This window comes from Vigna umbellata, chromosome 1 (genome assembly GCF_029865625.1).
Source record: "Vigna umbellata cultivar VRB3 chromosome 1, Vumbellata_1.0, whole genome shotgun sequence".
Taxonomy (NCBI): Eukaryota; Viridiplantae; Streptophyta; class Magnoliopsida; order Fabales; family Fabaceae; genus Vigna; species Vigna umbellata.
In genome coordinates, this window is record NC_142165.1 from 19356181 (window position 1) to 19428269 (window position 72089).

Consider the following 72089-nt stretch of genomic DNA (forward strand, 5'->3'; position numbering starts at 1 on the left):
ACATTCTTCTGGTTTGTCATTTCATTTTAAAAGCTTCCTGATAGATGTATTATTTGAATTGGTTTAAAGTACATATATTTTGATATCTACTAATGCTTCTGAAATGGTATAATTATGTTATGAGAATGAAAGATATGTGTTGCGAGAAGAATCTCAAGGAGAGAATCTATATTTAGGTAAGTTGTGATGAATGCTTGATAGTGAGATTTTTAAAAGGAGGTATCCTGATATTATACTAATCATTCAACTCATGTAGAGATGAATGAGGTGACAAAAATAATGGCAGGAGGTTTTTACCCTAAACTTTTGAATTTTAGGAGTGGAAGATTAACCTCATGAGTAGTAGATCAAGTTACCCTTGTTTATAACTCGCAAAGTATAAATACTACCTTGGGTGCACACATTCATTGAAGTCTATGTCAAAGCATCATATCTGAATAATTGAGTCTAGAGATAAATATTGTATAATTATATGTTTTTATAAAATGGTGCGTATGTTGATTTAAGATTTGATATGTTAAGTTATAAGATGTTAATTTCTTTGTATATTTATTTACCTTGCTTGCTTTATTTTTTATTGTGTGTGTTTTATTTAAATCTTTTGTAATAATCACCATTTGATATAAACAGAGAATATTATAGGAGACAACATACCTTTGATAGAGCCATAAGATACAATTGAGTGACATACGAAACAACATTATATATATATAAATTATATTATATTGATATAATTATTATTTTGGATAACTACAATAATATTTTATATATTTTTTCTTATCTATATCCGTTCTGTTTTATTATATTATATAATATTTTATTTAGTAAATTTATTTTATTATTAATTGTAATATTTTAAGGTTTTTTTAGAAGAAAAAGAAAAATCTTAAATTATAATTGAAGGGAGTACACATATTTTATGAAATTAATTTAATCTCGTTGCATTATTTAGAACCGATTAAAACAACTTGTGTATTTCACTTTGAAACATTAACAAAAATGTATATAAAATAAAAGTGATGTATCTTTTTTACTTTTACTTAAGAAATAGCTATAGGTGACCATGTGTGAAAAAAGAGAAAAGATAAAGTTTAATTTTAGAAAGTGATTGAAGTTAGATTTTATTCATTCTTATTGTAAAACACAAATACATAGAGATGTCTTATTTAAATCCTAAACAGGAAAGAATGAAATATATTTTTAGTTTACATATTTTGTCATTAGTGTCTTGCTTCTAATGATGATAGTATGAAAATAACATTTTTATTCAAATCATTGATTTTTTGTTCCATTACAAAAATCATTTCTTTTATCAATCTTGTGAAACATAATCTCAACTATTCACCTTAACTTTATTAACAATGTGTGTTTATTGAACCATAATCGATAATCTGGTGAAATATCATGTACAAAAAATTTATGAGAAAAAATTTATTGATATAATTATTTAATAAGATGTAATTATTTAATAATTTACTGATTATTACATCTATTTTCTAGGAAACGTATGAACTTTGAAATTTTATAGTTTGTGTTTTTGGGAAAATATAATGTAGAAAAATACAGGTATTTTAATGATAATAATAGAAATAATATTTGAACAAAATACAATTAAATAAAATAAAGTAATGAAACTGATTCAAATTATTTGATAAAATTATTTGATTAATTGATGAATTGATGATTTTTTTAATGATTCATATAATTAATAGTTGTAAATGTGGGAACTTATTTTGTTTTAAATAATTTAAATTCATAAAGTCCAATATATAAATAGAAGAATTGAAATTAGAAACGCATGGACTAAAAATATTCATTTATAATTAAAGAAATTCAAAATAATTAATAGAATTAATTGATTAATAGATAAAATATCTTAAAAAAACAATTGATATATGATTATTGATTAATCAACTTAAAAAACTTTAAACGATTTCAGTTAGAAAAGTTTAACAAAAAAATTTTAAAGATTCTTTTTTTCCATAATTCATAAAAAAATCACATACAAATGTAAAGTTTCACCTTACATAATTTTAATAAGCTAAGTCTTATAACATTTATCATTTAAAGCAAAACATTTTTTTGCACTATAAAGGTGTTACTTAATGAATAATATAGTGAGTTTTATAAAATATTACGCATTGCTAAACATCACCATTGTTAAAATAAAGAATTTTAATTTTTCTTTCTAATTTATTTAGTACCTCAAAATTATATAATAAAGTGGTTTCTAATTAGACTACTTAACATTGGTAATAACAACATATCACATATCCATACTTCTGAAATAATTAAAGAAAAAATACCACATATTGTAATAGTTAAAGAAAAAATACCACATATTTTATAAAAAGATAAAAACATAACACTTAACTTAAAAAAAAATCACAAATATATCATTTACCAACGAAAGTACTATTGTCTAAAAATAGCAATCATATTACACTAAAAATTAACTTTGTAATATGATTAATCAAAAACATTTATATAAAAATTACATAAAAATTAATATATAAAAGTTTTTTCATATAAAAATCAATTCATACTTTTATAGAAATTCTTATAAATCAGTTTGTCCACTCAACTTGGCATTATTCAAATGCAACTCAAACAACGACTAATCGATTGCATAGCTATAAAATCCAATGTATTTAAGAAATATACTCTAAAAAATCAATAACAAAAAAATAAAAAACATTGCATACAGACTATAACTTACGAGGTCAATACAAACGTGAAAACTTATTTCATTGTAATATTATCTGTTACTACATTAAGCCCAGAAAACCTATACTTCACATCCCAAAACGTCTCAAACACAAATCATATAAGCTTTTACATTCCTTAAAATATCAAGGAATGTTTTCTGTGCTAAGAGTTCATAGATAAAATTAGATTTTGATTTACAAAGATCACCATAAATCAATATCTCCTAAGCTCCATTACTCAATAACATTAACCATCCATTATTTTCAATCAACTCCTCTATAATCTTCTTTAATGCCGGAGCACTAACAACACAATCTTTATTAGCAAAGCAGGATGTACCTTCTTCAGCTGCCTTACAAAGCTGTGGATCTAAAGGAACTTTACCAAGAAAGGGTACCCCCATTTCATTGCACATTTTCACTGCTCCCCCGCCCCTGCTATCAAATACTTCAGTGCAAGCAATCAAATTCAGCATTTCTGGTGCTTTTTCTTTCATATATTCCCAAACCCACTGTGTAACATCTTTCTGCTCCCCGTTATCAGACATTCTCATAAACTTGAAATCTGTGATGGGCTGGCACAGACTACTCATATTCTCTACAACCCCAAGAACTTTCACGCCAACTTTCTTGCAAAAATTCACTTCTTTTCTCACATCAATTAGAGAGACTTGTTGAGGTGTTGTCACTATGATTGCACCATCTACTCCAGTGGCATCAAGGCATTGAACAATGGAAATGTGCTCATCTGAGGTTCCTGGTGGAGCATCCACGATTAGGAAATCAAGTTCACCCCAGTACACATCTTTTAGAAACTGCTTGATAAGTCCATTTTTGCGTGGGCCTCTCCATATAACAGCTTCATCGGGGTTGGGAAGCATGAACCCAATTGACATGACCCCAAGGTTGGACTCCACATACACAGGAGACCAGCCAAGGTTGCTCTGGTGTATCTCTTGACCTTCTAGGCCAAGCATCTTCGGAATACTTGGACCACAAATATCAACATCAAGAAGACCCACTTGAAAATCCCTTGCTGCTAAAGCAAATGCCAGCTGGGCAGAGAACGTGCTCTTACCAACTCCTCCCTTTCCCGACAAGACCAATATCTTGTGTTTCACAGTAGCCATTCTTTCTGCAATGGCAACCAGATCTGCAAAAACAGTGGTAGAAGGACCATTTTTTTCAAAAATGAAGGCAATTCAATTCCAAAACATTTTAAGTTATAAAATGTTTTTAAATGCCCTATCCAAACACAACCCAAGAGTACTACAGAAAATACAAAACAGCAAGGGAGCACATGTTCTAGCCATTAAGAAAAAATGCTTTATCACTGTAAACCATCAAATGAAGGGAAAATAAGAGCGAGAAAAAAATGCGGTATATAAAACCTGTTCAGCACTTTTTTTCTGTCCAGTCCGCTCGAGTTAATATCTTGTGAGGACCCAATGATATCAAAACCTGTTAAGCACTTTTTTTCTTCTCTGTTTGTGTTGCATTGTATATTTTATTATTTTGCTTTTTAACTGTGACAGGCCTAATTGTGTTTGCTAAATAGCTAGCTTAACCATTTTGGTAGGGGTCTCGCATTCCGTATGAAGCTTATTATCATGTCAATTAGTGTCCTTAATTAAGAATAATTTATGCCTAAACTTAAATGATATTCAACACATAAGGTTGATCAGAATATATGTTTTAGTCTTCTACAAGATTATATGAAGGAACTGACTACTTAGTGCTATGTTAGCTTTTACAGTATAAAAAGTTACAGCTACAACAAGACACAACACTAAGAACTACAAATCCAGAAATTGAAAAATTGAATATGAAAAGGTTGGCACTGAAGCTCAAAAAGCATTTTATGTTGATAGGTCACATTGAAATAACAAACACTAACGCAGGTTTTAAAACGGACAAGACTGAACAAAGAGAATGAGATATCAACAAATTTCAGGAAACAATATTCTAAAATCCCTATGCATCAGAATCAAATCAATATTACGGAATGGACTCTATTAATTTGAATAAGACAATCAGAAAAGAAGTTTATTTGAAGCTAAACTATACTTAATTACTCCTAACTACATCCATAAAACGCATTTAAAACCTACAAAGAGTATAACCACAATCAATAGTCCACAGAGTTAACAACCAGTTAGATTAAACAATAAGTAAACTAAGCAAAACAATGACACCTCGAATGTTTCCCCAGTCCTTGTTTAAAATTTCTTCACATAACAATGGCATCCAAAAAAATCCTACATCCCTGACAAGGGTATGACTGAAGGAAGATATTCAATCCATAAAGCAGTGATAACAAAGCCTAGGGGAAAATCATCTACTAGCCATGTAAACTAAACAAGATGAGTGATAACAAAGCCTAGGGGGAAATCATATACAAGCAATGTATATACTAAATAACCTAGAACATGCTTCCATAAATAAATCATGTCGTTGTTTAGAAATTGATAGTCGCTGGAAAGAAGTATAAAAGAATAAGATAAAGAAGAGTACCAGGGTCAGGTCCTTTGGGAGCAGTGGCACAAATTTGCTGATTTGGGCACCCTTCACATGCATCAGATTTTCCAGCAGATTCAGACTGAGGGCCTGGACAATCTGTAAATGACACAATACAAAATACAAAATAATGATGTTCATATGTATATATAAAATTACAAAAGTGAAAATCAAGAAACAAAAAGGAAATGCATATACATACGCTCGTTGGCATTCTCAGGGATGTCTCCGTTCTCCATTGAAACTCTTCACGTTAGTTGAAGAAAAAGGTATAACTATTTAAATGAAGGAAAGTATGTCACAATTAAGATAAGATTCATGGTGTAAGTGTTTTGTTGCAAACAACAAACTTGCAGTGAGGCAAAGAATAAACTTGTAAAATAAAAAGGCAGATCAAAGTCAAACAAAACAAGTTTGTCAAACCAGAGTTTTGAAATAGTGAAACTGCCTCTGAATTAATTTGGCATTCTAGTCAAGTCAGGGGACCTTTTCGACTGTAGAGGCAATTCAGATGAGTTAGGATTAAGATTAGTCATCCCCAAAGCAGCAAAAAGGATGGGCTCTAGGATGATTGTAAAATAAAAGTGATATTTCAATGCCATGTGCCTGTGCTTTAGGGTTATTCATTTGAAAATTCCGAGGAATTTAAAATACCAGCAAGCTGAATTGTTAATAGATGAATACCTCCATTTGTAAGAAAATTCATTCACATAAATTATTTAGATTTATTTCATTACAAAATTTAACAAAGCAGCAAAGCTTCTATATGGATAGAAAATTTCAAAATTCCAAGGAATTTAAAATGCAGAAAAAAAGATAACATCTAGAAATGCAAGGGGCGAACACTATCCCCCAAGGCAAACGCCTAACAATGTTGTCACCTAATTTCCATTGACCCCTTTGCTACTCTCTCCCATGTCCTGTAAACACGTCCTCCATGGACAATGATCACAGTACATCTCCTCTCGGTTGAGATATATACTAAACGCACACGTATTTCGCAATTATTAGGTTTATGTTTATCCCAATGAAAGAAAACCCTAAAAACTACTGTTAAAGTGCATAAGGTTGCACCAACTGACTCCTGAATTAAACACAGTTTTCCGGTACTATTAGGGAAGGGGTGTCAGTGAAAGAACATTTTCTACAATGAATCTAGTAGTCCAATCAGTTGAAGAAACATTCTCTGGAAAGCTAAAGCAGAAACAGAGTGAAAAGGTATACAGTGAAATTGATAGATAAAACGGCGCACAAAGCAAAAAAACAAACATTCTGAGAAGTCTAGATTGGAAAACCTGATATCGCGGCACGTCGGGGGCGACAAAGAGTACGGCGGTGGAATATATTTGATTGCAAGTCTTCGGAAGGGTTTGGGATCGCAAGTTCCCTTTCGTAACAACACCAATATTTCTTGTTAGATTGGTTTAAAATATATTTGATTTTTTGTTCAATTCAAACTCAACTTGGAATCAAACACCACACAAAAATTTAAAATCACACAATTGTGTTTTGAATTTTTATTTCTTATAAAATAACTGATATTTAGTTTTTGCTCTGCACAAAATAAATGGGTAAATATTTAAAAATCATAGTAAATTAATAACTTTCAAGTATATATATATATATATATATATATATATATATATATATATATTATATATATATATATTATATATATATATATATATATATATATATATATATATTATATATATATATATATATATATATATATATATATATATATATATTTATATCTATGATTAATAATATTTTAAAATATAAATAATTTCTACATTAAATATGATATAATACTTTTTGTAATTATTTATGTATACAAGTGAAATTGAAAATAGAATTAAATATATTAAAATTTATTGAAAGAGATCAAATGCTACCAAAAATCCTAAAAGTATTATCATCGAAAAAGAGCTCCTAAAAACGCGGGGTGGAAATTACAAATATTTTTCTTAAGATATTTATTGTAATTTATATGTATATATAATGTAATGTATATACTAAAAGTTAAAAAGTAAGTTTAATAAATATATACATTACGAAAAACAAAAGGGTGAAAGTAAGCAAGAAAATATAAAAACGAAAAACTTTAAAAATGTCCCAAAAAATGTTCAATTTAAAAATAAAACTATAGAATGACTTACTACCACAAAAGTAACTTTTTATGTTTTTATGTTTATTGTTTAAAAATAAAAAATAAAAATATTATACATCTACGATTCAACATGATAATTAAGAGTTTTAAATATTATTATAAAAATTTTCATAATATGCAATTTTGATTTAAAATAAAGAAATCGGTCTATATGTGAAAAATATAAAATAACAAATAGTAAAAATATTGTGAGTATAAAAGTTGAAATAAAAGAAGCTGAACCCAAAAGATATAAAACAATGGGTAAGATAGTAAAATACAGTGTAAAAGAAATAAAGGGAATTAGGCTTAATATAAGGATGGAAATGGGAGTGTAAAATAGTAGACTGGGGTGCTTCTTCTTGCATCCCTCGTTTTTCTTCCTGCACCCCAAAATTCTAAAATTCCTCCATTCTGTTAAGCTAATGGGCTTATATAGGAGTAAGAACATTTACATTTTACAGCGTGATTCTAGGATGGTATGAAGTTCCGAACTTATGTTACTCCTTTTCAAAAGGGAACAATTTTAAATTTGCATTCGACAGGGTTAACTCTTGTCTACACATTGGATTATGAAGAAGAACTTCAGGAAAAACAAAATGGTGGTGATTCCAATACTTTATCTATATCTATTATTATAAGTGTTATTAATATTATCAATGTTGATTACCAAAACATTAGATCATGACCATGACTGTGAAGACGAACAAATTTATGGTAATCCATACAGCTTTACCCTATTGATTACATTATTTATGGTAATAACAAATAAACAAAAGATAAAAGATAAAATATCTAGCCATTAGTTTCTTCTTATATTATTATAATTTAATTATTTAATATATAATTGTATATTTTTTAAATTATTTATTCAATCAATTTATGATTAAAATAACATTCACCTCTACGATTAAGATAATGTTCCTATGCCACCAGCACGTGTTTGTTGACATTCGAATCTTCTTCCCCCTCAAAAATCAATTTCACATGCCTTGTTCATGCTGCATTCAATTCAATACACACAGAAAAAGAAAAAAGAAAGAGTTTTACTTTTTTGTAATTTTTTAAAATAACTATAATCATACACATTTTTCACTTGTAAATAACTTCCGTATCAATTTTAACCAAATAGAGGACAGTTTCTTCACGACAGATAGTCACAAATTTGTTGCATTCATTTGTTTGACAAAACTTACATGCTTAATAGAATCAGAATATTGGAAAAGTTCTGCTATCTGGCATCATATTCTTAGAGAGTTTCACAGCGTAATTGGTATAACGTGCCGCAAAACTCACTCTTTTCACCCAGCAGATCCATGGAAAGTATTTCCACTCAATGGATGACAGGTTTCAAGGGATGAGCTCTAAGTTTTGATAAATCCAGATTAGAATCCAGATCTTCGTCCAGTTCACCAACAACACTTCTGCAATGACCAAAGGGAAACCATCATACATAACTTACGGCATGTAAATAGTACCACAACATGAAATCTATGTGATTAACAACTTGAAAAATGGAGTAAGGGTCATACATGTTGTCACCCCTGATGATGTATAAACCAAGAACAAGTTGTTGTACACCTTCCTGCAGTTAGAAACACGAACCATGATGACATCATGAAGACATACACAAGACTTAAAGTGTGACGTTCAAGAAATAATATTCAGCTGATACAACAATTTAAATGAAGAAAAAATTTAGGATCGGGAGAAATTATAGCAAAATTAAAAAAAAAATTGACTATTCCTGGTAGAGCAATCAATAGGTCAAAGCTAGGGATTGACTTTTCTAAAGTGAACAATCTCACTTTGGAGGAAGTAACCAGAACTTTACTGTCCCATGTTTTAACGGCTGAGAACAACACTTCAAATTGTAATGTTACTTTTGTTTCTTTTTTCTAATCTATAGACATATATATAGTTATGTATGTATGCATGTATATGAAGACTTTACCATTCCACCTGTTACGTAATTAGTAAAAAAACAATGGGGCTTCAGGAGACAAGCACGCAATAGACTTTGTGAACCCCCTAGAACAGAAGGCTTTACTTTGTTTTACTCATCATTTTTTTGCTAACAATCCCTCTTCCATTTCATCACTTCCGATACACACAAAATCACTTTTACTCAAGAATCCAGTTATGGAGAAAGATAGATGCAGCATATATAAAAAATACAGAAGAGCACAACAAAACATAGAAGAAAAAAAATGCAACAATCATTGTCGAGGCAGAGGCATAGATTGAGAGATAATTTTCAAAATAACATGATAGGGAGCCCAACATTGAGAAGAATTCAGGAATTCAAGAAATGCCAAGGAAGGTCCAAGCTTCATTGGGACAAAAGTCAACAGACTCAAGAGAAACATCTCCAAACCTGTGCATTTCAGAGACTAAATTGAAAGATACAGGAAGATCTAATTCCTAGAATATTAAATTTATTTTCTGAGTTTGTTATTTAAGATTTCTTAACAAGCTTCCAGTTTCATTCCATTATTACCAATTCTGCCATTCCCTTCATTGCGGCAGAAGGCTAATAGATGTATCGGAATTCTCTTCCTATTAAAACACTGAAATGAATGAATAAAAAGGCAGAGAAGTATTCCAGCATTTTATCTTTCTTTTAGAAGGTTCTTGTCCTCGAATTCAAGGGGGAAATTCCAATGCTCACAAACAACATAATAAAAGACAAAACAGACAAAAATATCAGGGGAAACATTGATTACATGCAAAGAAAGTAAATTTTCTTCAACCAAAAATGGAGAAAAATAACAAGTTGAATCATAGAAAGTAGTTAAATTTTTGGGAGTGAGAATTATAGAACCAAAGGAATTTTGCTTAAGTGTAAAAGTGAATATATATTGCAATAATAAGGAACAGAGGAAAAATATTTGGTAAATCATAGATGCCAACAACAGACATTTTCAAAGAAGGTTATTAGAGACGGAAGAAGAAAGCATATCATATGATTCAGTTTTGTGAAAATGGGTAAAGGGAGCATAGAAGGACATTGAAGGAAATTACTCAAAGGAGTCTCCTGATGAATAGTATCCTTCAGAATTTGGTTTTTAACCAAACCCAATGGTGTAGTGTAATTCATGTAACAGACCTCTCCTAGTATGATAAAAATACTGTGGTTGTTGTGAATGTTGGCATTACCAAACCAGTTTTGCAAGGTCTTTCTTAGTCGTGGAAAAATATCTCACTCTCAAGTATATCTAACATTTTGCATGGTGGACATGGATCTAGCCCTTTGCCTAATGCAGAATCTAATACCGCATAGCCTTGCTTGTCATCTAATAGAGAGAACAAGTGGGCAAGAGGGGTAAGTTTTATGTGTTTCATATTCAATAATTTAACAACATTTCAACGGAAAGGGTCAATCTTAGCCTTTTAAACATTGAATAGAAAAAATGGGCTTACTTTACCCTGAATAGTGAGCATGTCCACTTTTAAGGAACTAACTTTTGAAGCTTCGTATCAAAATTCACTAAAGTTATGGCTCATTAATCTTTGAAGGAATGTTTCTACAACTGCATAGTTTCAACATACCTTTGTAGAATAAACTCGCTCATGGGACTCATCAAGAATTATGTTTGTGGCCTGGTCAAAGCCCTTCAGGACTCCCTGAACAAAAAGACATGTTTGTAGCCTGAGCAATGACACTTATTAAAAGACAACTGACAAAAAAACTGAACTTTGTTCATGTACAAATGCATACCACTATATTCCGTCCATCATTTGTAATGACTGAAATTGTCTCTGTCAACAAACAAAAGATTCAGTAAAGTATAGCAACTACTAGCATGTTTAGAGCATATCTCACAGATGACGGAAACAAAATTTGATGAAGAATTAGTTTCCAATGTTTAATTAACTAAAATAAATTGTCATTGATAAGCACAGTAAACATCATGGCAAAACATAATATTTATAGATGGCTTACGATCTACAAGGGACTCAAGTCCAGGCCCAGCTGACATGCTTTTTAGCTAGGTAACACTCTCACCCCTGTACAAGTTTCAACATCAAAACATCAATTAAAGCAATGCAAATGTACATTCAGAACCAGCTACAATCAGGGTAGAGCAGAAATATGATGCCACACCTCCAAATCAAAAGTCTTAACTTCAACAGCAGGATTTACATGTTAACACCAAACTACTAGCGGTTATGACATCCAGGTTGCATACAAAAATAAGAACAATTATAAATATTATGCAAGATATCCTACTGTGTTTATCAATCTCAGATCAAAATCAAGTTGACAATGATTTAGCACCCAGAGAAATGTCATTGGTCAATAAAACATATTAACATGAATAAGTTCTCAATTCCAAGCATAAATTGTAGAAAAGCATTGATAAACAGCAGTGGAAATCTACCATCATAAGTGCAAAACAACCACATTTTTCCCTCCAGTTCTACATTTCAGTCATTCCACAGGGGTTGTGAATCACCTTAAAACGAGTTAAAAAAGTTTAGGCTTTCCTAATAGATGTCAAAGTCAACCAATAATGGCAGAAGAGTCAGAACCACAACCACAGTGGCCAGCAAATGAAGGCCCTAAGAGGGCAGGTCAGGGATTCAACAGAATGGAGAAGATGATGGTTTATTTGAATGATTTCTATGCAAAAATAGAGGAAGAGTTGAGAAAGTGTCTAAGTGGTTTAGTTTTCCCAGATTGGGATTGTGGAGGTAGAACAAATGAGAGAATTGCAGAGGCATCAAACATAATACAATAGAGAGTACGAGGAGTAACTAAAAATGTTGTTTACTTCTAATATGTTGAATTTCTTTGATTCAAGATAGCATAGCACAGCAATATATCTCCAGCTTAAATCATATGAGCTAACAAAACCTAATGGAAACTGATAGTGTATGAAAGGAAAGAGATGATATTCTAAGAGAAGAAGTCCTTTACAGCAGCAATATAACTCCACCTTAAAAAAAGAAATCAGTAAAACAGAAAATGGCAATGCAGAAAAGAAGACAGCAACTATTGTTGCAAGAGGCAAACTCTGTCCCCAATGCAAATGTCTAGCCAATTCCTCACCGAATTTTTATTCTTCCCTTTGCTACTTCTCCCCTACCCTATAAACACGTCCTCCATGGACAATGATCACAGGATATCTCTTTTTTGTAGAGATACACATTAGCTGCTCTATATACCCACTTAATTTGTAATCATTGGATTAATGTTTATATCAATGAAAAACCCTAAATAGTAAATGCTATGGTGCCTAAAGTGGCACCAACTGGCTCCTAAATCAAATACCATTTTCCATAACTATTAGAGATGAGGTCTCCATAAAAGAACATATTCTACACTGAACCTAATAACACCATCAGTTGAAGAAACATTCCCTGGAAAGCTAAAAGAGAAACAAAGTGAAAAGTGAAAAGATATACAGTAAAATTGATACATACGCGCAAAATGCAAAAAACAAACACTCTGAGAAGAAGAAGTTAGATTGGAAAACCTGAAATCGCACGGCGTGGTGACCACAAAGAGAAGGCGGCAGACGGCGTCAGACGGTGGCAGGGTCTTAGGAAGGGTTTTGGTTTTACAATTTCGACTTTCGCCTATGACAATAAGTATACGTTTATATAAATATAAAATGTCTACATTCACTTTATTCATATATAATTACCTATACATTTATTCTATACATATCTGTACATCTATTATTATTATTTGAATCAATAATTACATCTTATTTTAACTTATTAGTTTAATTATTACTTTTTAATTACAATTTTTTTATTAGAATTTATTGAAAACTGAAATTATTTGTTAGACTTTACTATTTTCATTTATGGAGTTTCTATATTAAATTATTTTTTCAAATACAGTTAAATCAAATTATTTTAACTAGAGAGGTTATATTTCAATTGGACATTAAGTTCATATCCATTCACATCTTCTCTCTTAAGTATTAATATAATAATAATAATTATTATTAGAATATTGTTTAATAATTATATTTTCTTTTAACACTTTTCTTTAAATATTAATGATATGATTATTTTTATTTTTATTATTGTAATCAACACATAAAATTTTTTAATTATTAATATTAATATTATTACTGTTTTAATCAATAATTATATGATATTCAAACTTTTTCTTTAATTATTAATTATTAATATTATTATTATTATTATTTAATCAATAATTTTATTTTATTTTAACATTATTCTAAATCAATAATTATATATTTTAATTTAACATTTTTGTTAAATTATTAATATTATTAGTATTACTATTTATAATATTATTATTTGAATCGATAATTTCCTTTATTAGGTTTGTTTCAATATTAAATTAATTCTTCAATTATGGTAACGTCAAAATGTTATAATCACATAAAAGGTTATATTTCACCAAGAAAGTGAAATTCAAAAGCTCAGGACCATTCACTTCAAAAATAAGTAAGCAAAATATTTTGTTAATACTTTATTTCTTTGGTGTACCCTAATTCTGTAGTCATATCATTTATCATATATGTTATTCTCAAATCTTTTTAACAACTATTTTTCTTTCCTTTTTTTACTTTTCAGTAGTAGTAGTTTTTAGTTATGTTTCATATGATACTTTGCGCCATTTGGTTTAGCTTTTACATCTCTTTATTTTAGTTTCCATCATTCCCATTAATATCATAAATAGTATGTTTAGGTTTTAAATAAATAATTCACCAAAATTGAAAACATATTATGTTCTCTATTTAAATAACCTCTTCAAAATTAATTTTTAAATCATTAGGTTTTTAGCTTTTGCATTTTTTATACTATCATTCTCCTTTTAATATCATAAATTATATTTTTGGAAATGGTTGAATATTTTTTTTAATATATATGTTGTAGTATTTTTTTAACTAAGGTAAATAGTTACCTCATCATCAAAATATGTTTTCAAGGTTTTACACAGTTAACATAATGTGGTTAAGTGATCGAATGTGTCTTCTTGATCTAATCCAGCAAATTGATTTGTTGTGATAAGAGAAAGTAAAGCAGGTTTCATTTCCACTTTTTTTTACGGTTTTACTATGTTTGAGAAGTGTTGTGGCCCTCTTTGTTGAGTGCAATCTCCAAGTAGTACTTTTTTATTGTTTTCAGCAACCATTTGATTTGAAGAGTCTATTTCCATATCAAGATTTGTCTCTAGATCAAAATGAGCACGACTTCAGTTTGCAGCTTGAGCAGTAGCGTAAAGATTTTTCCATGTTTTCTGCTCTTGTTGTTGTGCCTTCTAAATGTTTGTTCTACCTTTAAATCAAACAACAGAGACTGTTTTTCTCTTTTTTGCACGCACAACAACTAAAAATAGTAGTGAACAACTTTACATCACCAAATTTATGCAAAAATAATGAAAATCAATAAAACAATAACCATAAAACAAAAAATAACAGAAAAAATAAAATGGGTTAGTTCTTTTTACAACAATATACATATTTATATGATGATCAATCTAATCTTAAACAAAGATTTCTTGACTTAAATTCCCGACAATGATGCCAAAAACTTGTTCGATTGACTATTGCAAGGCCAGGAATATACCAGCAAGTATACTGGGTTAATGTAGTAAATAAGTGTCATATCTACAGAGATTTGGTTTAAATAACAATGTTATGATTAGTTTGATTTGATATGAGACTATTTTTATGTAGAAACTGTGAGAGTGAAAAGTGAGGGTGTTGTCACATTAATCTATAAATCATTTTAAGCAATCAAATGAGTGATTATAGTATTAAAATCGTGTTGGAGTTTGATTTCACAAATCCCTCTTCTCTTGCATTAGATCTTCCTTCAAGTTTGTAGCTTCACGTGATCAAGTCCTAGAGTCCTCTTTATGGTACTCCAAGCCCATCTCGGTACCAAAAGACTAATAGTTTGCCTACTGTCCTGTATGAAACTTGTCAGTCACCAATTACAAGAGAGTTTGAATCTACTACATCATGCTCCAACACATGGAGATTTAGCTCCTTGTGAAGATAGAAAGAATTACAAGTAAGGAGGAAAACATCTCCTAATCCTCTAAGGATGTATATTTGAAGTTCAAGGATTATGAGTCTCTCTCTAAAATCATCCTAAGAGGGCTAAGACTGAAGTTTATTTCTATTTTTTGGATCTCTTTATTTTTTCTTACTTCTCTCCAAGGTACTTGTATTTATAGACTTTCGCAACACGACTCAAGTGGTGACTTATAGCTCTCGCATTGAGGTTTCTTCCTTTGGTGGGTTCCCCTATAGCTTGAGCTGCTTGAGGTTGCTTAATAATGAAGCACTCATACATGGCTCAAGTTTAGTTAATGGGTTAAGGAAGCCTTCCTTGGTGGATTTTCTTCTATGGCTCAAGCCCTTAAGTGACGCTCCAAATGTGGCATGTCAGATTCTTCCAAAATGATTGCAAATCTTCTTCTTTTCATCAAAATGCATGTTTAACTCCTTGAATTGGTGTGATTCTACAAAACAAGTAAAATTGGATAGTTATCACAATTTTTATACATAATAAAAACAAGATAACTGTTAATTAAGCATTGAAATTCACTAACGTCAAGCACTCATCAATGTTCCTCCACTCTTCCAAGTCCAAATGAACCTTCAAGGCCCAAAACAAGCCCAAATGAGGCGTTAATCAAGTTTCAAAGCCTAAAAGTGGTGCTAATCTCCTCTACCTTGTGTTAAGCTACTTAATCAACCTAGTTTAATCGAATATAGTCCACTTATTGATACAATATAATCACTCTTTTTTTGACGTGGTTATTATTAATTAGATTTTTACATGTTTAAGTTTATATGTCTTATATATGTTACACTTTTTAAATGTATATGTATTTTCCAATTCACAATGTGAAATGATTTGCAATTAAAAATCTAAGTTATTTGATACATAATTTGTATAGTAATTATTGTACCATGCTTAGAATTATTTAGCCTGTAACTTCTTTTTCCTTCAAAGTTACAATGGTTTTTGCTTTTTAGACGATTTCAAATTAATTGATTTTTGTATTAGTTTTAGTTTTAATTAGCATATGTTTGTATTAGTTGTAAATATAATTTAATCTCAAATATATTACTATTGCATCAGGAAGTCTATTATATGAATGTATATTTACTCTAGGAGTAATGTTATGGTTTTGTTTATATGTATACGAAAAACCTTTAACTGGAATAGTAAATTTAATTGAGATTAATTTTTCTTACCTCATAATTTTGGACATGTAAAAAGGTTAAGATTTAAAAAGTAAAGTTTAAATATTTAACTCAACTTCCAAAACTATCTTTTGTAATATAAGATTTGTACACTCTCATATTTCATAGTTTGGTCACATTTCTAAATAATATGAGATATCTACAAGAATAAAGAGAGGAAATTGTTACATAAGAGAATCTTCAACTATAAATTAGAAGATTTTTTCACATGGAGGAACAACTTGTTACATGAAGGCTTGTTTATTACAATAATGGATGAGAAGAGAGTAGAGTCATCAAACTTTGAATGTTTGTGTTGGAAGTTTCATGACTAGAGATAAGGCCAAATTATAATATATAAAGTGAGGTGCTAATCTCACTATACAAACCAGTTTTGTGGGGTTGAGTTAGGTTTAAAAGTCCACTTCTAATATGGTATCAAAGTCATGGTTGAAACCTATTCTAGCGAGATCTATGTGTGCATTCTATTCTTCTATTCTACCCGCTATCGGGCTGTTATCGGACCATCCAATTTCTATTATCACACCCAAGATGTCTATACCTTGATGTGAAGGGGGTGTGTTGGAAATCCCACGACTATAAATAAGGTCAAATTATAATATATAAAGTGGAGTGCAAACCTCACCGTACAAGTCGATTTTGTGGAGTTGAGTTAAGCTTAAAAGTCCAATTCTAATAGTTTAAAGTCAAGATGAAAGAATAGAAGAATCATCATATGCGGAGGAAGGTAAGCCAGTTAGTCAATCATGCTTGAATTAGTTGTGCATGTGAAAGGGATACAAGAAAAGCATCAATCAATAAATGCCTACTTTTAGTTAAAAACAACAAGATAAGGTTGTGCATATATAAGGAGCATGATAAGAGGTTAAGGTTGTATCTATATTTATTTATTGTGGTTCAATTATCCCATGAGCTTCAAATACTTTTCTCTTGTGCAAAAGTGGTGTCTGTGATGGTAAACAGTACTTTCTGTATTCTTTTAAATTTTTTTTCTATTTTTTGTTTTGCATTAAAGATTGGGATAAATCTTATTATTTGGCTTACAAACTATAGGTCTTTTTAATAATTTGTTGTTGCAACCAATATTTTAATTTGGAATGTATTTGGGTTATACGTGAGTCAATTGAAGAATATATCTTTGGATTAGTGTGGTGACATCCAAAAATATCACTTTAGAATCATAACTTTTTAATTAAAAAAAATGAGGATGGTATTTTCCCTCTACTCAGACAGAATTCATTGTCAATTTTTTTCTATGAAAAAATATGTTGTCAAGTGTTATTCGATTGACAAGATACAATTTTCCTTTAAGTAAAAGAAAAGACATGAATAAATAACAGTTAAAGAAATGTTTTGTACACCTCCAAATCTTGACCAAGAAAGAGAAGATTTCATATTTTATTTTAAATTTCAAAATTTAAATCTTCCCTCCACAATTTTTGTTTTTTAATAATTTGGTTAAAACACGTAAGGATATTAGCATTTAGGTTTCACTTAATAAATATGTACTGATAATTTAGTCTTTGAAATATTATATATATATATATATATAAAGTCTGTCATGTGATTAATCTAATAAAATGGTAAGAGATAGAAGCATTAAAAAGGTAGTAAGTATACTTGTATTCTAATGTTGTGACAACTAAGTGGTGGGAAGGAGAAAACAATATACAGACGCTAACTTAAGACATAAATTCATGAGTACGTAAATGAATTAAAAAATGAGAATTAATAGAAACTCACTACTGTCCCAACCCATTAATTAATACCAAAATAGCTACATTATTCAACCGTTTCACACCTGTTAAGTCCACCATACAAGGAATTGCATGTGCAAAAACTAATACAATTGTCTATATTAATAAATCACACTTCCACTTTTATTGATTTTTTTCTTCTAATTATACTAATCTTATCCGTGTTTTTAAAAATCCATGTTAACTTTCAATGTATTTTAAAAAAGAATAAGTTATTAACCTTTTTTTAAAAACATTATATTTGCATTGTTGTTGATCTAATATCTTTATGATTTTTTTTAAATGTATTAAATAATAATAAAAATATTTAAATTATTTTAGACCTCATTCTTAAATCGATAGGACTATTAAATATGATTTTAAAAATCTACTTTTTTTATAATTAGGTTTTTTTTTTACTTTTATAAATGAGATAATAGAAAAACAAGAATTTGGAATGGAGAAGAAAAATATTGAATTTAGTGTTAGGATAGGTTTTGTTGATTTGGATTTGAAAAGCAGAAGACGGTATACTAAAAGTGTAACATGCATTTATCTACATTTGGTAAGTTCAGATCCTTATGCTCAAAATAGAAATTTCCAAACATCAAAGTTATATTTACATATGCATCTATTAACATTTAACCTATACTTGTATATAGAGTTTAATGGTAGATATCCAAGTATCAATATAACCGTTTCATATCTAATGGAAATGTTAATGATAAATATTATATAAAAGTTTATTCTTTTTTGAAGATAAGTGAAATTCATGAATGAAAGTTTATTTTTATAACATTTTTTTATGAATAAACATGTTTTTAATTTTTATATAAAATTAAAATTTAGTATCTTTTAAATTTGAAATAGATTAAACGATAATATTTTTTTTTATGTATTAAACAACTTTTTATACTAATATATAAGATATAGTTCAAACAAACACTATTTTATATATCAATATTTAACTCAATTAAATTAAAAAATATATATAATTTAAAACAAAAACTAATGTGAATTTCATATATAATTTTCTTATAAAAAGATAAGTGAAATTAATGAATTGAGTGGTTGGGGTGATAACCCATACCTCTAGATTCATAAAATGGGTTGAAATTAAATCGAGAAAAAAAAAATGTGTTGGTTTTGTGGGAGTGAAGGTCGAAATGAATATCCCAAAATTCAACAAGAAGTGTCCCACGTTTCACAAATCTACCCTCTAATTTTGTCCTTTTGCTGCAGACCCATCATATGCCACCACGCTTTCCTCGATCTTCGAGTTCTCTCAACCAATCCTTTTATTTCACATGCTTTTTCTTTATACACCATTTAATACCAACAAAATAAATAAATAAAATTAACTTTTACCCTTACCAATATTCTCATATTATGTAAATTTAATTTCTTTCTATTTATTTATTTATATATTTATTTATAAATAATTAATTGGTGATTGAATAAAGCATATAAATTTAAGTGACCCTCACAACCGTACATATAATTTACCCTGTCGACACCCTCAATAACATTAGCTAAATATCTAAACACTAAACAAGTACACACACTCTACATAACCAAATCAAACCCAACCAACCCACCAACAACCTCTTCTCTCTTCTTCAACCTCTAAACCTTCAAACCAGAACCATGCTTGAGGAAGCAGTCTCATCCTCCCCGACATTCTTGGCCACCCTTTACAGCTGGTTCACACCCACCGTCTTCTTCCTCCTCCTCCAACTAGTCATCGGAACCATCTTCATCATCTCCAACCTTGCCAGCTCCAAACACCACCACCACCACCAAGACCCTCATGCCCAACATCATCAAGCTAATGACTTTCCACAACCCCACCTCCCTAGATCCCCTTCCATCTTGCAGAGACTCAAATCCATCAACTTCTACTCCTCCCAAGACCCTCCATACCCACACTTCCATGAATCTCAAACCCAAAACCATACCCATGAAAACGAAAGCTTCCAACTTGCTAGATCTCCTTCACTCCTTCAAAGACTCAAATCCATCAACCTCTACACTTACCTTCCCACCGAACCCTTCACTTCAAAACTCACTCTCCAAGCTCCACAAGCCGCCACACTTTCCCACACGCCGGACAAATCCCACTTGCCGTCACCCCAGGTGGTCGAAACCGACGAGGAAAAAGAAGAAGACGACGACTTTCCTGTCGTGAGCGGCGGCGGTCATGACTACAGTCTCGGAGACCGCGAAGAGGGTTCTTCGTTGGATGAGATTTACAGCAAATTACAGCAGCAGGGGCAAGATGGTCATTTCACGAGGACGCACTCGGACACCAAGCCTTCTTCCGGAGAGGTTTCGGTGAAACTGCCTCGGAAGATGAAAAAGTCGGCAAGCAGCAAATCCGCGTTCGCGCACTTTAAGGAGGAGGACATTGTGGAGAACCGCCGCCCGGCCACGGTGAGGGAAGAGAAGGTGAGCGGCGCTGTAGTAGACGAGGAGGTGGACGCTAAGGCTGACGACTTCATCAACAAGTTCAAGCAGCAGCTGAAGCTGCAGAGGCTGGATTCCATCATGAGGTACAAGGAAATGATTGGCAGAGGATCTGCCAAATAATTAACAATTATTAATTGTTACATTTCATTTAGTGTAATATTATTTTGTTAATTTTTAATTAGCTGTAAAATTAGTAAGTTTTCTTTCTCTTTTGAATCGGTTATGTTCCTTCTGGATGTTGAGAATACTGCATTATGTTGATGAATGAATATGTGTTCTTATTGTTTCTATTTATCTTTGCGTATAAAGTAGTAATTTGTAATATGTTGTCATTGTTCCACTAGATTTGGGTTTGGTTGGGGTTTGAGTCCATCTTTGACTTTGCTGAGATTTTGCCTCCGACAAACTTGGTTTTAGGACAAACACATGGTAGATGTTTGGATATTGATTACTTTTTAGACTTTTGGTTGATACAAGGAGCAAGAGCTACCATTATGTCAGGTTCCAAAAGCATATGTTCAATTTAGTGCAAAATTTAAATCAAATTGCATCTCTATCAAGTAAAATATATCTTGATATTATCAAGAGTTAATCTTACAAAAATTAGTGTATAATTTGTCTTATTTCTATATTTTAGTTTCTACCAGATTTTTAATATATATAAAATAAGTTTTAGTTGTGATTATATATTAATAGATAGGTTAATAGTGAATAATACAATAAATGTAATAAATAATAAATTTTATTAACATAGATATTTTGATTTTATATTAAAAAGTAATTTTAAGTTTAATTTAATTTATAAAATTAGTTTATAATATGAAATTTATATAAAATAAATTTATTTTATTTTTAGCTAATATAATTTTTTAATGTATATAAATATTAAATAAATAATTGACTTGAAAATTACTATGGGTCTTGAAAATTAATTTTAATTTATAAAAATTAGACTCAAATCTTGTGAAAACCCATGATTACTTAACAATTAGAGATAGTTGAAATGTTATCGACGAAGAAATTTTTATTTTTTCTATTGTGGATTCATATATGATGAATTGTTTTCTTATGAATTTTTACATTACTAAAGGAGGAAAAAAATTTCAAACTATGATGTTTCCTTATTTGCAAACCATTAGTACCTAGTTTCCTAGACTCACATGTACTTTTTAGATTTATCTTTTGTTTTTTAAGAGGAAAGCCAGAAGTCTAAAATAGACATTATTCAAAAACATAAGATTTTAAAATAAATGGTCAAATAACTTTTTCAACATTTTAATTATTCAACTTTTTTTTAAATGTTTGTATATTAAATAATAGGGTATCCAACATTATGAAACCTGGTTGGTTATAATTTATAAAAAAAAAAGTTGCTATTTGTAAGGTAAGCAAATTTAATATATTAGACTCCCTGTCTTCGTCCCTAGTCTTCCTAATTTTGATATTAGTTTCAATCTATTAAATAACATATATGATTTACAAAATCGATGTTATCCCTACTTAATTCAATATTTCAACTACTAATTATTAAAAATAATAAGTAATTAAAAGAATAGAGATAAAGAAAAGACGTAGAAGAGACAAAATTACAAAAAGTATTCACGATTGTTCTGTATTACCTTTCATAAAAGGTAATATATACACACAAAAGATGACTTAATAGGATAAGGAAAAAAACAAAAAGGTTCTATATACAGTACTATTGTATGGTATATTCCTTTGTTGTGTTATTTTCTGCTCTGTTTTCGCACGTGCTCTGTTGGCCAAATTGGACCTTGCTTCTATTACCAATCATAGTAATAATATGATTTTAAAAAACTTGTTAAAAATATAGTTCCCATATCTCAATCTAAGATGGGGTGAATTGGATTTTAAAACAACTTTCACAATTTCTTGAAAATCTTGGTTCTTGAAATCAATACACAATGGTTTATGAACAATCAAAATAAGGTGCAAAAACAAGAACAAATCCCACACAAATTTTTATACTGGTTCAACTTTTACATTGAGCCTACATCCAATCTTCTTTTAACAACCTCAATTGAAGGGGATTCACTCAGCTTCAGAGTTAAGTATACAAAAGAATTCTCTCAATTTGTATCCTCACACACACTCCAATATAATAAACAATATCTAAGAGATGTTCAAACTCACTCTCTCTCACACCTTGCCTACACAGCTAAGATGATTAAGAAAATTAACAATTAAATGAAATCTGAAAGCACCAACAAAGTTAATTAAACTCACACTCTCTCAATTTGTATTACCTTTCATAAAAGGTAATATATATATATATATATATAATACAAAAGATGACTTAACAGGACAAGGGAAAAAACAAAAAAGTTCTATATACAATATTATTGTATGGTATATTCTTCTGTTGTGCTATTCTCTGCTCTGCTTTTGCATGTGCTCTGTTGGCCAAATTGGACCTTGCTTCTATTGGTAATCATACTAATAACATGATTTTAGAAAACTTGTTAAGAATATAGCTCCTATATCTAAATCTAATAGGGGTGAATTGGATTTTAAAACAACTTTCACAATTTCTTGAAAATCTTGGTTCTTGAAATCAATACACAATGGTTTATTAACAATCAAAATAAGGTGCAAAAACAAGAACAAATCCCACACAAATTTTATACTGGTTCAGCTTTTAAATAGAGCTTACATCCAACCTTCCATTAATAACCTTAGTTGAAGGGAATTCACTCATCTTCAGAGTTAAGAATACAAAAGAATTCTCTCAATTTGTATCTTCACACACACATCACTATAATAAACAATATCCAAGAGAGGTTCAAACTCACTCTCTCACACCTTGCCTACATAGTTAAGATGATTAAGGAAATTAACAATTAAATGAAATCTGAAAGCACTAACAAGGTAAATTAAACTCACACTCTCTCAATTTGTATTACCTTTCATAAAAGGTAATATATATATACACAAAAGATGACTTAACAGGATAAGGGAAAAAACAAAAAAGTTTTATATACAGTACTATTGTATGGTATATTCTTAATTTGTGTTATTTTCTGCTCAGCTTTCGCATGTGCTCTGTTGGCCAAATTGGACCTTGCTTCTATTAGCAATCATACTAATAACATGATTTTAAAAAACTTGTTAAAAATATAGCTCCTATATCTCAATCTAAGAGGGGGTGAATTGGATTTTAAAACAACTTTTGCAATTTCTTGAAAATCTTAGTTCTTGAAATCAATACACAGTGGTTTATGAACAATCAAAATAAAGTGCAAAAACAAGAATAAATCACACACAAATTTTTATACCGATTCATCTCTGAAGTTAAGCCTACATCCAATCTTCCTTTAACAACCTTAGTTGAAGGGAATTCACTCAACTTCAGAGTTAAGAATACAAAAGAATTCTCTCAATTTGTATCCTCACACACACTCCAATATAATAAACAATATCCAAGAGAGGTTCAAACTCACTCTCTCACACCTTGCTCACACAACTAAGATGATTAAGGAAATTAACAATTAAATGAAACCTGAATGCACCAACAATTGTACAAATCTTATAATTCTTCTTGTTTTCTTGAAACCTTGGAGATTTCTTGAGCTTTATTCAAAAGTGTTGATTGATTTCTCCAAGAATGTTTTTGGACAACTTCTTGGCGTGTTCCTATTTTCAAATTTCGTTTTTGTCAAATGAATGTAATGAATTTCATAAAGAGACAGGTTGAATCACAAACATATATACGATATGAAATTATGATGCTTTTTAATCAATTATGTAAAAATCTTAATTGATTAGACTTTGGTTTCTGTTTAAATATATTAGATTAGTAACTTAATCAATTAAAATAAATAGTATAGTCCTATTTTGCTTCTTATGTGTTCTTATATGCTTTAATTGATTATGACTATATCTTAATCGATTAATATGATAATTGATTAATATGATTAAATTTGTGCAAATATCATCTGTTTTGCAATTTAAATTCTTTCGTACATTAAATTTTCATCTAATGCCCTTCGTATATAATTCTAATTGTTGTTCTATCGATTTCATTACTCAAGAAAGAACATTGGATAATTCATCATAAAAAAACACTCTTTACCAATAGTAGGAGAGTTCCCTTTCCAACAAAACTAAATAACCGAAAATTATTTAATTTAATTTTTATTTGATATCACATTCAATTTAAGTCAAGCTAAACCCTACTTTTTTTATATATATAATTTCAAATACTTGTGTTTTTTTTTCAACAAAATACTAAGATTTTATCTTTGAACAGATTTTTTTTCCTCTTAAAAAACAATCTTATTTTATGTTTTAGTACGTACCATTTTCATTTTTTTTAAATATTTGATTTTGTCTTCAAATATTTTAAAATTTGTATTACAATGTAACTTGTTTATTCTAAAGTTTAAATATGGTTAATATGTTTAAAACATTTTTTATTTTTTTCCTATTAAATTATAATGTATTTATATATTTTAAAATATATAGTGGCTATGCATTTTTATTATACAAAATACTAGTTTTTAAAATATATTTGTTAAGATAATTTTAATAAAAGAAAATATAACTAGCATAATGAATTAATTTAAGGTTTTAATATATTTTTAGTCCTGTAAAATTGAAAATTTTCATGTTAAATTTTTTTTATATGTTAAATATGTTTTATGCTAATATTTGAGTTGTTTATACTTTTAGACACATTTTTATTTTAATATAAGCTGAAAATTGTGTTTGATATGTTAAAAAAAATTAATGTAATTGAGTTAAAAATACATGTCAATTGTTTTTAAAGTTTGAAAAAAAAAAATCAAAATTTTGGATATAAATGAATTAAATTTTTGTATCAAAACTCAATACATACAGACATATTTAACCAGATAATAATAGTACTTTCACATGTGATAGGATATAAAAGGGAAAAAGGAAACACATTTTGTTATTTTTATTTAGTAAGCAAAAATTAGACAGGGAGAGATTGGTTTATTTAAAATTACCTTTTAACCATTCTTCAATAAATCAAAAAAGTGAAAATAAGTTCTTAAAATAATAATTTCTTATTCTTTTAGTTATGTATAGGAAAATAAGTTATACACTATTAAGAAGAAGAGATAAATTGGTATTTTAAAAAGTTCATATGATTAAAAAGTTCATAGATTATTTTTTTGTATGTTTCTATTAAGAAAATATAGAATAGAAAAAAAAAATACAAACAAAAATGTTTTTTAACCCTAAATTTTGAATTGAAATTAGAATTTTTATTTCTTTAAAACTTTGATGAATTTTTGTTTTCAAATTTTAAAAATAAATAAATATAATTCTTCTACTTCAATTAATTATATTAAATTGTTAACAAGTTTGATATTAATATTTAAATTATTTACTTCGACTTACCTATTTCAATTTTAATACCGATTAGAAAACACTTTTGACATGTCATACAAATTTAATATAATTAGATTAAAAAAATTATATTCATTTATTTTTTAAAATTTTAAAAATCAATTAATTTCAATTTTAGAAAAAAATAGATATTATAAACACAGTTAATCCTATAAAAAAACTCGAAAGTAAAGTAATGATTAGATTGTTTCACTTACTTAATATTGGATTACAACCATATTTTACATTAAAAATGTTAATTATTCGTATATATATACATACACACACATATATATATATATATATATATATATATATATATATATATATATATATATATATAAAATATATGTAAAAACTTATGACTACAACATCATGTAAAATTATATTACATAAACTCTCTAAATCTAAATGTAAAAAAAAAACTCAATATAGTTAAAAAAGCAAATTATTAAAGAAGGACAGCATTTGTATTAATGATTACTAAAAGAAAAAGAAATTATATAATATTTTTCACCAAACATTTATCAGGAATTGTCTTTTTTAGAGTTTTTGAAAGTGAAAACATGTTTGTAATTGTTCTGATTGATTATATTTTAAATATATAAGAAATCCTTTTATTCAAATTAATTTTTAATAAATCTAATAGATTATTGTGAGATGTAATTGATTATATTATAAAACATAATTGATTGTGTCGCAAATCATAATTAACTATATTGTGTTTAGCAGATTATGAAAATAAAAGAACAATCTAATTAATTATTTGAGTGTGATAATCAATTATTAGTAAACATTTATATTTGAATTTAGAGGATCAATTAATACTTCGTAAATATTTATATTTAATAATTCTCACTAATTTTTGAAAATGTGCGATTACTGGTATTTGTTAAAAGGTAAGTTTTGAATTGATAAAATAGATTATATTTTCTAATTAGTAAATTACCATTTTATCCCCAATTGAATACCCAATAACTATTTTTTCTCTCTATTCCACACAGTGAAACTTCAATAATAATAAAGGTTAAGAACGTGGCTGAAATAGCCTCCAATTACTATTATTTTATTCACAAATTAGAATTTTGTGAATATTATTGTTTTGATGGATTTGTTTTCACCGACTGAGGCCCAAAGAAGAACAGCTTTTGTCGAGGCCCAGTAGGATGTCTTTGATTTGGGAGCCCATTGATCAATTATTTATGAAATGTTTCTCAATTAATGTTTGCGTGACAGTGACTTTTCTAGTATTATATTCAACCAATTAAAAATTGTTTTTAATATAGTTATTATTTAAATAAATAAATTGAGTTGTATGACAATATATCATCACAGAAGAGTACAAAGCAAATAAAAACCCTATACATGCAAAAAGTTATTTTTATTTTTTTAAGCAACGAGTTATATACTTAAAAAAAATCATAAACGGCAGGGGCTTCTATAATACCGTTTATCAGTAAAATGAAAATTCAACATTCTATGGTGATAGATTCATGCCCTTTAATATATTTCAAATAGTTAAAATAAATAATATTAACATTGTTAATAATAAATAGACCGATCCGTTGGAACACAAAAATAATAGTGACAAAGAATAGTAAATCACAAACAGAAAGAATAAAAACTTAGTCAAAGTAACATTTTATTATGAGAGAAACATTTAAAAAGTGATAAATATGTTTTCTTTTAATCTTAAGATATAATACTATTTAATTTGAATTTTAATTTCTATTATTTAAAGAATGCATCATCACATAAGTGAGAAGCAATACAATAATACTTCATTGTTGAGGAAAACAAAACATCTTCATAATATTCCGGATCTAACTTTGAACCATAGAATGAATAAATAATAATAATAATTTACAGAAAAAAAAAACAATGAAGAGATGATGTTATTGACAATGACTTTTTGCCATGTATGATAGTTTATTGAAGTTAAAAGTGGATTGAACCTATGCTATGATGTTCCTTTCACTTGGATGTGTGATTGGTGGCTGGAGGTTTTGTGAAAAGGTTTATCACTTCTTTCTTATCATCACAAAAATGGGTATATGAATTTGAGTTCATGAATTTGTGTAAATATGATTTTTTTTTGTTTAATTTCGGGACTTAAATGTGTTAGATTGTGGATTAATTACATTTTTTCCTTTTCAAACATGGTCTATCATTTATACTTTTGTTTACTTGATTTTTTTTATGATTTATAATTTGTTGATTTAAGAAGTTAGAGTTATTGTACTTTTTATGCTTTTATTTAAAGCTTGAGTGAGGTAAATGGAGTTTTGTTTTAGATTTTAATCATTTATTTTTATTTATCAATATATCTTTTCGAAATTTTAAATTGTATAAATATAGATAAAAAATATATAAACAATTGAATGGTTTTATAAGGACTGTTTTTTTGTGTATTGATATTTTTTTCAAAGCAATGTATTACATTCAAAAATAAAATTCGAATCTAAAATTATAAAAACTCTTTAACAACAAAACATTATTTTAACATGAAACCATGAATATAAATTCTAAACCAAAGAAAGTTACTGTTATAAGGAACTTCTTTTAGTTTTTAAAATTTTTATAATGGTAGAATATACGTTACAATAACATTTTTTATTAATTATGAAATCTTGTAAGAAACTCGTTAGAGATACTCTAGTTCAAAATGAAACCTTTATGTTGCAAAATTGTTTGTCTGTAATTGAAACAGAATTTAAATGATAGAATATTTTCCTCTGAATGTTGATTGCTTGTTTGATAAAAAATTGCAATACACTATGATGCAACACTGAGATCAAAGATTATTAGCAGCACAGTAGTCACATCTACATTTTGAATGTGAATTCTAGTGTTCATAACAAAAAAATCCAGGAATGAAAAAAATGGACAAAGACATGAATAAAAAGCACATATGACAGGGAAATTGAACTAGAAGATTATTTGCATTTTGTTGTTCACCCCTTTTATCTTTTACCATCTTTCTCGATCTTTTGTATGAAATTTTTAAGGCATAAAGAGCGTAACCATTATCTCCTGCAGAAACCATGACAATCAGTGTCTTACAAGAGAAATCGTGGATTGTGAAAAACTTGCATATACAGAAAATGCTACACCATTCACAGAAAGCTCAAGTTTCATTCACCATCTCAGACCCTCAAGAACACTACTTCCCCACCGAAACTGTGTGCAACTATTTCTTCCGTTTCACCTATGTGAGATAGGACCGTTTTTTATACTCAATATTGTAATCTTTATCAAACATTTTCACATCTAAATTGTACATCTCCCTAACCATTTATCGAACAATTTTCCTTCATTTTACCAGTTCATCAAAGCTGAACCTAACTAGAATAAATATTTTCTGACTTCTTTCTCGTAACATTAAACAGTCAACACTTAAAGATACATATTAAAATATCATATAGCTGAAGAACTCCATAAATGTTGTCGGTTCAGTCCCCAAAAAACTTCAGCTTAGATGTAGTAAAGGATAACTGAATCTGACCTTTACTGTGGCCAACAATAGCTGTAATTAAACATTTATGCTCGCGGAAGTATTGAACAACAGCTCCCGAGTCCTCAACCTCTGTAGTGGTTACCATACTGAAATGAAACTTCACTTTTCCTAGAAGACAACGACATGAGCTGTCAGCAAAAGTAATTACACTTCAAGAATTTTTTGTCTTTTAGTATTAGAACAATATGTACATAATATATACCCTATGGTCACCAGCAAAGTAGAATTACTTTCACATTCGTGCTTATGATAGACTGATTCCTTCTGAATATGACTCCATATGTTTCGGTCTTAGTTTATTTTAGAAAAATAAAGCTATGAATGGAAGAAAATGTATCGTTTGGGTTATAGGAGATAAAAACAGTATTATGGCAAAGTGCATTATGTGCTACTATTTGGTGTATACGGTTGTGGGAAACACTTGATTCTTTAAGGAGGTTTCTGTGACGCACAAACTGATTTGTGGGATAAGGTTAGGCATATTCTGAAGCATGTGACCTATTTAAGACGATTTCTCCAACATATTATTTACAGAGAATGGAGAGAAACTTTGTATCACTACTAAGAAATTCTCCTGAAAAGACAGGAGAATTAAACAAGCAGGAAATGACATTCAGAAAATTTAACATAGAGTACATTACTTGCTCCAAATGACAATGAATTCCAAGGCATAACACAGATGGTTATGTAGTAATAGAGAGATCATCGGGCACATAATGAAATAAAACTGCCAAAGACCAAAGCAAAATAAATAAATAAATAAACAGTGTTTACATCTCATTCTCAAGCATGAAGTGCTGAACATAACAAGAATGAGTACTATACTTAACCACGCATGACCAGTATCAGTCGTTTCTTTCTTAACGATTTCCAAAATGAGATTAGCCAAACCCGCTACCAAGACAACGAGTATCCGAAGCATCTAACCAATTTGCAAATCAATTATTCTCTTTTTAGATCCAAGGATTACCCACCAAACAAAATATAAATACAGTTTACCAAGTTCTTTTAGCACTGTTCTCCAATCAAAAATTGAAATTCTATTTCAGCAATCTATGCCAAACGTTAACGGAAACCATTGTTACGCAGATTACCAAAGTAAAACCCCAATTCTGAAGAGAAAACAACTCCAGAAGCCTCTATGAAACTGTATCGAAGCACCTTCATCAACCAAACCATCAGCGACAGCAAAATCACACGAAGCTCCGCTGAAGTCGTCCCCATTCATCCATGGGTGTTAACAGCCTCCCAAACCAAATTCTTGGGAGCCGGCCCAGATCCATCCCTGGCCTGCAACGCCGCGTTTCGCAGTGTCTGAATAGTGAGCACATTGGCCTTCCAAAAGGACACACAATTGTAGGGAAGGTTATGCTTCTTGCACAGATCCTTAACCAAAGGCGCGATCTTCCTCAGATGGCAGCGCGGCAGCCGGGGAAACAAATGGTGCTCCACCTGAAACTGCAGGCCACCGTGAAACCAGTCCATCCAAGCAGAACAGCTGACATCAAGAGTCCCATTAGTCTGCTTCTCAAACCAATCACCACCACTTGGAGGACCAAGGTAAACTTTGGAAGAGAAATGGTTTAAGCAAAACTGCACATGCTGAATACCCGTCACAGAAAAGCTTACCACAACGAACAAAACCCTCTCCCACCAATTTGGCAAAAAAGAGACCAATAAAGGGTACCAAACCCAAAACGCAAGCAACCCTAAAAGCTCAATTCCTCTGCTCTCCACTTTTCTGTTCGACAACAAAAGGAAAAAAGACTGAGCAAAAAGGTTAACCCTGGCGAAGCACATGACGGGGTAGTAAGTCCAATGCTGATAACTGACCAAAAACCTAGCGAGGGAATCGAAATTGAGCTTTCTATCGTAAAATTGGGAAGTCAGAGAGTTGAAAAACTTAGACGAGACCACGAAGAAGGGTAGGTGCTGAAGATCGGGGTCGAAGTCGAGGCTGTTGCACGCAATGTGGTGCGCGTTGTGGTTCCACTTCCACCAGGCAATGCTGATTCCGGCGAGAACGTTGCCGGAAAGGATCTGAGCTACGCGGTTAAAGCGGCGATTGAGCATGACGTTGTAGTGACCGGAGTCATGGCCAATCCAGCCGCTCTGAATCCAGAGGAAGCCGATCAAGGCGCCGGAGAGCAAGTGCACGAACGTGCTGTCGGAGAAGACGACGCCGCAGACGCAGAGAGGGAGGAGGGTGAGGATGAGGGAGAGCAAGATGAGGGTGGTGTGGCCCTTGCGTTCGAAGAGGTTGAGTTCGGAGAGCTTGGAGTGGAGCTTCCGGTAGTCGGAGGAGGCGGCAGAGACGGCGTAGTCAGAGAGGAGGTGGCTAGTGGAAAATGCGGGGAGGAGGGCGGCGGCGGAGGAGGGCGGGTGGAAGGCGAGGAAGGCGTCAGTGGCGTCTGTGCCGGCAACGGTGAGAAGCGGGAGGGCGCCGCCGGGATGGCGGTGGAGCCAGGAGGAGACGTCGTAGATTTTGCCATGGATTGAGATCCACGCGTCGTTGCGCGTGTTGTGTTTGCGGAGTTCGGAGGAGGAAATGTAGGTTGCGGGAGGGTCCATGGTGTGAGAGCAGAGTGAATGAGTGAAGAGAAGAGAGTGTTCGGTTTTTGTAACAGTTTCTTCTTCGTCCTGTCCCGGCAAGGAAAGTGCGCACTATCTTTTATTCAATTGAAATTTTCCCTAACGTAACGTAACCATTTTCTTTCTCAATTTTTTTTTAAAAAAAGTATTTAATATAATTTTCAATCTTAAACATTTTTGTATGTTTAATTAAGTAGACAAGAATTTTGTATTTTTCATATCAGTTAAAATAATTGTTGAAACAGTGTTGTAATTTTAGAGGAGTAAAGTAATTATTGTTTATTATTTTTTGAAAAATTCTTAGTGCACCTCATTACAAGAATCAAAAGATGTTTTTATTTCAAAAAATATATACTAAATAAGCAATTTTAGTCTCTAAGCAATGAAATTTTATGGCTAACAATACCTTAAACAACAATTAATGCAGACAGAAAAACCTTTGGCTTTAATAAATTTTATACGTTAAGTTATTCACAAATTATAATTAACTATTTCATAAATAATAATTTTATTATCATTATAGTAATGAAATGACTATAGTAATTTTATCCCTTATAAAAAAAATACATATATATCCACTTTTGAAGGAAAAAGATTGAATTAGGCAAAGAGTTAAGAGTTCAATAATTTGAAAAAAATAAATAATAATTGAATGTATAGTTAATGATATTTTCCATCATATCCTCTCTCACGAATCTTCCTTTTTCTTGTCTTATTTTATTAAGAGTTTTAGGAAAGATATTAAATTATTTTGTTCTCTTTTGTTTGTTATTTTACAGAATTGAATATTTTTCTAGTTTAAAAGAGAATGATAAATAAAATATAATTAGAGTGCTACTAGGATACAAGATACGAGACACATTTTCAACAGGGAATAAGTGTTTTAAAATCTAAAATATTAATTGTGTTTTTAGTTCTGTATTAAAACATTAAACGCCAAATATAATTGAATGAAAAGAACAAATGATGAAAATACATTTATTTAATAGTTTTGAGATATAAAAGACTTTACATATTTATCATATAGTTTTATTGTGTAGAGAGAGATATGATTTAAATATGTAATAAAATTTATTAAGACTTAATTAATAATTTAATTTTTTAATTTTTTATATATTTTTTATTGAATTGAATTCTAATTCTTTTAAAAAGAATTTAGTCGATTCTCAATTTTTTTAAGAAAAAATTAATCGTTTATTTCATTAAATTAACAATAATGATGTTTACAATTATCGTGTATCAAAATCGAAGTATATTTAAACGTTTTAAAATATGAGTAATTTTCTATTTGGAAGATTTCACATGTAAAAATTAAAGAATATTCAAATAAAAACTAAAATAAATAAAAATTTAAACATTTATACTAAATTACTAATTAAGTTAATTATTTTTTTAAAAATTGTTGTAGGATAATTTCGTATCATAAATTATAAGCATTTATTTTCCTATCACAATGAATTAAAAAAAAAATATGAGAATACAAATTATTGTATAAATAATTAAATACTTTTTTAGCTTAGATGATTATGTGATACGCTAAAAATGGAAGAACCAAACTAGTTACTGTTTATAAAAGTCAACCAAAATAAATTTACCTAAAGAAAGAATTAATTAATTATATTAGTTTTATTTAGTAAACAAATAGTTTGCATAATTTTTCTTTAACTGGGGAGTTTTTAAATTTTTTTCCCTTAATGATAAAAAATATTTTTTTTTTATTTATAATTTTACTTTCACATAATCTTATATTAATTCATATATGTGTAAATGATGTACAAATTAAAAGAGAAATGTTGTTTTAGTTGAAAATTTTCACTTTGAACAGAAACCTCACTTAAAACACTTATAAAATTAATATAATAAAATAAATGCTATAAGTTTTATTTAGACATACTCAATACATTTTGGAGAAGCTTAAAGAAGTGAAATATATCTAAAAATTGTTCATGATCATGTCGAACTGATTCTAATTTAATTTGGATAAATCAAATTCTTTATAGATAGATAATGTAATAATTAAAAAGCAATATTTTATTACATTTTTTAATTTAAAGAATAATTGAAGAAATTGCATTGGATGTGTGGTGAGTGATAGATAGATGATGAATGGTGGAGACCCATTCGATAAGGACGTGTTTGGCAGAATGGGCTCTCTGCAGCTAAGAAAAATATTCTCTTCTCCAAAATCACACTCAGTCACGCCACAAATTAACACAACAAAATCAATACTTTTACACTTTATCATGTATTTTGCAATAAATAGGTCAATAAAAGCAAATTACATATATATTAATGGACAATAATAGAAATTCAAGTGTAATAGTGTTCTTATTATCTTAAAAATTTAAATTAAAAATATATTCACTACTAAAAATATTTATAAATAAAATTTATTACGAGTAGTAAATGGATATATTAAATAAAAACACTTTGTTGTCATATTTATTTATAGTTCATTGAATTAAACACGTCAAATTATATTAACTATAATAATTCGTTAAACTTTTAAATAATTTGTTTTAAAAATCAGATTACAAATTTTTATTCGTTATATCATGTTCATAAAATATCATATTAATCAAAATAAACATTTAAAGATGTCAACTTTTATTAACTACAATAATTCATTAAACTTTTAAATAGCTTGTTTTAAATTGTATATCATAAATTTTGCTTATTTGAACCACCCACGATTATCTTAGAAACTAAAAGCACTGACAAGAAAAGAAAAGTAAAAATAGAATAGCAAAAAGAAGAATAAAAACAAAAAAGTATTATGTGTCGTTTTAAATTTAGATTAAATAACAAAACCCAAGATTATGACAGACAATAATAAAATGTACATAGTACACAAACTACAACTGTCAAAGGAGAAAACCATTAGCTGTAATAACAGGCTGTCCACTCAAAAATTATAAATTTTCACTGTCATATGAGCAATTAAACTATAATTTATTCAAGAAAAAAGAAAAAATGAATCTTTCATGATAAAGTCATAATTTTTTAAGGTTAAAACTCTGGATTTCCAAATCATGAGTTAATTTTACACACGTGAAGGAGTTTAAAAAGTTTTAAGGTTGGGATGCTAGAAGGCAAAGTCGATTTCAGATTTTTTTTATTGAATTTTTAATATTGTTTATCTATTGAATCTTTAAAATATATTAATGTTTGTGTATTATTTTTTAATATGTTTTAAAACATTAAAATTAGTGTTTATTAATGTATTTTGAAAGCATGACAAAGAAATAATACCAAAAATTTCACAGAGAATCCAAATTCAATAGAATCTATTTAATATTATATTTTTCTGTGTATATTAAAAAAATAAAAATATGAAAAATAATATTTTTTAAAGTTAGAAAAGGAAAAATTTAACAATGAATGAAAGATTAATATTGTAAGAATTGAAGAAGGGTTGATTAGGTTTGAAAGGTGTAGCTAAGAAGTTTGTTGAGTTGCAAAGGTAGCCCCAAAAAGGTGAATGATGAATGATGCAATGAATGAGTGAAGTATAGTATCCAACAAAACCTTTCAGAATATGCCACATGCAGATGCTTCTCTCCACCCAAAAATATCTTCATACATAATATGTCACACCTTCATTGGATGCTTTTTGTTTTCTTTTGTTTTCTTCTTCCTATCACTTTCCCTCCATGGAAGCCCAACAACATAGGATGCTTTGGTTTTAAATACACCAAATAAATGACAACGTCGTTATTTAGTCTTAAATAGACCAACATTTTTATTTACTTCTTCAAACTGTAAAAACGTTTCATGGTTACCTTTTGTCGTGAGTTTCATGATTTAGTAAAAAAGTTATGTGAAATCTCTTAAATTTAATTTGGTGTTGTAAGTAAATGTTTTCATTACTCCCTCTAACTATGATTTATTACCAAATACATCTACTACATATAAAAGTAGGGCAAAAGGAGTATTTTGGCATATTACTTGTATTCTTGTAGGAAAAAAAACATGGATCCTTATAGATGATACAAAGAGACTCAATTGTTCACATGTGAATAAAATTGGAGGAGGATCCATATGTAAAAAATTCTTCAACATTTAAGTCAATAAAATCATAAGAAAACGAGTATAGAAAAATATACGAAATTGAAATTGAATACTCCTTATGAGAATGTGTCATATTTATAGTCAGGTGTGGATCATTAAGATAATTAGTTAATAATATTATTGATTAACAAATTATGCCTTAGTAATTTAAATTGATGGACAAATTATACTCTTTTTAATTTATTGGTTATATGTATATCAATTATCTGATTTATGACGTATTGTGCTCATGATTGTATTTACTATGTTGTAATATTTTATGATATATTATAATTGTATTTATTATGAGAATAATATGTATATATTGTAGAATATTATGAGAATATTATATTTATTTAATATTCTTTTCCAGTTCTAATGGAGGAGAAGTACATAAGCCCACGAGCTTGGAGCTTTACAAGGTGAGCAAACAAGATTGTAAGTTTAGTTATGTACAATCAAGTTTGAACGTGTTTGTACTTTTTTGAATTATTCTTGGTTGTTATGTTTAACTTTGTTCATTTTCAACAAGACAAGCATCTTATCTATTCAGGATTCTTGTTTATCATCATCATTTTAACATTGATAAAAATGTTTATGAGGGACGTTGATGACATTTCTAGAAACGCTAAGGCAACTATTTATGTTGATAAACCTATAATAAATGAAATGTTCACCTTTTTCTATTTTAGTGTGCTCACATCGTCAACGTTTCATTTGTATGCATGTTTATCTTTGTGGGAGGGATCATATCATTAGATGAAGCTTCCTTTATCGAGGATGTGCTAAGTTGGGAAAAGTCTTCTTTGACTAGGTACTCCTTAGAAGGAATCATCGTGTTAGATAGAACTTCCTTTCCCGAGAATGCGCTAAGTAGGGATCATGAGATAAAAGTCTTCCGTGATCAGATACTTCTCAGGAGGAATCATTGCGTTATATGAAACTTATTTGCTTGAGGATGTACTAAGTAGGGATCATGAGGTAAAAGTCCTCCTTGGCCGAGTATTCCTTGGCAAGGCTCACCTCATGAAACTTCCTTCATCTAAGCTTAAATTATAACAGCAAATAATGATTGAAATAATATGATATATTTGATTGGTGCCTTGTTAAAACATTCTCGACCAAAAATCTTTTTATCTGGGTTGTTATGTAGAGTAGGATAATTACATATTTTGGTTTCTTCTTTCCTTTTGTATGGTTTCATATGAACAAAATATGTCTTCAAACTTGGCCTTAAAGGCCTCTTTATTATTTTGGTTCTCATTAAGATGATACTACATTACCTTGGTTCTTAGTCTCAACTAGGAATGACAACGGATCGTGTTGCGCAAGGATAGTGCATACCCACTACTTGACCCATAAAAAAAATATTCACCCGCTATCTGCTCATTTAAAAATACCTACGAGTATTTTAAAACCCATGTATGCCCGCAAATATTTTAAAAATATATTTTATAAATTTTTAAAATAAAATTTAAATAAAATTACAAATATATATATATATATATATATATATATATATATATATATATATATATATATATATAATATAAATTAAATTAAATATATATTAAAATTTAATTTTAATTAAATTTAATATGATAAAATATAAATTAATTTTAATTTTAATTAAATTTAACTTAATAAAATGTAAATTAAATTTTTATTTTTATTTTTTGTAGGTAGCGGATACCCGTTGGTACGAGTAGTATAATACTTACACTAGACTCATTTATAAGCGGGTATTAAAATACCCATTATCCGTGGGTAGTAAATACTCGTAGATATCAATTATCCATCACGGATTTCATCCGCAGATACTCACAGGCACAAATATTTTTGTCATCCCTAATCTCAACATTTGTAAGTGTTATTGTTCTGAATTTGAGATTTATAAAAAGGATCCATATAAAATTACATGAATGCAAACAACATGCTCTTACTATATTGTTATGTAGACAGTACATTAGTCAAGTATGCTTTTCCTTAATAAATAATGTTCAATAAGCTATCAACCGATACCAAAATCACGTCCCTTTTTTATCAGGTGAGAAATATTGCTTCAAATGGGACATTACTTTAACCCTCCTATTATAGCATAAAATTGTTGGCAAGTCTTGAAGAATGAATATTTGACGAAGCTTGAAGATTGATGAAGGTTGAGAACCTATGTGTAAATCTAATTTAGGATAGAAGTCTTAGTGTGTCTTGTAGTTACTTAATTTTTAAAATAGTGTTTAATAAGTTAAATGACTTGTGCATATAGTTATGTGAATAACATATTAAATCAATTGAAATAACAATCAATTAGTTGATTTCACTAGAGTAAGTGAAATCAATCGATTGAGAATTACTTTTAATTGATTCAATATATTAATTTACAAATTATACAATTTTTCTTTTTTTATGAGATTGTTGTTTGTGATTGATTCTATAGGTGTTGGAACTGTGATTTCTCCTTGTTGATAAGGTGTACAGAGGTTCTTGGTTAACTAGGAGAGTCAATATTTAGGTTTGATCCTTCTTGTGTATTCACCTTGTTTGTATGTTGTTCCTAGTGTGATTCTAGGTCGGAAAGATGAACTTTTGTTGTGCATTTGCTGTTTCTTGTGTGATTTAAGAAACTTGTATTGTGGGCTTTTTGTTTTCAAAAATTTAATTGTAAGAATATTGTAATTTCTTGAGTTAGTGAAATGTCAAATTCAAGTTGTCTTGATTAACTAGATGTAGATTAATTTGAGTGAATCAGTATAAAAATTTCATATGCATTAATTTAGTTTTTTTGTAGTTTATTGTTCTAAGTTGCTTTTATCAAGAAAACTAATTTGTTTGATCTTCAATAATAATCTTGGTATGATTGTATAACAATTTGATAAATCAGTACATTTGTAATTGATCTTGGTTATTAAACTAATCAAATTTGAAATCTGATTGCTAAGTGATATTACTCTATCATAATTTTAACATGCTGATTTCAAAGTTTAATAAGTTAAAATGACCGATTCAAATTTGATGCATTGTTGAATCCCGTTAAAATAAATAGTGTAATAATCTCATTCATTATAATTAGTCTTTTATTTGATACTTCAGAGGGCATGGTAAGAGTTTCATTGAACCCCATAGTGAATGTAAAATATTCTTATCAGAAAAAAAACGTGGGATCCTTCAAAGTAATATAGAGAGACTAAATCGTTGATATATGAATAAAGTCTAAGAAAGGTTCACTTATAGAAGAAAAAAAATATAAAAGTGTATATGAGATTGAAAATAAATACTACAGTAAAAATATGTTATAAGTTATTATTATTATTATTATTATTTATATTGAAATGATTTAGAAATTCTACTTTTATATGTTATCTTATTAACCATGTAAATTAATGTTAGAATTGAAATTTTATAAATATTTTATGTTGGGAGGAAAGACCTTATTAATGGGGACTTTTTAAATGTATATTTAATACAAGAATCGTAAGAGAATCCTAAACTTCAAGTTGGAGTCTTAAAAGAAATTTATATTCAAATATTTTAACGTGATATAAAAAGTCCTAAATTTAAGATCCCAGAGTTATAAAAGTTCAAAAATATTTTCCATCTTACAAAATTTTTACTTTCATTTAGCTGTAACTAAAACATTATAAAAACATAAGTATTATAGATGAGAAAAAGAAAAGTACTCATCTTAATGAGAACATAAGTATTACAAAATGCACTTCACTAAATTTCTTGTAATATCATATCATCTTAAAAAAAAAGAAATAAATATAAAACAATTACGTACTGAGGAATTGGATAGTGAAAATTAAAAAAGAAAAGAAAAGAAAAAGAAACACAAGACAAGCATGAATGGCTAAGGATTATCTGATAACTGATTGAGTAGATGGACCACCCTTATCTGCAGTTCGGTACCTTTACATACTATCTCCCATGTTTATGTTTCATCCATTCAATTTTTCCTATTCTTTTCTATTTATCATTTTAAAGTTATCACAATTAAAAATAATAATTTTTATAATATTTTTTAAAATTTTATAGTATGATCTTTATCTCTCTGATTAATAAAACTTTAATATATTTTCTACTTCTACTTCTCTTATACTCAAAATACATGTTTAAAATGTGTAAAAATTAACCAAGTAGGAGGATAAAATTGAATAATAATAATAAATAATAATATCTTGAACTTTTAAAAGACATAAGAAAAAGAATATTTATTTTATAGAGATTGATAAAAAAAAAAGATGTCATTCTAATCCTTGCTGATAAAATCTAAGATATGTTTAGATTAGAAATAAAGAGTTCAAAACATATTTCTTGAATAACGAAAAATTGAAGACTTTTTCAGCTCAAGTGAGAAGGAATGGACGTAAACACAAAAATTGAATACATATTTTATACTAACTAAAAATTAACTTAAAATCATATTCTTAACATTTTCTAGTCAAAACGTTATTTTTTATATCACGACACAAACATTTATTTAATTTTTAACGAAAAGCAAAAAAAAATGTTATAAAACAAAAATGTCTCATTTTCAAATTGGGACAGAAGATACCAATGAAAACTTAAAAAAGAAGTAAACACTAATGAAACTTATCATTTTAGTAGGCCGTAACCAAAGATAATAACCAACAATGGAAATTTCTATGCACTTATGGATTAAAATCCAGAAGCTTTATATCTTTTCATGACCACAGACCAAAGTGGACTACCAGTACCTGCGCATTTCGTAACATTGGGAATGAGCTTCCATCACATTTCCTTGCTTATTTTATTCTCATCCAAACAAAACATACATTTTGAAGGCTGAAGAAACATGCCACAAGCAAGTTAAAACTTGTACCATAGTTGCACTTTTACAGTCTTTTCTGAAATATGGTATTGGGTTGTGTTCATGGTTTATCCTAAAAGTGTATGTAGTTGACATACATGAATTTTGCAATGTTATGACCACAAGTAAATCTGTACCAGGCAGTATGTAGTCTGTAATCTGTAATTACAAAGCTCGAAGAGCAATTTTGTTTGGATAGATGCCCTGTAATTCAATTAGCAGTGCTTCTTGTAACCCACCAGATGAGTCAGGTTCTTGCTTGTATGTCAAATTATTCATTTCACCACTCACCTGTAGTAATTGTAAGAGCATAAACTTCTAACATCAGTGTTAAGAGAACAGCTTACATTGACAACATGCAACCTGGCATGTGCCTATAATGATGTTATTGAGTTCCAAAAGTGAGAAACTTGTGTTGCATTTGTCAATCTTCTATAACTCTGACAAATGCTAATTATTGACTGTCAGGTAGGCAAGGGTTGGATGTTAGAAATGGGAGAGGTTTGCCCATCTTTCTTGTTCTTCTATTTATCAAGAATGTGTCTTCGTTTGCAAGAAAAATGGTTTGAAGAGAAATACTGGATCCCCATATTTTGCAAGAACTATAACCGAGAATGAATCTTTGCCTGCTTTGATGTATCTTTGTCTTTATCTGCATGAGTCTTGATGAATTCCAAAACTAAGCTGCTCAACTTATCTTGTTGAGAAGAAAACTCATGATCAGCTCCTTCTATGATGCACAATTCATGATTAGATATGAATTTATCGAAGTCTAAAGCATCTTCTGCAGGTACAGTTTCATCCATGGATCCATGAATTGTCAACACCCTGTCTCAACAACATTAATAAAATGTTCAAAATTATAATAGTTAAACACCAGAAGCGACTGATTTTGCGATATTTTCAATGATGCATATTGTTTGATGAAATAAGAAACCCTACCTGCAATCTTGGGGAATCAATAGGCAGTCAAGATGGGTTATAGTAGAAAGGCGGTCCATTAAACTTTCTTCTGTAACACGATACATAATCTTCCCTATCATAAGAAAAAGAAAAAGTGAATCAGACTGGTTAGAGTAAATGGACAACAATTAAACTACAAGTATTGGGCAAAGACACCGTTTTAAGTAGCTTTTGGAAGCCACTGTGATTCAACATCTAATAGTTCAACTCTTTCCTTTTTTAATGTAAACCCAAAATTGTTTGTGACAGCAAAAAAATAAAGAAGCATGAATAAAATTGACAAAGATATTTTAAAAAAATAACCCCACAAATGATAAACAAATAGAACCTGAAGATTATTTACATTATGTTCTTCACCTCTTTTATTTTTTACATCTATATATCCATCTTGCTTGATCTTTTGCATAAATCTTTTGCCCAAACGACCTTCCATGCCTCTCACTAGATTGAAACGACCAGATATATTGACAACAATATGAATATCCTTATATTTTGAGGCATAAAAGAGAGCTACATTACCCCCTGCAGAAACCATAATAGTCAATGGCTTAACAAAAGGAATTCAGAATTGTGAAAGACATGTGCAGAAAATTCTGTAACATTCAGAGAACTTAAGTTTCAATTTTCAGAAACTAAATTATCCTTTCGAACTGTACAACTATGGACATGTTTGTTTGCCAATTAAAAAAGTCTAAACCTCAATTGAACTCAACTGACCAAGACACATGCTTTGAGTTTAACTGAGCTTTAGATCGTTTCAACCAAAAAACAAACATGTCATACATCTTCAGTTTAACCAATGTGATCTAGGTTCATGTTGTAAACAATATTTTCTAATCTTTAAACATTTCACCTCTAAATCGTACATCTCAAAAGCATTTTTTTGGGAATTTTCCTTCATCTTACCAATAGATCAAAAAGTTACACTTAACTCTGATAACTATTTTCCTTTCACAACTTCTTACTTGTAACATTAAATACTCAAAACTTAGAGATATATCTACACTTTTATAATTAAAAGAAGATCATATTACCACCTGAACAATGTCGTCATTTTTTTTTGTCCACGGAAATGAAAAACCAGATATAAATTAAAACTTTTTCTCTTTGCATTTTCCATGATCTCAGCATACAGTTTCAAAATATCACCTTGAAATAATTATCTCTTTTCTGTAAGGCCTACAATATTAAATCTATTCCATGCACTAAATAAACAATTCTGACAATAAAAAAACTCTAACACTGGAGAAAAATATTTCAAACTGCCACTGATGAATTCCATATGTTTGTTGTCTGTTTAGTCGATAACATCAGTTACATATGATAAGGATAATCGTAATCTAACCTTTACTATGACCAATAATTGCTGTAATTACATATTTCTGCTCACGGAAGTATTGAACTACAGCTCGCAGATCTTCAACCTCTTTGTAGTAGTTACCATATTGAAATGAACCTTCACTTTCCCTAGAAGACAATGACATGAGTTTTTAGCAAACGTAATTACAATCCAATAAACGATTTTTTTAGTGTTAGAGTTAGAACAACACGTACACAGTACACTCTAAGGTTACTTACAAGGTAGAATTTCTTTTACACTTATGTTTACAAGGTAGAATTTATTATGGCTGATGGCAAAGTGCAACTTCTAACATTGAAGAGATTAGGTTTTCCCTCCCCTCCGCACCCTTCTCCGATCAACCAGTACACACTAACAGGTATTTGTTAAGGAATTTGGCAGCACAGTTCCATTGAGGATTTCTTTTTGTCTCTCTTGTTTGTGTAATCTGACCTTTACTATGACCAACAATAAAGCATGCATATGAACCTTTACCCAACTGCTTAATCTTTTAGGGGAGATGTTTTATGACAGTAACGTGCATTATAGTCAAGGAGGATTCCTTATCCTCCCAATTCATTGCAAGCTTCTTCTCTTTATTCAATAGAATTTCTTCTTTTACGAAAAAGAGAATTCTAAGATTCATATTCCCAAAGATATGCCCAAAAGTTTTAAACCAATAATTCAGAGTGTTATCATAGGATAATACTATTAGCATTTCTCTTTAAAAATTTAAAATAATTTAATAGACAAATAAAATCATATACAAACAAATCAACCCCCCTCCTCAAATGTTTATATTCCTTATATAAATTGAAATTAACTAATTTATGGTCCATACTCCTTTGCTTAGTAGCTTACCCATTTCCAGAAAAGTCAAAGCGGAAAGCACTGACTCCATCTTTTTGCAGAGCATCAGCAAGATTCACCATGGGAATCCTTTCCTACAGATAAAACCATTCGACCGTTTAGTTCAAGATTCAAAGCTACCAGTTTCACTAAATATACAATGATGAAAAATTAAGGTCAAGTTTTCCTAAACTTCTTCCTAACAGTTCCATGAAAAGAAAAATTCTTCATAAAGAACAAATTGGCTTATATATAAAATACTTGCAAATATATTATTTTTTTCTAGATCTGCTTTATTCAATTCATTCTCTTCTCCTAGCTTATGGAAAAGTATTTTATCCAAAATACCGTGATTAGATAAAAGTTAGAATAGTTATACAGTACTTTTTCCTCCTAAAACAACAAAAAATTCCCTTCTCAACTCATGCATTGAACTGCTCAATTTTGTGAGCACAAAGTTTATTAAGGGAAAAAAAATGGGATTTTGTTCCCACAAAAATGTGTGAAGAACAACAACCTTGGAAGATTGGAAGCCATGACACACGATAACAAGCGAAACTGAAGCTGAATTGTGCAAGATCCCCAAGAGATTCTCACCATGGTTGTTTCGTATGGTAACTCTCCTTTCAGCACCACGATCGCTCATTTTACCAGAGTAATTAACAGGAAATCGTAGATGATTTTCAATTCCGCGATTTTGTGATGTAAGATTGGGTGAATAATAGACATTAGGGCAAGGTGCAAACCTAATTTGATGAACGACGACGTTTGATATTTAAAAAAAAAATACAATAAGAAATCATTTGAAGCAGCTGTGTTTTCATATAAAACAAAACTTATTCACTAATTTTAATATAAAACATGCAATGAATAATTTTTTGATTCACTTTATCTTATATTTTTATAAATCAAACATGTCTTCAATGTTAATGTTAAGACATTATAGACTGCTAGATGTTATATAATATGTAAATATAATTGAAATCCTTTTTTCTTAAACCAAATTGCCCAATAAATGAGTGGTTTATGTTATTATATGAAGGAAAGAAAAAGAAAAAATATTTCAGTTTAAATTTGTTAAGATAATATATTTTTGTTTAAAATATTATTCATTTTGAAGTCTTTTTTATTTGTAAAAAGAGAACTCTAATACTTATTTGTCACTACTATATTATTCATATTTATGTAAATTCTTACTTAATTAAACATTAAAAAATTTAGCACATGAATCTTTCCCTTCACCATTCATTAGATTTTGGAACTACTCTTCCAAAATAACAACCTATAATATTTGAAAGCTTCATACTCATCTTAAAAGACATCTCATCCAAATATGATAAAAATATACTTAGACTGATGTTTATAAATACCTATTTTCAACTACTTGTGTATATTGTTTTAAATTATAAACAAGTTGATATAAAACATATTTTATATATTTTATATTAAAAATACCTAACAAATTTATCGGAACAAATATATGAAAAAAACAATATTTTATGATCAACAAATTAGTATTGGACCGAAATAACAATTTTTTTTAAAATTTAAAAGTAAGTATTATAGTTTATCATTGTCAAGACTTCTTTTAATTTCATTTGATTTCAGTTTTTTTTAACATTTTAAATTTGACCTCATATTTTTCAAGAAGTAAGCCAATAATTATTTTATAAAATCTTATAATAATAAAAATAAAATAATAATGCTATTACTACAATATTATAATATAAATAACAAATAACAAGTCACTACTAAATATACTATTTTACAAAAATAATACATAGTACAACTAAAACATGTCAACTAGGAATTATTATTATTATTCGAAACTATTAACTCCTTAAAAAAGTGAGACGAATTTAAATAGATTTAAAATACTAAGAAAAAATAAATTACAGAATTATTATTACTGTGAATTAGATAATAAAAAAATATTAAATATACTTTTGTCTCTAAAATTTTAGATTACTTTCATTTAACACAAAAACAAAAATAGAAATAGGTACATAATTTAATTTAAAAACAAGAAACAATTTTTAAAAATAGTTTGCAAAACAAAACATATTTAATTCTAGAAAATATATATTAACTTATTTTTATAAAAATGTGATAAAATTAAAAAATAATTAAAATAGTAAGAAAAAATTGTACAATCATTATTATATTGACTTTGAGAGAAGATTATATTAATTCCTTTTTAAAAAGTGACACCAAATTGAAAAGATTTAAAATAATAATACAAACCTGAAAAAAAACTCTAGAAGAGAAAAAAACTATTTAACCTTCTAGGGATTAACATTAATACTTCATTTTACCTTTAGGAAAGCAGATTATATAAAGATTAGCAGAACAACTTTTAAATGCATAATTTTAATGCAACAATAAATTACTTAAATATAGAAAAGTAGAGCGCAATTTGACTTTACAGGGCATTCAGAACAAGAAGAGAAGAAAATAAATAGAACACGGTAATGTACTGTAATTTAATTATAGTTTATGATGAAGTTCAGGTGAGAGAGTCCCAGATCGAGTAGGAGGCACATGAAAATATATTAATTTTTCATTGTACACTACAAACAATGAAAAAAAGTAAATGCATATATTTTTATCCCAACTAAAATCCGAGGTGCATTACCTGAGTTTCTCCATGTGAAAAACCTGAAAAAATTACTATAAGAACATTTTCAATCTAGTCGTACAAGTTATGTTTGCTGCTCTAGCATCTTTTTCTGCTAAGATCCCACTGGAGCACTTTTAGCCTTGGCAGCGGCAGCACTGGCTGTGGCGGCAGCACTGGCAGCGGCGGCAGCTGCAGTGGCAGCAGCGGCAGCTGCAGCAGCTGCAGCGGCAGATGCCGGGTTGCTGGATGATGGAGGCACCGTGTTGGATTGTGAACTGCTCTGAGCTTCAACTGTTTGTGGTTGCGTCTGAGTTCTAACTTCGGCAAGCAATGCCTTTATCTGAGTTCCTGTGAGAGTCTCGTGCTCCAAAAGAGCATCTGCAAGTGCATGATGCTCCTTGCTGTGAGTGGTCAGAATGGTTTTTGCATTGTTGTAAGCCTTCTCCAAAAGTTGCTTCACCTCTTTCTCAATGAGAAGCCTTGTCTCTGAGCTCATGCTCCTCCCATTATCTACGTAATCGTGACTGACTAGTCCAACTTCTTTGCCCATGCCATATTTGGTAACCATCCTCCTTGCCAAATTAGTTGCTTGCTGGAGATCAGAGGATGCACCACCAGTGACTTCATTTTCTCCGAAAATTAGTTCTTCGGCAACCCGGCCTCCCATGGCAACGTCAAGCCTGGCAAGCATCTGTTTGCGGGAAACGCTAAGCTGATCCTCATTGGGCAATTGCATAACCATGCCAAGTGCCATACCTCGGGGAACTATGGTTGCTTTGTGAACAGGGTCGGCCCCATCAGTATACATGGCAACAAGGGCATGACCTCCCTCATGATAAGCAGTGTTCTTTCGATCCTCCGCAGATACAACAGCTGACTTGCGTTCACTGCCCATCAGCATCTTGTCTTTTGCAAACTCCAAATCAGCCATTCTCACAGCTTTGGCACCATCCATTGCAGCCTTGATAGCAGCCATGTTAATCATGTTTGCAAGATCGGCCCCAGAGCACCCAGGTGTTCCTCGAGCAAGGACCATTAGATCAACATCGTCAGCCTTCAAAACCTGTATTTGATTGGGGAGGCAAAAATCCAGCAAAACAAGTATAAGTAATGCTGATCATAGTTACACAAGTAATGGATATAATATCTAAACTTCAAAATAAATGGGTGTGTGTGGGCTCATACTCGAGCATCCAATTGATAGCCAATCATAGCCCAAAAAAAAAAAGCATTAAACAGAAATGTTTAGTACCAATACAATGAGAGCACTAACCATGTACTTCTGAGAAAAGGAATCATGCCGTCTAATCCAATCTACCAAATAAAGAGGACCAGATGTTTAGAAAGGCTATTCTAGAAAATATAGGCCTTAGTTTCAATGATTACACCAGTTTTAAACCCCGCATTGTTAGGACTTAGTTTGACTAATTTACATTTGATAGTTTCTGCAGGGAATATATGCAGTTTTATTTGTATTTGTGTCTGTTTTTTAATTTCTTTTGGGAGGAGGGCAGAAAGTTGTCAGGTTTGGTAATTTTGTGGACACATAATTTCTCTATAATTCCTGAGCTCTGGGACAGCAAAAATCCTATAATTTCTGTAATGTACTGTGATTTAATCACAATTTGATGCTTTTCAACTAGGTGTTCTATCAGGTTAAAGGAAGGAATTCTTGTAACCACCAAAATGTAAAATTCCGATATATGCAACCGAGGCTGGATAACTGGAAGGAGAAATTCGAATGGCTATAAGCCAGGCTTGTGCCAGGGTTGATGTGGAGGAGAAATTGGCAAAAATGGATGCGCATACAGGGCAGGCGAAGGAAAATTCTAAGATGAGTAAGGCAGTTCGTCACACTGAGAAGGGAAAGGATCATGTTCAAGCAACCATGACATGGATGGTATCAATCAAATTGCAGTTAAGGTGGAACTGCCTTCATTTGACGGAGATGATCCTATTGGGTGGATTACTAAGGGAAGTAATTTATTTTGAAGTTCAAATACTAGTGGAGAAGTAAAACTAAATTAGAAAAGTATGGGATAAACTTTAGATGGTAGAAGTTGAAGAGGGAAATGGCAATATGGTTTGGGGGGCAATAATATGAAAGTACTTTCCAAAACCTGGCTGAAATGAAGCAAGAGGGCCATGTGGAAGAATTTATAATTTATAAAATAATTTGAGTTTTTATCATCACAAGTTCAGCGTTTACCCATAGGAACAACTTTTTGGATTATCTTTAGGGTGGTTTGCAAAATTAGATGCAATGCAACTCTTCAACTCAACAATAATTCAAGCCATGCCGCTTGCGCACATCTAGAGGGAAAGAAATGTACTTCGTCAGAATGGCAGTGTTTCAAGGTTGGAGTGAGAAAATAGGGTCTTCTGGCAGTGTTTCAAGGTCATCAGAATGGCTGTTTGGCTCATGACGAAATGCAGGATCAATAAATAATAGAAGTCACCTACAGTCTGATACGCTGGACAAAATCATTTCAGTCTAGGGCTAAACATAACAAGCACAATCTGGCAAAAATAAAGGACACTTCATCTGTTGGCTTCCCCAGCGATATGAACAAAGGTTAAGCAGAAAAAAAATAAAGGTTGGAGACATTTAACATACCAATAGTTGATGGAAAGAAAAGGTAGAAGATTCTGTTTTAGAATGCGTAACTTAATTCTATAAAATCATTAGGATGAGGACCATCCAAGCTTTATAAAGACTGCATTGGGCCTACCACATATCTCTAGAAAATGTTGGATCAATCACTTGAGAGAGTCAACATTTCAATGGCTACATTCTTCAATGCTTCGATCGACGTCCTTGGCCAACTCCTTTTACAGGTAGTCCATACCAATAAACCCTGATAGGCCACGATTAAGGTGAGCACTGAGCACAATTAGGAAACTTTCTATAACACCCATTCACACCTAGGCTATAGGCCTATGGCACTATAATGCAGGACCCTAACAATGGATCTAAGAACTAGACATTGGAAATCAACTTTGATAGGCTGTAATTAGGGTGGGCTAGGGGTTACAACAGTAAAGGTAAACACACCCTCGAACTCAGATTATAGGCCTAGAACGTGGAAGTGCTGGTGACCTAACAATCAATCTAGGATAAACTTTGAGACTGGTTCGGACTTAGGATCGAACTTAATCCCACTAAACTGACAGGGAAGGTGAGGACAACTGATAAGTACCCAAGAACTTGGGGAACCCACTCATCAAAAGCTGACTATTAAAGTAGGAGAACATAACACTTAAATACTCCACTGAGAACCCATACTACTCAATATGGGACTTGGATACCCCATGGTACCCCATAATATCTTGGCAGCTTTCACTCTACAACACTTAGTAGTGATACTTCACTCAACTCCCTCATTGGTCAGAACCCTTTGTAGGCAGCCGTTCCTGAGACATTTACAACCAGCTCCAATACCATTGATAAGTACCCAAACACTAGGGGAACTTACTGTTAGCAAAATGATGAAGATGAAGTTTTGATGATGTCCAAATCAAGTCAAGAAATACCAAGTTTCAAGAAGATCCTTTGAAGACTTGTATTATTATAGAAAGCTTTTGTAATAATTGTAAGTAAGTGTTTAGGACTTAGACTCTTAGTAGTTTTTGGTTCCATATACTTTCATATTTCAAATTTGATGTTTTTAAGTAAAAAACGTACTGTATTAATCGATTAAATCTAGTGATAATCGATTAATTCGATAGGAGCTGAAAAACTCTAACTAGCTCTGTAATAATGATTAAAACTTGCTTTAATCGATTAGCTAATTGATTAAAATGTGGATTAATCGATTAAAGGTAACCGTTGGAGTTTTCTAGCCGTTAAAACTAGCCGTTGTACTCGTTTTAATCGATTAATAATAATATTAATTGATTAAAAGCGTTAAATGGCTGGAAACAAAGAACTTTACTTGGGTCTATAAATAGGCTCTCATTTTCCATCAACAGCAACTCTTCCCTTGTGCTCTAGTACTCAGAAATCATTGAGAATTGAGTGATCGTGCTCAGCTAAAGAAACCCTTGTTTGTGGAGCTGTTGAAGTGCTATTGCGGTGACAGAGGAATAGTTGGTTCAGCCTTGGTGCATCTAAGGAAGTGCTTGGAAGAGAAAGTCATCCTTCGTGAAGTATTAGAAGGAGGTGTTTCATCCTTTGTGAAGACTCAAAGGAGGTGCATGTTCATCTTGTGGTATCAAGAGAGGTGGTTTCTAAACTTTTACAAATTGTTTCTTTGTGATTGTAATTTGTAATTGTTTTGTGAATAGTGAACTGTTTATCTTGATCTGAGATATGCGACTGGATGTAAGATTGGTAAGATCCGAACCAGTATAAAATTATCTGTGCAAATTTCTCTCAACCTTACTCTTTTATTTATCATTAATATTTGCTTGGTAAGTTAAATTGAGTAGAAATTTTAAAAGGCACACATTATTATTAAAAACCAATTCACCCCTCTCTTGGTTTGTTATTCCACGCTAATCATTCCGTTGCAGCCGCTCTGACACTTACACACAAAGTTTGGGTATTCAGAGGGGAAAACAAAACACTTAAATACTCCACCAAGTATCCCATACTAATCAATGTAGAACTTGGGCACCCCATAATACATAAGTTCCTATCACCTACCTTCCCAAATTGACTTGGCTATGTGCCTACTTTCTATAAAATCTCAATCTTGTTAGAGTCGATAACCCAAGGAGTGCACCCTACGCCTCTTTGATCATCCCTTGCATTGATAATCTTTTCCAAGACATTGGCAACTAACTTTGATAAATAGTAATCAAGGTAAGCTAGTGGTGTCTACAATTCAGGCAACTTTCCAATATGAAGCTTCATGTAAGGAAAAAATTTCATCCATGGTGCCAATTTTTCTATAAAAATTTCCACAATTTCATCACTAACATCTTTACTTCTACTTTGGAACTCGTGGTAGATAAAACAAATAAGTTCAGAGTAAGACTAGGAGATGGCATAGAGTTGTGACAAAAGAGTCGAGTGGGTTTGTTGATGAAGTAGGATAGCAATGGATATTTTAACAATGCGTATGAGTTGGATTTGGAAGTAGATGAGTTTAGGGTTGCATGGCTGTAGACATTAGGAAAGGAGTTAGTTGACTGGAAGGAAATATCCATGATAATTAACCATGATACTTGAGTAAAATTTATTATTAACAAGGGCAGGTGGAATCGTGGAAAGAGATTGGAAAACAGAAATTTAGACAGAACCTGTGAGATGATTGGAAGGAAATATCCATGATAATTCACCATGGCACTTGAGCAAAATTTATTAACAAGGGCAGGTTGCACGGTGAAAACAGTTTTGGAGAACATAAATTTAGAGACAGAACCTGTAGGTTATAATAATATTGTGGGGAGTCCTACAAGGAAGATTGGGTGATTTCTATGGGCTAAAGACGTGTAGTCAAATGCTGCAGAAATCAGTCACTTAATAGCAAATCAAAAACATTGAGTTGTCTAAAGTATTAGAGCATTTTCTTTAGTTTCCAACAATTTAGTGCACTGAATTACCTCAACCAAAGGGCAAACCAGTTAGTGCTCTTTCATATCATAGTAGTCAATCCTTGATATTGGTAGAGTACACAACCCCCCAAAAAAGGGATGGCAGCATGAACCGCAATTCTAATATTTTTTATTTATATCAGTGCGTAAGTGGATATATAAATGCTTAAAAAGAGCAAGAATCAAGCATTATAAAAAAAATACATTCTTAAAAAGTGACCTTTAAATCTAACTCAATCTCACAAAATTAGTTAATAAGATGAGATTGACATCAACCTATATATTATAACTTGACCATATTTCTGGTAGATGTGAGACCTCTAAAACACTCTCACACTATCCGTTTGTACTAGATTTCAGGTGATGTATGGATGAGCACCCCCCATACTATTATTTGCTTTATCGGCTGAAAAAGAAAAGTGAAGATTGTAGCCAAAGAGTTACAAGAACATGATGTAGCACTTAATAGATACAACAGAAGTTAGTAAGTGAGAGAGTTAGTTAGCCGGTTGGGGGCTGAGATAATCAGAGAATGCATGTTGCCAATAAATAAGAAAAGGAGATTTTATCTGGTAAGTTGTCAGAGAATTGGGGAGATTGGGTATTGAGAGGTGTAGACCATTGAAGTTCTGCAAGTTAGGCACTTTTCTTTCCATAATTATGATCCAATTTCAGTGACACTAAGCATAAGTGTCATCCAGCTAAGGCCCAAGATCAAATGGAACAATATGCCAAAAAATGGAGGAAGGGATGACAAATTTCTATAGTGACTGGGTTTTCTTGAAATTAAGGCTAAATAGACAGCAATCTATGTAACCAGATCAACTAAAAGTTAGCTCCTCATTTCTACGGACCATTTCAAATTAAAGTACAGATAAGTTTGGGCAGGCTTCTTACTTCATCAAACACAAGAAGTTAATCCAGGACAAATCTTTGACAGCAGAGAAGTAATGGAGAAAAGACTCAAATCAAGGAATATTTTGGGCAATGAAAAGCTTTAGCAATAGAGAATGCAACTTGGGAACGGAACACCAATAGGTTTTGCAGCAGCAGTTTCCAACTTTTCTTTTGCTGAACGCAAGGATTCCTCTTAGCCAAAAGCAATAAAACTAATTCCCTAAGGCATAGAGATCACTGAAGTGGATTTTGCCTCCCCTGACAAATTAAAGTCCGTATGAAAATTTCTGAAGGAAGGTCATGATAAGGTGCCAGAGACCACCCAGAGACTATTTAGAAAGCCCATCTAAGAAATATAGGAATCAGTTGGAAAAATCATCGCTTTTTTTTTTTTAATATATATTATTTTTGTCAGCTGTTGACTCAAACACAACCTATCCCACCCTCTGCCTTCAACTTTGACCACCAATCCAACCTTATATCCCAAATCACCAAAGTTAATAACTTCCACTTTAGGACTAACCTGTATTAACAGGTGCAGCTTTAATAACTGTCATTTGACAGTTCTAGAGGAAATTGGAGGGCACAGGATGTTAGGGAAAGTTATGTGCTTGGTAGTTTTCTGGAGGGAGCCTCTGAAGGAGTTTATCAACATTAGGACAGAGAAATTGATGTACCATCCGTAATCTGGTGTGATTTAATCCTACTTTTATCCTGTTCAAATTGGCATTCTACAACGTTCTTTGCAAGGGATAAAACCATACCTTTGACATGTGTGATTCCAAAATCTGCTGTCTTCCTCTTACGTCCGGATAGGGAACATCAACATTGCGGTCAAACCGCCCAGGTCTCACCAATGCATCATCCAATGATTCTGGAAAATTAGTTGCTCCAATCACAATTATTCCCTCATTTTGCTTGAATCCATCTAGCTCAACCAATAACTGATTTAATGTCATCTTCATGTACATTTGGTCCTTTGGATTACGGCTTCCTCCAATAGCATCAATCTCATCAATGAATATTATACAAGGTGCTCGTTTCCTAGCAGCAGCAAAAAGATCTCTCACCCTTCGTGCACCAACACCAACATACATCTCTTCAAATTCACTTCCACTGCTGGAGAAGAATGGAACCCCAGCCTCACCAGCAATAGCTCTAGCCAACATTGTTTTTCCAGTACCAGGTGGACCAACAAGCAAAACTCCTTTGGGAAGCTTACCACCAAGACGAGTAAACCGCTGTCACAAGGGAAACAAAGCACAATTATAAATATGATAAGGAAATGTACAGGCTGTTATATGTTATCAGGAAATAAGCATATAAAAATATAACAGAAGAGTATGAAAAAGGGATGTGGCATCAAACAGAATCAAACATAACTCAGGTATTGACTAACAAATAGCCCATTTAAGTAGTTATCTTATATACGTCACCAAATTTTAGATTGCCAAATGAAATCATCAGTTGATCAACACCAATCGAAGTAGAAATAACTACTAAGAATATTTAAAGAGTATTGTTCTATTGGTGTTAGACAAGGTATCATCCTGAAGTAATAATTCCCAAATCCAGTTACCATATTTTCTCCAGCACAAACTGTGCTAAATATATTGATGCTTGATAGGCATACCATAAGCTATGGAGCCAAGGTACCTACCAACTGAATAGTGACACAAAAGCATCTTTCAAAAAGAAACATACTATAAGACTTGAATTTGGATGTATTGGAAAAATCAGTGACTGTATTCTCAGCTGATGTATGTGTATACATAAAAAAGGAGTATCAGTATATCTGAAAGAGGAAGGTTACAGCCTATATTCCTTAAACTAAAGATAGATTCACCCAAAAACAGCTTTATGTATGTTGTACACTACTATAACAATCGTAATTTTAACAGTTAGGATTACATCCAAGTTATTTGAGTTTTAGACATTATTATCCAAAGAGATCCAATTTAGTCACAAGTTTACTTGAATTGTCATAGGATACTGGGTGATAGGATAGAAGGCAGGGGAGCCTAACAGTAGGAGACAGGAGGAAGCAAGCCAAGCGGTGGAAGGTAGTGAAGAGCTGGAGCCAATCAGTTGGAGTGACTATCCTAACTGGGACAACAGTTAGGATGAGCGGGAAATAATTATAGTAAATAAGGCCATATCCTAGGGAAATATTCAGTATAAGTTAATTATAGTAAATAGAATTATATCCTAGGAAAATATTTAGTATAAGTTAATTATAGTAAATAGAGCTATATCATAGGGAAATATTCAGTAGAAGTTAATTATAGTAAATATAATTATATTATAGGGAAACAATTAGTATAAATAAAGGGAGAGTCTATTGTTAGGGTTATGCTTTTGATTATTGAGTTTGTTGACAAGCGGCTATGCTCTTGTGAGGGAGGTTATGCTCCCAATTACCCTTGTTTACTTTGTTTATTCAGATATTACCATCAATAAAAGAGATTTATTCGTTTATTATCATTCGTTCATTGTTCTGTTACGTGTTGTGAGTGTGTGAGAGGTTATCTGGTTAGGTTTCGTACTCAGGTACGTAACAAATTGAATGCCCCATGTACAGACTAGGTACTTTAATTGAATGACCCATTTACAGACTAGGAGCTAGATTTCTTTACATGGCCTTAAATCAATAATCACGTGATGTGATCAACAAAAAGACACAAGGACAGGACATGTAATGATGAATATAGGTTAAATTATTAGAAATTATATTAATTATATTATATCTACATACACAATACCAGTTCAAGTGTTCAAGCATGGTTGCATAGTGCCTGAAATGTATGCAACAGGAAGCATGAATTTATGGCAAAAAATCTACCTTAGGATCTCGAAGATAATGAACAATTTCTTCCAGCTCAGCCTTTGCCTCATCAACACCTTTTACATCACTAAATTTTGTGCTTGTTTCCATGATGGGTTGCACTTCTTCATTTATACCAAGTCCTGCAAAATAGGTAAATGCAAACCAGAAAACATGTCTTCTAAGATCAGATTAAAAAAACTATATGAAAAGACAATACTGAATAGGAAATACCTTTACTAATTCCTTTATCTTCAACGAGTGCTCCTATACCAGAAATTACGAAAAAGGCCACCGCAATGGTCCTGAGCGTACGCCATAACTGATCTTTTATATTACCACCTTCTCTAGCCACCATATGGATTGGATTACTAGCAGTTCCAATAATATTGCCTGAAAACTCATATCATCTCTGGTCACAATTTATGGTCTAAAAGATCATGCTAGAGAAAAAAATATCTAAAATACCAATGTAGTATGATTAATATCACTTTAGACAAGTATTAATTGAAGTGCCAATTTTTGTCAGCTGAATATATTTTCTGTCTTGCATCAATTTGTTATCAGACTTGTTCAAGGACTTCATCAAAGGCCAAAAGATGCATTACATTCCTGATACTAAATTTAGTCACAGAGAATAATAAGATTCTTTATGAATCTGATTAAGTGTACAAGACATTAATTGAACCTTTTAATCCCTGGAAAAGATTATTGGCCCGTTAGAAATATAAGAGATATTATCTAATTTTTCTAACAAGTACAGAGGATAAAGTATTTGCAGGCTTGAGAAATACATATAAGTATGGAAGGTTTAACCAATTGATTCTGTTACTTCAGTAATATATCAACACCTTACTCATTCAAGAATTTCAGTTAAATGAGACAAGATATCAAAGTACAACTTTAAAAAAGTGTGCATGTGTCTGTGATGGGGGAGGAGAGACTACACAGAATGCTTGAGTCTTTAACATCAAATTCTAGCAGTCAGTACATGAAGAATTCTAAGAGAAATGGGAAAAAAATAAAAAATCCTAGACCGGGAACTTTTTACTTAATACAACCTGGAAAAATACTCCCGTTTCACGGATTAGTGGATACCCCAGCTTTCTAATAAAAGTAGTAACACCTTTTGTTTGTAAAAAAATTGAAGTCAGGAAAACAACTGCTTGGTCAGTGAATTCTAGCAGATACAATTTGACCATTTCCACACAAAATATAGTACCCTGAAAAGAAAGCAGAACCACAAAAACCACATATGGTTGTTTGCTAGGCAAAGACCTTATATATTTGAATAATGAATAAAATTAAAAGGTCAGTCAACAAGTATTGACAAATATAGGGTAATCAAGCACACAAATATGAGCAGTTCAACCCAAATAAGCACCTCTCCTTGATGTCTTCAGTAATTCACTTTCGTCAAGCCTATCATCTTTCACCAACGCTTTCACGTCAAGCCTATCAACTTTCACCAACGCTTTCACGTATTCAGAAAGAGCTGAGGAACTATTACGCAAAGATGGTTGGCTTTCAAATACTCTAATCACAGCCTCAGGATCATTCTGATGGTTAAGTTCTTTGAGATAAGCAACTTCAGCAGCTTCATCTGCATCACGCGCTCGACGAGCTACACTGCCAAGGTAGCTAGACTGAAATCTCTCTTGTGCACCCAAAAGTCTAAACCCTACATAATTTTCAAAGTAAAGAAAAAAAAGCTAAATGCCAAACGGAACACAATATCCAAGTACTTGGAACATGGACGTACACTGAAAGTAAAAAGGCATGCATAATTTCACAAAAAAACAATTCATCCCCACCTCCAAAGAAAAAAGGAGAGAAAGATAAAATAATCCCACAACACAAAAAATTGTTGAATGTTAATTCCCAAAACAACATAATTAGGGAATGAAATAAAGCTATATTAAGAAAAGAAAAACTTTTAACTTATTTAAGCAAATAACTAGAAGTTAATTATAAGAATAATGCATGGTCTAGGAGGAAGAGATCTATACCTGGACGATGTCCAAACTTATTGACAGAAAAATAGCTTGCAGCAAATACACTTTGAATTTGTCCAAATTTGGATTGTCGTCTTGCAACCTGTAAAAATAAGTTATGAAAGTAGCTAAATCATTAAATAAATCCAAGATACAAAACCACGTATGCCAACTAGTATTGTGTAAAAACTAGCAACATAGCAATAATGCACACAACATGGACAATGAACACAAGTTTAAGTTCTCATATTTCCTAGTGTCTTACACTTATTTTTTGGTGTAAATGAAGGGGATTGAAAGTATAACCACAAGCAAATTATGAAAAGTTTGACCACTAATAAAAACACTATAAGATGAACAATAGTAAGTTAAAGACCAGCTGTGCAAACCCGATACTTGGAGCCTCCACAGGATATTCATTCATAAGTCACAGAGCCAAAATCTCCATACACACAAATTACCATATAACCCAACAGGCAGAAATCGACACGGATGCAATCTTCACTGCTCCTAGAAATTCTCAAAACAGAGACAGCCATTTGTTATGAGGCCTACAATGACTTGGGGGGAAAAATATGCCATTTCCCCTATAGCAGAAAGGTTTAAATTATCTTATCCTGAATCAAAACTAGAAGAAACCCCTTAGACCCATTATCCATTAAACTAAAAAGAATCTAGAAAGCGGGTGAAGGAGAAAAGGGCACAAAAATCAACAAGCCAATCCTATAAATTATCAAAATTAGGGTTTCAGCAAAGAATAAAAAACAAGAAATCGATTTGGATTGAGGTACAGGAGTCAACTTACCTGCGATATCAAAAGCCTCAAAGCCATGCTCGCGTGATCGAGCTATCTCAATTGAATCACGAAATTGTTGCAAATGGCAATGATCCTTCTTAAGGTTGGTATTCGTTGGACATGCTACAAAGAACAATTTTTTTTTTCTTTTTGATAGATACTTGAATGAATAATGGATTTTTTCTTAGAAAAATAACTTATAATTGGGCTGTGTAGTCATATAGGTTTAATAAACTGGTAATATTAAATATGAGAAAGATTTCTGTTTTCTCACTTAATTTTTTTTTTCTATGTACTTTGTTTTTAATGTTTGTATTTATTTTATTCATCACATATTTATGTGATTAAAAAGTCGATAGATTAATAACATAGGATTTAAATAAAATAAAAGTCGTGTTATTTGAAAAGACTAAAAATCAATAATCAACGAAAAAATAATAATGGAAAATAAATAAAACGGTTATACAGGAAGTAAAAAACATACAGACTAAATTATATTTTTTCGATATTAACAAAAGATATATCTTTATTTATTAAAAATAAGTGTATATTAACAAAAGAAATATCTTTATTTATTAAAAATAAGTGTAGAGATCACACCACACAATCCATTGATTATTCCACGGTATTGAAATTATATATTATCTAATCAATAAAAAAGCACCATAAAAAAGTAAAATAAAATTTTTTGTAAAGTGTGAATTTATATAATAACTTGGAAGACTTAATTAATAATTTAGTTAAAATATGTAAGTTTTTTATTCATTTAGTTTATATATATTTTCTACACAATTGAGTTTTTATTTTATTTTTAATAAAATACTTATTTAATTTCTTGCTTTTGTAAAAAGAAAAATTCAATGTGAGATATTCTATATTGGAGGTAATGTTAGAAGTGGACTTTAAGCCTTACTCAGAAACTTTCAACACACTCCCTTCACGCTGAGGTATAAACATCTCGTGCGTGGATGTGGAACTTCCAACCATTAATACTATTTAAAAGTGTCACACATCAATGTGTTAGTTTGTCATATATCAAATATGAATTATCTTTTATAAAAAAGATGACACTTCTCAAAATTATAGGTTTCAAAATAAAAAATAGGTTTAATAGCCAATTTAGTCCTCACTTTCGTTGAAAAATCTCAATTTAGTCCCTCATTATAAAAGTGTTTTGAATTAGTCCTAACTTTTAAAATAGTGGGTCAGATTGGTCCTTTCTGTTAAATATAAGTTAACAAAATTAATGGATGATGATGTGACACAACTTAAAGCTAACGAGGGACCAATCTAACACATCAGCTTTAAGCTGTGTCACATCATCATCCATTAATTTCGTTAACTTATATTTAACGAAAGGGACCAATCTGACCCACTATTTTAAAAGTTAGGACTAATGTAAAACACTTTTATAACGAGGGACTAAATTGAGATTTTTCAACCAAAGTGGGGACTAAATTGGCTATTAAACCTAAAAAATATCTAGATTTTGAGACATGATATTTTTAATTTATATTAAAATTTACCTAACACAAGAGACATAATGAGTATTTTTATAAAAATATGACCTAAATACATAGACAAGATTACTAATTAAATTTAACTTATAATATTCTTAGTATTAGAATTGAGATGAAATATGGATATTTTATTATTTAAGTATAAAGGTTATGAATAATTTTTTTAATTGTGCAAACTTTATTAAAAAAGGACTATTTTTTAAAATATTTTTTCTTTAAATTTTTTAACTTTTCTCTAAATTTATTAAAATTATAATTATTCTTTTGTACTTTATAGCCCATAGGAGTTCTAGTAGAGAACATAATAATTATGATTATAATTTTTCTCACTAAGTTATTTGTTGTCATTTTTTCTTTAATTAGTTTAGAAACTTTTATGTATATGGGAGTTATGAGTTTTGCATGTGGTTCTTTTAAGGTTAAAAAAAATCATGTTAGTCAAATATCATCAAGGAATATTGAGATCATTTATTCAAATCTTTCTATGTACAAATTTAGTTTTCTTAAGAGTAGTAGAGTTTGGAACTTAAGTTTGAGAAAAACAAACTTTAATTGACAAGAAAAACTTTTATGACTTCGGTAGTTCCTTGAGACAATTTTTTCTCATTTGTTTGTTTTTATTTTAATTAATTTAAATATGTGTAAAACCTTAAAAAATGGTAGGGCATGTTAAAAGACTAACCTTGTGTGGTAACTTTGATGGTTGTCAACTGTTCCACCACACAAAGGCCAGAACATGGTATAAGTCGACATTCATTGTGTATCCGGATGGTCAAGTCTAAGTCTGTTGCATGTTTAGGATGAATGTTTATATTGTGTGAAGTGTAAAACATGTTGTAATGCTATTTTATTATGATAAAATGTTTTACCACTAGCTTATCCTTGAATTTTTGTGTTGTCTTTCTTTGTGTTGCTTTCTCTTTTACGATGATCACCTAAATGGTGTGAGCTTAGAAAGACATTCTTTTCAGTCGTTCTAGTGAGAGGTGATTATTTATAATTTGTTATTGAGTCAATTAGGACTTGTTCAAATGGTTAGGTTGTAGAAATTTAGTGTAAAGGGTGAAAATTTGAGTTTAGGTGCTTTTGGAGTGTCAAAAATAGTTTAATGCACTAGTCTTGAGTCTAATGATCAAATGGATGCTTACTTATACTTATAATTGTGTTTTCCCATCAATTCTAATGTTTAGAGAATTCCTTTGATCAATAAAACAAGTTAGAAGTGCATCAAAAGTCAATTTTGAAATGATTCTGTTATCATATATGTAATGTAACATTTTAATAGTTTTATATTATTAAAATGAGATGTTATTGTTATTAAAAATGAAAAATGATGAATGAATAACATGTACATTAATAATAATAATATATGAATTTTAACTTATTCAAATGTAAATGTTATTAAATGTGACGAGATAAATGAATGAAATGTAAAAAAAAACAAAGAGTACGGTGACTATCATATTTATTTTTAGGAAGGATGTACTATGTTATAATATTTAAATTATATATTAAATTTAAATTTTGAAAAAGATGATTTGACTTTAGTAATATTGAATTCATATAAAAAAATATATTAAATGATGAGAATTGAAGGAAATTGTTTTTTATAATTTCCTTCACATAAAATATTTAAAACTTTAAATTTCATATGTCTAAAAAAACAATATTCTAATTCTTTTACATTTTAAAAAAATTTCCAAAACTCATTAGTATTTATCAAAGTTCTTACTTTGGAAAATTTAATATTAATTTTTCTTTTTTGGAGGATTTAAACTCTTTCATTTTTAATGTCAACTCAAAAGTGTTAATGAAAAAAGAAAAACAAGATTCATGAATTAAATTGACTAAGACAAGAAAAAAACTACAAATGTAAGAAGATTATTTACATTTTGTTGTTCACCTCTTTTACTTTTTAAATCTATATATCCATCTTGTTTGATCCTTTATATAAAATTTTGCTCAAACTACCAAATATATTTACAACGATACAAATAGCCTCATGTTTTGAAATATATTGTTTTAACTGGTAAAGAAGTTGATATACTTTTCCCCCTTATATTTCTGTCGTAAAAGTTCCTTCCATATTTGTTCAAACAAATCCACAAATGACCAAAATCTATGATCCAACAAATAAGCCTTGCAATTTATTGTCATCAAACCAAATTGATCTTTCTTGAAAATTAACAGTAAAACTTTATTTTAGCTTTAGGAAAACAGAATATTAAGAGATAAGTAGTAGCAGAACAACTTTTTACATGCATAAGTTTAATATAATAATGAATTACTTAAATTTAGAAAAGCATAATGCAAAGTGTCTTTACAGGGCATTCAGAGGAAGGTGAAGAGAACAAAGAATTGAGCAAGGTAATAATGTGTTATAATTTATAGTCTCTGATAAAGACCACGTGAGAGAGTACCAGATTCAGTAGGAGGTACCTGATAATCTCTTTTTTTTTTTTTCATTGTACCCTACAAAGAATGAGAAAAGTAAGTGCATATACTTTTACGTCACCTAGAATCTGAGGTTCATGAGCTGAGCTCCTCCGTGTGAAAAACCTGAAAAAATTACTATAAGAACATTTTCAATCAACTAGTACTACTTATGTTTGCTGCTCCAGCATCTTGTTCTGCTAAGATCCCACTGGAGCACTTTTAGCCTTGGCAGCTGGATGATGGAGGCACCGTGTTGGATTGTGAACTGCTCTGAGCTTCAACTGTTTGTGGCTGCTGCTGTTGCTCCATCTGAGCTCTAACTTCGGCAAGCAATGTCTTTATCTGAGTTCCTGTGAGGGTCTCGTGCTCCAAAAGAGCATGTGCAAGTGCATGAAACTCCTTGTTGTGAGTGGTCAAAATGGTTTTTGCATTGGTGTAAGCTCCCGCCACGAGTTGCTTCACCTCTTTCTCAACGAGAAGCCTTGTCTCTGAGCTCATGCTCCTCCCACTATCATTGTATTCGTGAGTGACTGGTCCAACCTCATTGCCCATGCCATATTTGGTAACCATCCTCCTTGCCCACCTAGTTGCTTTTCTGAGCTCATAGGATACACTAGAAGAGACTTCTCCGAAAATTAGCTCTTCAGCTGCCCAGCCTGCCATGCAAACATCTATCCTGGCAAGAATTTCTTTACGGGAAACGCTCTGCTTATCCTCATCGGGCAATTGCATAACCCTGCCAAGAGACGTAGCGTTGGGAACTATAGTTGCTTTGTGAACAGGGTCGGCCCCATCAGTATAAATGGCAACAAGGGCACGACCACCCTCACGGAAAGCAGTGAGCTTTCGTGTCGCCTCAGATACAACAGTTGACTTGAATTCACTGCCCATCAGTATCTTGTCTTTTGAATGCTCTAAATCAGCCATTGTCACAGCTTTAGAATCATTCATTGCAGCCCTGATAGCAGCCATGTTAATCAAGTTTGCAAGGTCAGCACCAGAGAACCCAGGTGTTCCTCGAGCAAGGATCATTAGATCAACATCAGCATCTTTTACAACCTGTATTTTATTGGAGATTAAAATCCAGACAAACAAGTTCGTAATGCTGATCAGAGTTATACATGTAATGGATGTAAAAAATGTAAACTTCAAAATAAATGGGTGTGAGCCAGTATCCAATTGATAGCCACTCATTGCCCAAAAAGAAAGCATAAAACGCAATGTTTAGTACCAATATGTTGAGAGCGCTAACCATGTACCTCATGTTGTCAATCCAATCAACCAAATACGGTACATGCTGATATGGAACCTCGGACCACCCAAAGAGACCAATTATTTGGAGAGCCTATTGTTACGTAACCGAGTCAGAGACGTAATTAAAGACAATCACAATAGGTAAAAAAGACAATGAACGAATGATAATGGACGAATGAATCTTTTTTTATTGATGGTAATATCTGAATAAACAAAAGTAAACAATAATTGGGAGCATAACCTCCTTCAATTACTTGAAAGCATAACCTCCCTCACAGGACGTATAGTCGCCTGTCAACCAAACTCAATAATCAAAAGCATACCCTTAACCCTAGACTCTAGCTTTATTTATACTAATTGTTTCCCACTCATCTCATACTAAATATCTCCCTAGAATATATCTATATTTAATATAAATATCCCTATATGTAATGTAAATATTCCCCCGTATATTTCCCTAGCATATATCATTAATTATAAATATCTTATATTGTATATTTCCCTAGAATATATATTTATTTATTCTAATCATCTTATACTGAATATTCTCCTCAAATATAGCTCCCTTTACTATAATTAGTTCCCGTCCATCCTAACAGTTGTGATAGTTAGATGGTAGCTCTTCAACCGTTTGGCTCAGGTCCTTCGTCGCTTCCCACCGTTCGGCCTGGTCGCTCTCCCTTGTCCACCATTCGGTCTGTTCGCTCCCTGCCTTCCACCGTTCGGCTTGGTCGCTCCTCGCCTTCCTCTGTTCGGCTTGCTTCCCCCTGCCTCCTACCATTCGGCTCCAACTCTTCACCACCTTCCACCGTTCGGCTAGACCTCTGCACGCCTTCCACCATTCGGCTACCGTTCGGCCTCACTTCCTTCCTACCTTCCTTCTCCTTCTCATATACTTTCCAAACCTTATTATTACCCCCTACCTTATACCGTAACATTACACCACTTTTCCTGAATCATAAGCCCTGAGGAATTGGTCTTCGATGTCTTTCAGTACTTCACGTTGCTCTCTCCCTTCAGCCGGTGTATCAAAAACTGCAAACCCCCTGTTCTTTCGTTGGCCCACCTCCTCACAGAATTCATTGTTTTCTCGAGTGCATTGATTCTTCCATCTGCACTTCCTTCCAAAGTCGTCATTCTTTCTCCCAATACTAGCTGGTTCGGTTCCGGCCGTCCTCTCCCGTTCGGTTCGGTAAGTCCTTTCTCCTTAGGTTCTGCCCGTTCTCTCACGTTCGGATCCAGCAGTCTGCTACCGTTCGGTTCCAGCAGTCCCTTCCCGTTTGGAGCTTGGACGAATTCTTCCACGTTCCCCGACTGTTTACTGGCCGCCAGTCTTTCGAAGACTGACCCCATGTTTCTTTCTACGAATTGGATCACCATCGCTTCCTTTAAACCTTCGCAAGAACGATCCTTGGCTTTCCCCTTCCAAAATATGAACAAGTATCCGGCCTTTTCCTCCATACTGATGTAGGCTAGGCACACCTTCTCTTCCTCTGACACCCCTTGTAGTTCAAAAAAATTATCAGCTCTACTGATCCAATTCAACGGATCAACCCCGTCGAAAATGGGTAACTCTACCCTTTTCTTGCAGCTGGGTTGCACTTCATGGCGCATTCCACCCAACTCCGCCTTCAACCTCCTTATGGCCAACTCCATGTTCTCTAGTCTCTGCCCCACGCTCTCCAGTTTCCCTTCAATTGCATTCATTCTTCCCTCCATGATGTCTTTCACTCCTCTCTATTAGGATACGGCAGGCCTCTCCCTCCGCTCTATCGATTTGGCAGGTCAGACCAATTGTTACGTATTCGAGTCGGAGACGTAATTAAACACGATCACAATAGGTAGAAAAGACAATGAATGAATGATAATGGACGAATGAATTTCTTTTATTGATGGTAATATCTGAATAAACAAAAGTAAACAATAATTGGGAGCATAACCTCCTTCAATTACTTGGGAGCATAACCTCCCTCACAGCACGCATAGTCGCCTATCAACCAAACTCAATAATGAAAAGCATACCCTTAACCCTAGACTCTAGCTTTATTTATACTAATTGTTTCCCGCTCATCTCATACTAAATATCTCCCTAGAATATATCTATATTTAATATAAATATCCCTATATTTAATGTAAATATTCCCCCGTATATTTCCCTAGCATATATCATTAATTATAAATATCTTATATTGTATATTTCCCTGGAATATATATTTATTTACTCTAATTATCTTATACTGAATATTCTCCTCAAATATAGCTCCCTTTACTGTAATTAGATCCCGCCCATCCTAACAGTTGTGACAGTTAGGATAGTAGCTCTTCAACCGTTCGGCAGGTCCTTCGCTGCTTCCCACTGTTCGGCCTGGTCGCTCTCCCTTGTCTGCCTTCCACCGTTCGGCCTGGTCGTTCCTCGCCTTCCACCATTCAGCCTAGTCGCTCCTCGCCTTCCTCCGTTCGGCTTGCTTCCCCCTGCCTCCTACCGTTCGGCTCCAGCTCTTCACCACCTTCCACCGTTCGACTAGACCTCTCCACGCCTTCCACCGTTCGGCTACCATTCGGCCTTTACGGTCAATACCGTTCGGCCTCACTTCTCTCCTACCTTCCTTCTCCTTCTCATATACTTTCCAAACCTTATTATTACCCCCTACCTTATACCGTAACACCTATTTTAGGAAATATAGGCCTTAGCCTTAGCTTTACTATTTACACTAGTTTTAAAAACTGGATTGTTAGGACTTAGTTTTTTAATTTACATTGGATAGTTTCTGCAGGGAATATGTAGTTTTGTTTGTATTTGTTTATCTATTTTCTATTTTTTTTGGGAGGGGGAGGAGCGCAAAAAAGTTGTCAGGTGTGGTGATTTTTGGACAGATAACATCTCTAGAGTTCCAGAGCTCCTGGACAAGAAATTTGCAAAAAGGGATATGTGCATATGGGGCAGGTGAAGGCAAATTCTGAGAAGATTATGTTGTAGTTAAGAAAACTAATGGGTGAGCCGTAAGTGTGAAGATGAACAAGGCAGTTCATCACACTAAGAAGGGAAAGGACCATGTTCAAGCAACCATGGCATGGATGAGTATCAAATTGCAGTTTTATAGTGGAACTGCCATCCTTTGACGGAGATGATCGTATTGGGTGTATTACTAAGGGTAGGAATTTGTTGAAGTTCAAATTCTAGTGGAGAAGTGAAACTAAATTAGATACAAATGGGCTAAACATGGGATTCTAGAAGATGAAGGGGAAATGTGTTATAGGAAATTCTGGGCCTTGTATGAACGGATTAATCTTTTTGTAACAATGGTATCGGAGCCTGACAGCGAACCCAAATTTTCCAAGCCGCCAGGTGTCGGCTTCTTAAGGAGGGTCGTTTGTTATAGGAAATTCTGGGCCTTGTATGAACGGGTTAACCTTTTTGTAACAAAATGGTGATATGGTTTGGGGGGCAATAATTTGAAAATACTTTCTGAAAACTGGCTGAATTGAAGCAACAGGCTTGTGTGAAGAATTTACAGAAGAACTTGAATTGTTCTCATCGCAAGTTCATCATTTACCCAAAAGAACATTTTTTCGGATTATCTTTTGGGTGGTTTGCAACCTGAAAAGCATTAGAAGTAACTCTTCAACCCAAAGCGAAAAGTTAAAGCCATGCCGCTTGCACGCATCTAGAGGCAGAAAGAAATGAACTTACTTATTTTACAAGGAGTGCAGGTTGGATAGAGAAAATAAGGCCTTCTGGCAGTGTTCCAAGGTCATCAAACTTGCTGTTTTGCTCATGACAGACCGAATGCATGAACTTTAACCTTGTTAGAAGTAATTATTAAATCTAAGTGTGTTATAGTAATCATTAAGTCTAAGTAGAGAGTAGTGTGTTGAAAACATCTTCCAGATGTACCTAATTTTGTACCTAGGTGTTTAGTGCAGACTTTAGATCTTCCATGCTCTCTTGTATCAATTTTTTCCATTATAGATAGAAGATCATAATAGGGATCTTTCAAGTCCTCCAAAAATATATTTTCTCTCCTTTTTAATCTTAAGTAAGCTTAACTTGAATTCATAAAACTGGTTTAAGGTTTTCTATCTATTTATATGGTATGATTTTTATCTCTAGTAAATGAGGAGATTTTCAACATAGGTACATGAATGAAAGAACATAAAACAAAGTGTAGATCCCTTTTTACACAAACAGAATATATCAACATGATGTGAGCTGAGATACCAGATAATACTGTTTCAGAGTTCCAGTTTGTTGTGGGTAATCTGGAAACTCCACCAGCGTGCCATGGGTTGGCTGGAAACTCCATGGGGTACCCAGGTTTGGCCAGAAACACAGTTGGGAGCTCTGGATTAGAAAGCCACCAAAGGAGAAGAAACCATCATTTAGCCTTTGAAAGATATGTAAGGGGAATACAGTCAGATAAAATTTGAAGGGCAAAATTGCAAGAGATCCCCTCCTCTATAAGGGTTTCATATTTGTTGTCATAAGGTTGTCGGTTCTCCAAATACAATGGCTAGCTTTTGTTGTATGATTGTCCTCCTGAGGCCAACAAATGGGCAGCATTTTTCCCTAGTGACTCGTTTTCTTGAAATTAAGGCCAAATAGACAGCAATCCATGTAACCAAATCAGCTAAAAGTTAGCTCCTCATTGTATGAACCCTTTGAAATTAAAATACAGATATGTACGGGTAGGCTTCTTACGAGCTGCAACTTCCCCCTTCTTCAAATATACAAGTGGTTTCCCATTTGTCCCAAATTCCAGTTAAGAAAGACAATTGAATCTTCTTTGACCAGACTTGCCACATAAATTAAGATTCATCCAACACAAGAAGTTAATCCAGGAGAGAAGCGATAGGGAAAGGAATTAACTCAGGGAATAGTTTGGGCAATGAAAAGGGTTAGCCATAGAGAATGCAGCTTGGGAAAACCAATTGGTTTTGCAGCAACAGTTTCCAACATTCACTTTTACAGAAAGCAAGGAATCCTCATAGCCAAAAGCCATTAAAGTAATCCCCCAAGGCACAGAGATGCCCAGGCCCTCAATTGGTGCGTTCAAGGGGACGCTGGTGCGGCGGTTTCAACTCAGGTTAATCAAAAACCCGTTTGGACCTCTGATACGAATTAAACAGACAGCGACGGTGATGAAGTATCGAGAAAAATTCGAAAGAGAATATGCTCCTTTGAAGAGCGAAGGGCGAATCATGTTAAAAGGATGAAATCCAAGCGGAGTTTAAAGTTTATGCTCGGGCTCTCTAGAAAAATTAATGGATCGTGCATTGCTGTTGGAAGACAAGAACCAAGCACTTAGAAGAGTGGGGTTGATGAGTCTGGAGAAAAAAAACGACTGAAAGGTTGATGGTGAAACCAAATGGGGAGGAGGAAAGGAAGGAAGTTCTAGTAGGAGGGTGGAGGTAAAAGGTAGAGGTAGACGGTGGCGAGAAAAAATTGACTGGAGGACGGCGGCGGCTATCACAAGTCGATTTAAGGGCTATGTTTCAAACGTGGAGAGTTGTGGGGCCACGAGCATGTATGTAAGCTGAAACACTTTCAGCTGGTGTTGATGGAGAGCCGGAAAAGTGAGAGTCTGAAGTGGAGGAGAAAAAAAGAAAACGGAGCCTCTCTCAATTCAAATGTAATGTTTTCTATTATTTATTAATACTTATGTAGGAGAATTCAATTATTAGGTTTTAGAAGTTTTCTTTCACTACATTAATTACTCTATGTATAAGTAGTTTAAGAAATCATTGTGTTTTCACTATTTGTCATTGGCGCGGATGTCCTTTCATCATTTGTCATTGTCCGTTGTTAATATTGTTGGTTGTTGTTGTTCGACGTTGTCGTCCGTTGTTGTTGTTCGACGTCGTCGCCCGTTTTTGTTGTTCGACGTCGTCGCCCGTCGCAGTCTTCATGGACCGCCCGTCGCAGTCTTCATGGACCGCCATCTTTCACAAAATCAAGGTTAGATGTGTCTAGAGAAGCATGACTCATCCTTGGTGGTTACGGCCTCGACTACCTCCATACGCGTTGTCACGTGCATCTTTTCTCCGACCAGCCTTGGGCGTGTGTCCCTCACGCACCGACTTCTCGATGTTGAAATCTCATCGTGTCACTATCGGTCATCTCGTTGCAGTCTCCTGAGTTATGGTTTATTGGTCAAGGATACCATAATCATCTTGAACAAGATGTTTCTACTATATCTGATAAAGAGAAATCTCAGTGACAAGCTCGATTTTCAATTATACGTTATCTTTTGACAATATGTCGAGTAAAAGGTTATAAAACTTTTGAGACCTTAGTAAACGTGTTCCTCTTTTTGGAAAAGGGCACAAGATATCTTTGCTAATGATATGCAATGTCTCTTTGATGCAACTCAAAGAGTAACTTCTCTCAAATAAACCAATCATGATATAGTTGCTCACATTGGAAAGGTTCGCGATGCAATAGAAGAGTTAAAGAATTTCTTTGTGACCGATTCTTTAGAAGATATCAACAAAACAACTTGATAAGTTTTACATGGTTTTAATTTAGAGAAGTCAACACTTAGATTTTGATCATGTCCGTGATCAAGTTTTAGCTGGTGATCAACTTCCATCAATGGACAACTTAATTACTTGACTTCTTCGGCTACCTACATTGATAAAAGATGAGAATTCAATTGATGATATTGAAACATCAACTATGAAAGCACTACAAGGAAAAAGAGGAGGTAGGAGCAACCGAGGAGGATGTGGTGGTCGTAGTATGCATCCTCAATGCATATATTGTAAGAAAATTGGTCATACCTAAGAAAAATGTTATGTCTTACATGGCTTTCCAGAAAAAGCTGCTCATGTTTTTAAATACGATGATCCAAGACATTAAATTTTGAATGAATAGTACAACAATTTTTAAGGTATAAGTCTAAAAAATCTTCCTATCTTGGTCATTCCTTCTCAATGTCAAATGTGTCAACTACATCCATCTCTCAATCTGTGGAAGATCATAATCCATGGATTCTTGACTCAGTTGTCTCAGATTATATCTCCGATAACATTCCTTCATTTTCTTCCATGTCCTCTTTGAAAATTCCTCATTTCATTATTGTTGCCAGTGGATCCAAAGTGGCATCTCACGGAATTGACAAAGTTTCCTTATCTCCTTCATTAAATTTAAATTTTGTTTTGTATAATCCTCATTGTCCTATAATGTAATCTCTTTAAGCCAATTGATTCGTTCCTTAAATTGTTTTGTAACTTTTACTGCAAATTCCTTTGTTATACAGAAACATGGTATGAGTCATTTAATTGGAGAAGGACATGAGTCACGAGAACTTTATTTCCTAAAATCTAACTCCTCAGTTTCCTATTTTACAACTTCAAACCCAAGTTTGTCCAAGTTGAAGATGATGGTTCCAAGTCTCAAACACATTCAAGTCTTAGATTGAGTCTTGTTCGTTAGAAAAACATGTTAGATCTTTCTATCCTAAAAAGTATGAGATGCGATGTAATTTTGCCTTTTCAACTATTTACTTTGATATTTTGGGACCAAATTGCGTTACTTTTGTTGGTTTTAATTATTTTTGTAACCTTCATTGACGAATTCTCTCGATATAATTAGGTTTATTTAATGAAAAAAAATTGTACTTTTATCCACGTTTATGTCTTTTTTTTTAATGAAATTAAGAACCATATAACAAACTTTTTCTAGGAGATCCTTTAATGCACTTTAAGATACGGATGAATGCATTCCAATGATCTTCATATGGGGAATTGAGAAATTGGCTCACCACACTGACTTCAAAGAAAGTGTCAGGTTGAGTAATTATAAGGTAATTTAATTTTCCAACCAATCTATACTATTAAAGATCTGAAACAGCCTCTCCCTGATTTGGTAAGAGTCTAGTATTATGATCCACG

The 72089-nt window shown here is 31.6% G+C and overlaps 6 protein-coding genes and 1 pseudogene across 7 annotated transcripts in view; 1 reads left to right on the forward strand and 6 right to left on the reverse strand.

Moving 5' to 3' along the window:
* Positions 1-2723: 2723 nt before the first annotated feature.
* Positions 2724-6673, reverse strand: NBP35 (nucleotide binding protein 35). The gene is made up of 4 exons (XM_047315300.2): positions 6521-6673; positions 5428-5500; positions 5223-5324; positions 2724-3861 (listed from the first exon to the last, which is right to left on the reverse strand). The coding sequence occupies exons 2-4, from the start codon at positions 5462-5464 to the stop codon at positions 2933-2935; spliced, it is 1068 nt and encodes a 355-aa protein (XP_047171256.1). The 5' UTR covers positions 5465-5500; positions 6521-6673; the 3' UTR covers positions 2724-2932.
* A 1732-nt stretch (positions 6674-8405) lies between these two features.
* Positions 8406-12998, reverse strand: LSM8 (Small nuclear ribonucleoprotein family protein). Its single transcript, XM_088099466.1, has 6 exons — positions 12861-12998; positions 11324-11388; positions 11099-11139; positions 10930-11004; positions 8910-8962; positions 8406-8801 (listed from the first exon to the last, which is right to left on the reverse strand). Exons 2-6 carry the CDS (start codon positions 11358-11360, stop codon positions 8711-8713), a joined length of 297 nt encoding a protein of 98 aa, XP_087955592.1. The 5' UTR covers positions 11361-11388; positions 12861-12998; the 3' UTR covers positions 8406-8710.
* Positions 12999-19876: 6878 nt separating this feature from the next.
* On the forward strand, positions 19877-21087 carry LOC124842332 (uncharacterized). Its single transcript, XM_047318793.2, has one exon. The coding sequence runs from the start codon at positions 19976-19978 to the stop codon at positions 20915-20917; it is 942 nt and encodes a 313-aa protein (XP_047174749.1). The 5' UTR covers positions 19877-19975; the 3' UTR covers positions 20918-21087.
* A 9210-nt stretch (positions 21088-30297) lies between these two features.
* On the reverse strand, positions 30298-32342 carry LOC124842326 (delta(8)-fatty-acid desaturase 2 pseudogene; annotated as a pseudogene).
* Positions 32343-41079: 8737 nt separating this feature from the next.
* On the reverse strand, positions 41080-45064 carry LOC124842330 (putative uncharacterized protein YDL057W). 2 transcript variants are annotated; one of them, XM_047318791.2, is made up of 6 exons: positions 44832-45064; positions 44327-44409; positions 43472-43593; positions 42484-42648; positions 42106-42199; positions 41080-41991 (listed from the first exon to the last, which is right to left on the reverse strand). In XM_047318791.2, exons 1-6 carry the CDS (start codon positions 44958-44960, stop codon positions 41766-41768), a joined length of 819 nt encoding a protein of 272 aa, XP_047174747.2. In that variant the 5' UTR covers positions 44961-45064; the 3' UTR covers positions 41080-41765. The 2 variants fall into 2 exon arrangements, with proteins under 2 accessions (XP_047174747.2, XP_047174748.2); XM_047318792.2 differs by having other exon boundaries at positions 44912-45046.
* Positions 45065-46769: 1705 nt separating this feature from the next.
* Positions 46770-59157, reverse strand: LOC124842324 (ATP-dependent zinc metalloprotease FTSH 4, mitochondrial-like). The gene is made up of 7 exons (XM_047318781.2): positions 58996-59157; positions 58206-58293; positions 57581-57877; positions 56431-56589; positions 56215-56339; positions 54137-54613; positions 46770-47997 (listed from the first exon to the last, which is right to left on the reverse strand). Exons 1-7 carry the CDS (start codon positions 59020-59022, stop codon positions 47047-47049), a joined length of 2124 nt encoding a protein of 707 aa, XP_047174737.1. The 5' UTR covers positions 59023-59157; the 3' UTR covers positions 46770-47046.
* A 3617-nt stretch (positions 59158-62774) lies between these two features.
* The window catches only part of LOC124842325 (ATP-dependent zinc metalloprotease FTSH 4, mitochondrial-like), a 15317-nt gene continuing 6002 nt past the window's right edge, over positions 62775-72089 (reverse strand). The window contains exon 7 of the mRNA XM_047318782.2: positions 62775-64001. Within this exon, the coding sequence (XP_047174738.1) occupies positions 63162-64001 (840 nt within the window). The 3' untranslated portion in view covers positions 62775-63161. The remainder of the gene's footprint in view (positions 64002-72089) is intronic.

What these genes read in the sequence shown, in the direction of transcription:
- LOC124842332 (XM_047318793.2), top strand. Translation starts at nt 19,976, where the DNA reads ATGCTTGAGGAAGCAGTCTCATCCTCCCCGACATTCTTGGCCACCCTT.
- LSM8 (XM_088099466.1), bottom strand. Translation starts at nt 11,360, where the DNA reads ATGTCAGCTGGGCCTGGACTTGAGTCCCTTGTAGATC. An exon ending in ATGATGGACGGAATATAGTG is followed by an intron (nt 11,005 to 11,098) that starts GTATGCATTTGT and finishes CTTTTTGTTCAG; the next exon opens with GGAGTCCTGAAGGGCTTTGA. An exon ending in AGCGAGTTTATTCTACAAAG is followed by an intron (nt 8,963 to 10,929) that starts GTATGTTGAAAC and finishes TTCTAACTGCAG; the next exon opens with GAAGGTGTACAACAACTTGT.
- LOC124842324 (XM_047318781.2), bottom strand. Translation starts at nt 59,022, where the DNA reads ATGGCTTTGAGGCTTTTGATATCGCAG. An exon ending in TAAGTTTGGACATCGTCCAG is followed by an intron (nt 57,878 to 58,205) that starts GTATAGATCTCT and finishes AAAATTATGTAG; the next exon opens with GGTTTAGACTTTTGGGTGCA. An exon ending in TGGAATCACACATGTCAAAG is followed by an intron (nt 47,998 to 54,136) that starts GTATGGTTTTAT and finishes AATCAAATACAG; the next exon opens with GTTTTGAAGGCTGACGATGT.
- NBP35 (XM_047315300.2), bottom strand. Translation starts at nt 5,464, where the DNA reads ATGGAGAACGGAGACATCCCTGAGAATGCCAACGAGC. An exon ending in CCCTGAGAATGCCAACGAGC is followed by an intron (nt 5,325 to 5,427) that starts GTATGTATATGC and finishes TGTCATTTACAG; the next exon opens with ATTGTCCAGGCCCTCAGTCT. An exon ending in TCCCAAAGGACCTGACCCTG is followed by an intron (nt 3,862 to 5,222) that starts GTACTCTTCTTT and finishes CTGTTTTTGCAG; the next exon opens with ATCTGGTTGCCATTGCAGAA.
- LOC124842330 (XM_047318791.2), bottom strand. Translation starts at nt 44,960, where the DNA reads ATGAGCGATCGTGGTGCTGAAAGGAGAGTTACCATACGAAACAACCAT. An exon ending in ATGGCTTCCAATCTTCCAAG is followed by an intron (nt 44,410 to 44,831) that starts GTTGTTGTTCTT and finishes TTTTATCTGTAG; the next exon opens with GAAAGGATTCCCATGGTGAA. An exon ending in AGATGTAAAAAATAAAAGAG is followed by an intron (nt 42,200 to 42,483) that starts GTGAAGAACATA and finishes TTCTTATGATAG; the next exon opens with GGAAGATTATGTATCGTGTT.